Source organism: Camelina sativa, chromosome 17 (genome assembly GCF_030686135.1).
Source record: "Camelina sativa cultivar CO46 ecotype springtype chromosome 17, ASM3068613v1".
In the NCBI taxonomy this organism is placed as follows: domain Eukaryota; kingdom Viridiplantae; phylum Streptophyta; class Magnoliopsida; order Brassicales; family Brassicaceae; genus Camelina; species Camelina sativa.
Window position 1 is genome coordinate 28,499,965 of NC_141896.1, and position 56,908 is coordinate 28,556,872.

Below are 56,908 nucleotides of genomic sequence, written 5' to 3' on the forward strand. Positions count from 1 at the left end.
AATATTCATTGTCATTAAATTGTACCTTTCACCCAAGAAATGAACACGCGCCCACATTCGGACACCAACTCTTTGGAGGTATCCATGTAGTTCGGGATGACATGCTTCAATCTCATTGAAAGCCTCATTAAAATCAGACAGCCTAAAACACCTTGTCGCTTTTTTCACCAGAGGGAACAAATGTTTTCCTTTGAACTTTACCAAGATGTTCTTATACAAATGGTAAGTGCAAATTCCACGCGAAGCCAACAGATACACTTGACCAATCACTTTACCTATTGACTTATGTCTGTCGGAGATTATTGCAAGATCCTTTTCGTCAGGAATGACAACTTTGAGTTGTGTAAAAAACCAACGCCAAGACTCATCATTTTCAGTGTCAACAACAGCGAAAGCTATTGGGGAAATTTGAAAGTTACCATCCGGAGCTATGGCTGTTAGAAGCGTCCCTTTGTAACTACCATGGAGAAACGTTCCGTCGACAACAACAACTTTGCGCATGAAAGCAAACCCAGCAATACTCGCACCAAAAGCAATAAAAACATATTTGAATCTTTCTTCATCATCTATTTGAAGACGCGTGACTGTACCCGAATTTTCCCTTCTTAACTTGTATATGTAAGAAGGCAACTCGCTAAAACTATCCTTAGGAGTTCCCTGATCGATCTGCCTTGCATTCAGCAGCGTTCGATATGCCTTCCAATAACCCATCTGTTGACACCAACACATTAATAAATCAGCCATAATATATAGATAATTAACTCAGCCAATACATTCAAATAAGTAAACCATAAATAATCAATAAATCAGCCGTAATATGTAAATAACTCAGCCAAGACATTCATATAAGTCAGCCAGTTTGTATTAATAATCCAGCCATAACGTAATGATATGTCAGCCATTATTATCAGTAAGTCAGTCGAAACATAGTAATCACGTTTATACTAAATTGCTTATTGAAAATGATTCCAACACTTTTAGGTTTAACTTCCGGACCAAGATCACCAAGATAGTCCCTGTAAAGACCTGCCAATACATCAGTTGTTGATTGGCGGGATCTAGTAGAAAGTTCCGTCACATATCATGTGTGTTCTGAATCATATAAACGAACATAAAAATCCGGGTCATCCCCTTGTACAAATGCATGAACTCTCCAAAGACATCCTTCAACCCATCACTTCATAATCGCCATTCTTGGATTTGATACTGATATATTAAAATCAAATTCATCCCTAACCGAAATAAGTTTCACGTGATTCGTGAACTCCTTTTTGCTCCTGTATCGTTATCCTACAGCAATTTTTAGCATTGACACCTGCAACCTAATAGCCTCCGGATTCATCTTCGATCCGGCAAAGTTATCATCTTTATGATCTTTCTTCTTAGGAGGCAGAGTCGGTGAGTCTTCCTCTTTACTCTAAGGCTCGCCCAATACATAAAGTTCTTGTCATCAGATGACTCACCATCGGAGTCGTCAAAAACATCAAATCGGCTTGAAAATTCATCTTCTTCTTCTTTGTCAGATGCTTCTTCGACAGCTTCTTCTTCTTCTTCTTTGTTTTCTTTGTCAACGATCTTACCATAATCAAAACAAGTGCCTTCAAATCCCCCACCGTCCACTTCGTATGTAGATTCTATTTTTGAGTCACTGTTTGGCTGTTTCATACTTCCTCTAGCTCCACTGGTTTCTGTAGACTCTTTCGCCGAAAACTCTACACAGAGACGTAGCTGATCTGTTTTCCATAGCCCCAAAAAACATTGCAACTGTCAATCAATGGAGACAAAAACTGGTGGAGTATCATGTGCCATATGTTTCAGTGCCTTGTTCGAGAACATGTAGCTCAGCTTTAGCTCATGGCTAAACGCGTCCAATCCATAGTCTTCAAGAGCAAGCTCCACAAGCTTGTCGTGTGTTAAATACATATCTTCCAACTACCGAAAACAACTAGTACCGGAACTAGATTCATGAAAGAAAATGAAGAACAAGGTGAAGAAGAAGTAGAAGAACAAGGTGAAGAAGAAAATGAAGAAGAAGTAGAATAAGAAGGTATAAACCATGCAAATAGTTCATTTATTAACCAGTTGAAGAACAAGAGTCGAAGGAACGACGTTTCATATTTCCGGAGAAGAAAGATGATGATATGGAATGCTGACATGAATAATGCGTCCGACGTGGCAAGTCAGCCATCAAACAAATAATAACTCAGCCTAAATAAAAGTCAGCCATCAAAGAAATTATAACTCAGTCACAACATGAATAACATTACAGTAATTAAAAAGCAAAAAAATGGCAGTCAAATTCAGCCGCTTCATCAACTGAAAATATGTAATTCAGCCATATCGTTTAATAAGACAGCCGTAGCTGAATAACATTCTAGTAATTAATTTTTTGCTACTAAGTCAGCCGTGAAATGGCCGAGTTGTATGATAAGTCAGCTTATCACGGCTGAGTTATAGTTTTTAACCATAACTCAGCCGTAACAATATCTCATAAGTCATCCGTTTTTTATAACTCAGCCAGCCGGAAAAAGATAATTCAGTAGTGTCGTAGTGATAACTCAGCCAAAATTTTGACAACTCAACCATCAGGTGAAAACTCAGCCGTAAGGACAGCCGAGTTAGAGCATAAATCAGCCAGAATTTAATAAGTCAGACGTAACGCTTAGCTGAGTTATGCTTTAAGTCAGCCGTACGCTCTTACTCAAATATTTTTTTCCATAAATCAGCCGCAACATACCTATAACTCAGCCGTCATTACCTCTGTAACGCGTTACAGCTGAGTTATTTAATACACGTCAGCGATTTCTGATGTGGCGTCTGACGTGGTAATGATATTTTTGTAATTATGTTTTTCCAGTGACATAAAACAAACGCACGCTGGATATTTTGAAAATATCCCAAATATTATAGTAATAAAATCTTTTTTTTTGTTGATTCTGTTAATATTACCTAAAATGTATAACATCTGAGTAAATATCTCAAATATATACGTATGTACCAAAACTTTAGTGAATAAAAGTTCACTACTTAACATTGAATAATTAAGGGGAGTGGTTTAAAATATTAATTATACATGAGTGACGATTATCTATTACATTGAAATAATGTCACTCGTTATAAGTTATCAGAGATCAAAATTATCAGAACTAAATCCAGTAATGAATGATATTATTCTGCATAATAAGTGTATAATAGATACTAGCAATTGATCCGCGCTACGCGCGAGAGGTAGATGAGAGTGTTTTTTTTGGTTGTTTTGCTAATTTGTTTTTTTTGGTTTTGTATTTTCCTCTTTTTGTTAGGTTATGTTGTTAGTATGTTTTCTTTTGCTCTTTTGTTAATTTGTTTTGCTCTTTTGTTGGTTTATTTTTCTCTATATGTTTTTTCAGCTAATTTAGTCTATATTTTTCTCTCGTAGTTAGATTATGGTTTGTTTTGTTTCTTTTCTGTAAACAATATTTTAGTATTTTAAATTTTCATCTGTATCTGGTACTCACTTTCTTTTCTTTGTTTATGTTGTTTTTTATATTGTGGTTTTGTTTTTTATTTGGTGTTTTTTTTGCATTAAGTAGATTATAGTAAGAAGTTTTATAAATTTGTTAGTAATTAGTTGTGTTTATTTTGAAATTTGGTTTTGTATTTGGGGGATTTTCAAAAATACCCATTTTTCTATGTCATTTTTTAAAAATACCCTTTGGTGGTGTTTATTTTCAAAAATACCCCTTTTTAATATATAAAATGAGAAAATTAGAAACCCTAAACCCCAAATACAAAACTCTATCCTTTAAAAACTATACCCTAATTGTAGATTGAGAACCCAAACCTAAAAAAACAAATTCTAAAAATTAATTTAACATAGGGTAATTGTGTAAAAGAGGGCAAAAATGAAAATGTTAAAAAGGGGCTTTTTTGAAAAGAGTTATGCCAAAGAGGGCATTTCTAACAAATTCACTTTGTATTTCATGTTTTTAATTTCCTAAGTATAGGTTTTATTGTATATGTTGATTTGTGGTTGTAATTGTTTTATTGGTTTTTTTTTTCCTTTTTTGTGTTTGATTAGATTGATTGTTTATTGTATTTAACTCAGGAGGGTGTATTCAACTTGACATTTTAGGTGATTTGTATAAAAGTTACAAATCCTAAATCCTATGTTATTCAATCATGGATTTTGAAAAGTCTCCTGAAATCCACTGTTATTGAATTGATGATTTAAAAATCTACTTTAAAATCCATTTTTATTCAAAACAGTTTGTGGATTTGGATTTTAATAAGTTTTAGGGATTCTAGAGGATTTGAGAGAATTTGTTTAGTTAAAAATACAGAAATCCAAATCTCATGGTTTTAGGTGGGATTTGAAAGAATTTTACAATAAATCATATCAACTTCCAAAATCTATCAAAATTCCAAATTTAGTACATCCTATAGAATCCTCCAAAATCATTGTTTCAATACACCCCCCTCAATATGTGAGGATTGTTTGGCAATGCTTTCCTCATTGGCTTACATTGGGAGTGTGAGTTTGTTTAATTTTTTAATAATGTTTTCAAATCTATATATACATTTTTGAAGTACATTTTGGGTTCTATCCTTTTAATTTTACTTATTTATAACTTTAGTGACTACAAAATTGCACTAAAAGCAATAAGTAAAATATGGTAAACTGACAAAATGGATTTTTATAGAAACTAATTAATTCTACCTAAATTCCTTATTAATAGCAAATTTGTTTTCTATATATGTGTCCCAAAATAAAAAAGAAATGAAAAATCAATCATTAAACTGTATACACTGAAAAATAAACAATCAGTTAAATTAAATAATTCTATATTAAACAAAACAATAATAGTATTATTTTAAATAAATATAAAATATTATTATGATTAATTATACATTATACAAACAGTTATATTTCATAATTTTAGTGTTTTCTGATAAAATTATCATACTTTAAAAATAATTGTATCACTACTGAAATATAAAAAATACTAAAAATTAAAAATATATAACTTTACTACTAAATTAAATACCGTTAAAATCAAATATCATTATATAAAAAAAAATTGTCCCGTGGTGTACCACGGGTTAGATTCTAGTTGCTTACATTTGGCTTTTTGGTGGGTTTTTTTTATCTTGTTACACTGATTGGGCCCAAATATCAATTCTGGCCTTAAAATCTAGTGGTCTATTGGGTCAACAATGGATTTTATTTATTTGAGGAGTTTATATTATCTCTAGTTGAACGGGAAGGAGTTAATTATCTCTTCAGACCTAATAATATTATCTCTATTTGAACGGGAAAGAGTTAATTCATTTTCCGATCTAGAGGACAGTAGAAGGATTGGAGCTCAAATTTTTAACCATCCATTCCATTGTATCGATGCTGAACAGTATTATTTTCTCGCTTGTTTGGTTGATTTCGCCTTGGCTTCCCATCGCTTATGGGTAATTGGTTCTTCCCTGGTTTCTTCATTGAACGGAACTGTTAATTCGAGTTGTGTTTTATTAATCGGATAAATTGTACGGACCGTAACAGACTTTGCATAAAATGTAGGTTAATTGTCTTTTTTAGTTTACGTTTTTTAAAATAGCCACGTCTTCATCATTGCAAAACTGCGTCATATAAGTCTTCTACGTCTACGCGAGAAGATGGTTTACAGAATGGAATGGTTAAAATTTTCGCTTAAACAACAATGATCTCGAAGAAAATTATTTCAAAAATATAAACTTTGTGAAGAGGAGATATATACATCACGACGACGTCGCCTTTTTCTCTACGATTCTTTGAACTAACAACTAACAACTTTGAGTGTCAAATGAACTAAGAGCAGTCTATTATTTTTTAGTAGTAAATAGTAAGGTAGATGTGTCTACATAATAGCAAGTCTTACATTTGCATTCATCCATGTTGGTTACAATAATGTCCCCATTTATTTAATTATTTGAAGTAACAGCTAACTACTTTGAGTAGCATTTTTTTTATTTCTCACTGTTTTTGATAATCAAAACTAACATTTTTCTTATAGTCAATATATATAACAGGGCTTAAACTGAGGCGTTACTTATTATGATGGAGTAGGCTACAATCAATCCTTCGCTACCGATAGAAGTTGAAATACTTATTTGAATTATTCAAATTTAAAATTAAAACATGAGCTATCCACAAAATGACTTGAGCAAATCAAAAATTTCTAGCAATAGCATCAAAATTATATATGCGAGGTAGAAAATAGAACAAAATCATTCTTCTTTCTAATAATATTCAAATCATAAAATAGTCAATGGGAAGAGAGAGCATATGATGAAGATAGTTCACAGACGAAATGCCAGAAATAAAAATGCAGAGTTTCAGTTTTACTTTAATTTTATCCCAAGCATTTGGAAGAAAGTCATAAAGATTCACTCACAATAAACATATTTAACAGTAGATCTTAGTGAACTTCACCAACTCAACAGTGAGATGCCCCATAGATGTTCCGAGTACATCATAATATCCTTCTTCCTAATCGTCATCCACCCCGCGGCGCCTATGGATCTGTAAACACATATGAGATAAACTTAAACTCAATGATATTGATGGTTAAGGCAAGACATGTTTTAATAACTTGTTTTTTCAGAGGATTGTGTAAACTGTACCGTGACTTTCGTTTGTTTGGCAGTTTGGCTGTTTATTTGTTCCAACAGTGTAATAAGCCGCTCCTCAGAAACCTGTAAAGCAAACAGAGTATTTCAATAACTATTAGATGGATAATATGATACGTAAGAATTACGAAATGGAAAAGCGTCTGGATCTTTACCTTTTCAACTATCTGTCCCATTTGAGCAGCCCTCAAAATAACATCCTCTACACCTCTAGCTTTCTCAGGTTTTACCAGGACAATTCGAGCAACTATAGAGCACAAAGAAGAAGATAGAGAAGCATCAAAGATATATAAACACAATATTGTGTCTCCCTCGAGCTTTGGAAGATCGTCATATTGGCGACTTAATGAAGGAAGAAGGGAGAGTAACTAATTGAACTCCCAAGACATATTAGATGGGACTTACTTCTCTCTCTGGCTTGGGAAGACAATATTTGACTAAGCATCATTTCTCTACGTTCATCAGCTTCCCTACACGAAAATGTTCCAATCAGACAATACATTACTTCAAAAACAGAATTCCAAACCGAACAAAAATCATATATGAATGCCAACTAAAACACAAGGATACACACCTTCTAGCATCATCCTGTTGTTTCTCTTGCTCTGGATTTTGCTGATTACCACCCTGCTTACCCTGCAAAATTATGCAGTTTAGTGAAGATCTCACAAGGGAAACAAGTTATCTGAGAAGAAATCAGATATCAGTAAAGGTATATTAAGAAATTTTACCATGCCTTGTCGAGCCATAATCTCTTGCATTCTCCTCTGTCTAATAGTATCGAAAATTAACTTATAAGAACAAATAAATCGCTTAGAGGAGTAGAACAGAGCGAACCTTGTGTTATGTGGCCGACCAAGAGACGAAAACCCACGTCGCTGTCAAATATTAAGATTGCTGCCTCCTGTAATCAACTGAAAACAAATGGTTACTTAATCCCAGAGATGTAGCAGCTTGATATGAAATCTGCTACGCCTGAATTGCACTCAAAAAAATGAAGAAAACACAGCGAAGATATATAGGAGGCAAGGAAATTGTTTTATATAAGAGAAGGACTTGCGACAATTTAAGGAAGAAGAAGTGGACTGTGACTTACGAAAATTTAAGGAAGAAGTAGTGGACTGTCCATTAAATCAGAGAAGATCGAAGAACATAATTAGCAGTTACGAACGAAACCGTTGCAGTTGTGATGGAAGACATGGAAGAATAAGCGAAAGTGTAGAGGACTGGAAGACTTGAAGAGAGGAAAAGGTAACTTTATATATATAGATTCACCCGCGGTACACCACGGGCTATTTTTTATTAAAAAAATGTAATTTGTTTTATAGATTAACTATTTATATAACTAATGTTTAATTTATATATTTTTAAAAATATACAACCTTACAAATATAGATATATTTGTTAGTATAGAAATTAGAAAGTAATTTGTTAGTAGTATAGAATTCTTACATGTACTAAAAGTAGGAATGTTATATCGACCACTGATACTTAACTATGTATGTTTTGTTCATATATTTATAGAAAAGTAAATGTTATATTCATAAAATGTAAACAAACCAATAAACTAATTGACTTGTGGTTCAACCGGTCCGACTACTTGACCCAGTAATCCGAAAGACTTCCGGTTCACCTTCCGGTCCGGTTTTAAAAACATTGTCGTTTATTGATTAGGCCGATTGTTTAGGAAATGTCTGTACGGAGAAAATATTGTTTTGTAAAATTGGAAACTTATTATTAATTAATTTAATTATAAACTTAATACTTAATATTAAAAAGGAGTGGTTCCGATTGTTTTGGAAATTTTACTAGGATAGGAAATCTTGTTTCCAAAAATCAAAACTTAATATTAATTAATTAAATAATTTTTTTTAATAATTAATGCTAATGGCATGCTTGTAAATAGGTTGCAACTCCAGGATTTATTTGCTAAATGTCTCCATATATATATATATATGTTGACATTTAAGATAATATTTTCTCTGATTCAATTTAGTTGTCGTTTTAAATTGTTCCACACAAATTAAAAAAAAAAGATTGTACCCTTGTTGGACTATTAGAATTCAAAAATGTGTAATATACTAATATTTTAATTGTTCAATAAGAGATACATAAAATAATTTTCTACTAAAAATGATATTAAAAAATGAGAACGAGAACTAAAATGAAACAAAAAAGTAATTATAAAATGTCAACTATTTTGAAACGGAGAAAGCATGTAATAGTTGTTATTCTTCGTATCATTTAATGGCTAGTCAAACAATCAAAAATAGTATATTTTCTAGTCAATGTTCAACGGTACTATACGCCTTTTATCGAAACAAATTTATTGAGTATCAATAACATAACAATTACAAAATCTTATATAAACATTTTAAAATGTTTTGTCAAATTCACATTATAGTAAAGAGAAAATATATTTTTTAGATATGTTACTACTACTTTACATTTTAGATTTAACTCCATACTCTATAAATTATGTGATTTATGTTGTAAGAAACTAGTCATCATAAGAATATCGAAGGATCCACATTTCAAGTCCATATGACGCATTCCCATGAATCTTTGTCTATAAATGAGTTACAGGTAATTCATCTACATTATTCTATTATTAGTTATAGGTTTTGATTGTTTTGATGCTTTTGCAGTTGCATTTGTGTTTATATTCTTGTATTTTTATGCTATTCTAGTTAACGATATATATATATATATATATATAATTTTTTCAATCACAATTTTTATTCAATTGTGTTTTTCCTTTTCCAATTATAATATATTAAATATTTTTTTCAAATATAATAACAATATATATATATATATATATATATATATGAATGTATAACATATATAAAATATTTTAAAACACACAATAATATTTATGAGAATATCTATACTATGATTTGTCATTTGAAAGATGACTTGAGATCCAGCACAATGTCAATGTAGTGCATCATAAACTAGTTTTTTCTGATTCTTTGTGGATTTGAATACTCACTCTAGCATGTATAGCTTTGAAATACATTTTTTTTTCTTACTTTTGCTTTCAAGTTTATAAGTCTTTCAAATTTGTGAATTTACAGTTTGATACTTAGCCTACATAGCTTGTACTATATCTAGCAAATATTATTTAGGATTTAAAAGTGAGGGAGTATTTTACAAATATCACATTTATTCTCTAATTTTCATGATTTTTATTTATTTCTCTACAGTTATATTTATTATTATCTATAATAGTGTATATGTTGTATTTCATATCGGCCTATAGAAAACAAGATGGATCATATATATATTAGATATATATATATATATATATATTGCATATATAAACAATGATACTTTTCTACGGTTGAGTATTTATTATTATCTATAATAGTGCATATATAAAAGCTATATATAAATTAGCTTTTGTTGATGTATTTATCTAGGATTATGGAATCAAAATACATCAAAACTGTTACATTCTTGTAGATTTAAACAAAATTCAGACTTAAGTTAAATTATTTAAGTCAAAATTGTATTTTTAGCTCCTAGATGAGCTGGAGAAAAACAAACATGAAAATTAATTAAGTAGATTAATACAAAGACAAAATGTTGATATGATATATACACTAATCTTAGCAAGCTCTCCCATTTCAACATTTCAATTATGGTATATAAATAAAATATTTATTCTTTTGTACAAAATAAAAATATAATATAGTGTAAGTGACCTTAGTGCAGTGGCATGAGGTAAGTCCAATTGTAGAAGGCACCATCATACCAGGGATCGAGTCCCGCTTCCTACGAATGTAGGAATTTGGCTAATGGGCCAGTCAGCTATGGCCCAATGGTTGACAAAAAGAAAATATATATAATATAATTGTAGAATAGTATTTCTACTGATAATATATTTTTAAAAACTAATAATTTCAAATATTGATAATTATGATAGAACTTTGAGTAATAGAGTTTATTCCAAAAATAGGACAATAAGTAGTCAAGAAAATAGTGGATTACATATTTGACTAAGTTCTTGTAATTAAATATTTTTCAATTATGACATAAACTCTTAGTCAAATATGACATAAACTCTAAATTTGTTTACAATAATGGTCGAATTTCCAAATATTAATTTGATAAAGTTTTGACCAATTTTTTTGCATTTAATATTAACTATCATCTTTTATTTATATAATGTCAGTCTTCTACTTAGAAAAAAAAAGATATTCCTTAGCTAGCAAAAAAAGGGGATTTTCAAAAATAACCTTTTTTCTATGTCACTTTTTAAAAATACTCTGTCATGGTGTCTATTTTCAAAAATACCCCTTTTTAATATATAAAATGACAAAATTATAAACCCTAAACCCCAAATACTAAACCCTATCCCTTAAAAACTATACCCTAAATGTAAATTGGGAACCCAAACCTAAAAAAAAATTATAAAAATTAGTTTAACATAGTGTAATTGTGTAAAAGAGGGCAAAAATGAAAATATTCAAAAAGAGCATTTTTGAAAAAGGGTATGCTAAAAAGGGCATTTCTAACAAATTCTCAAAAAAAAAATTAAGTTTACAGTTCATCCTATTTTAGTGATTAAACCCTTTGTTTTTATTTTTGTCTCCAACATGAGTTCGAAAAAAACCAAAAGAAACCAAAAAATTAACATGAAAAGGATAGAAAATTATGCAGACCGCATGGTTACATTCTACAAACGCAAACAAAAAATCTACACTAAGCTGAGTGAGCTGTCCCTTATCTGTGGTGCTGATGTTGGATTTCTTGTGTACTCCAACAGTGGAATCCCATACACATTCGGCAGCCCATCCTTCGAAGTCGTTGCAAAGCGGTTTCTCAACAGTGAGGGCTCTTCGTCAACCTCACTGCTGCAACAATCGAACATCAATGTTCAGCATAAAGAGAAGATGGAAAAACTCTTCAAAGTCTACAACAGTCTGTTAGAGAAGGCTGATGCGGAGAAACAGAAAGGGATAGCCATGGCGAAGGCTGAGGCGGAGGCACTGCCAGTGGAGAAGGACGCATGGTGGAGAGTTGATCCAACGACGGTTAAGAATAAGGAAGTCCTAAAGCAGTTGCTGGAGAAGTATGAAGATCTCTATGAGAAACTATGTGACGAGGTTGTTAAAAGGAACCAAACAGAAAATGCACCTTATATTTTATTTAGTGGATCATCTGTTTCTTCAAGATCCCAACCCTAAATGTTACTCTTTCCATTTCAAAATTTTCGTCATTCTACACTTAGTTTTTTGTTTCAACTTAGTTGTCGTTTTCATTTTCAATGTTTTCAAAGTATTCTGCAAAATCCGGTTATCATTCTGCCATGATGGAGAAGAATGATAACCGTATTTTGCAAAGTATTCCTCTGTCTTTGTTGGTTGGTCTTGGGCTCCAAATTTGCTTGGTCTTAGAGTCAAAATGTCATGTTCATACTCCGGTTCTGGTAGAATGTTTTTGATCAATTCTTTGCATTCTTGGCATTGATTTATGTGGTTTCGTTTGGTTTTATGATATAATACTTAACGAAACACATTAACAAATCTGAAAGACACTATCACTCAATGAAATCTTCCACATAATTACTTTTTGTAGGAACAAGAGGTTTTATAAAGCATTAAGGTATCTTCAAATTAGTTATCATTTTAGATTATTTCTCACAAGTTAAAAATGGATAAATGTTATATTTTGCCTTATTTGACTATTAGAATTTTAAACAATGTAATATTTTATTCATTTAATAAGAGGCAAATGAAAATAATTTTTGATTAAAAATAACAATGTAAAATTGAAAACAAAAACGAAAACTAAGTTGAAACAAAAAACTAAGTGTAGAATGACAACAATTTCGAAATGGAAAGAGTAACATTTAGGGCCAGGATCTTAAATGAAACAGATGAACCACTTAATAAAATCTACAGTGCATTTTCTATTTGGTTCCTTGCAACAACCTCGTCACATAGTTTCTCATAGAGATCTTCATACTGCTCCAACAACTGCTTTAGGACTTCCTTATCCTTAACCGTCGTTGGATCAACTCTCCACCACACGTCCTTCTCCACTGGCAGTGCCTCTGCCTCAGCCTTTGCCATGGCCATCCCTTTTTGTTTCTCTGCATCAGCCTTCTCTAAAAGACGGTTGTAGACTTTGCAGAGTTCTTCCATCTTCTCTTTATGCTGAATATCTATGTTCGATTGTTGCGGCAGTGAGGTTGACGAAGAGCCCTCACTGTTAAGAAATCGCTTTGCAACAACTTCAAAGGATGGGCTGCCGAGTGTGTATGGGATTCCACTGTTGGAGTACACAAGAAACCCAACATCAGCACCACAGAGAATGGACAACTCACTGAGCTTAGTGTAGATATTTTGTTTACGTCTATAGAATGTAACCATGCCATCTGCATAATTTTCTATTTTTTTCATGTTAATTTTTTGGTTTCTTATGGTTTTTTTTGAACTCATGTTGGACATAAAAATAAAAACAAAGGGTTTTAATCACTAAAAAGGACAAACTGTAAACTTTATTTTCTTTCTCTTTTTTTTTTGTTAGCCAAGGAATATGTCGTTTTTATGAGTGGAAGACACATTATATAAATAAAAAATGGCAGTAAATATTAAATGCATAAAAATTGGTCAAAAGTTTATCAAATTAATATTTGAAATTTCGACCATTATTGTTAACTGACTTAGATTTTATGTCATATTTGACTGAGAGTTTATGTCATAATTGAAATATATTTAATTACAAGAAGTTAGCCAAATATATAATCCACTATTTTCTTTAGTACTTATTGTCCTGTTTTTGGAATAAACTCTATTAGTCAAAGTTCTATCATAATTATCAATATTTGAAATTATTAGTTTTTAAAAATATTATATCAGTAGAAATACTATTCTACATTTATATTATATATTTATTTTTGTACAAAAGAATAAATATTTATATATATGTAAAAATGATTTATCGATTTGTTTATGATAAACTCTTGACTCATATAGTTTATTTCCAAGATACAAGTTAGTCAAAAAGTTTGTAGTTAATTATGTTAATTACATAGTTGAATAATTTATTGTAATGAAATATTTGTCAGTTATGACATAAAAAACCTCAGTCACATGTGACATAAACTCTAACCCACTAAGAGATGGCGGTCGGGGCCTCCTTGTTGCGCACCAAGACCGTCACCCCCAATGGTATGAGCCTACTCGATTATACACGCATCCCGGTTCGGTTCTGATACCACTTATAACGCTCCGACCGTCACTTTTTGTCCACTCCTAGTCCATGGGCCCACCTTTCTAATGGGTCTCACGTCTCCACACTAGGCCTGTGAGCCCGTTCATATCCGACATTCGGTTTGATATGTCTTGGAGACTTTAAAGACTTGTTTACCGTCTCTACAAATCACTACCTGATCTTTCCTGTGTTTTGTCCTCATTCACACTGTTCTGACAGTAACTTCTAGGAAGGTCACCCATCTTGAAACTACTCCAGCTCTAGTACGCTTAACTCTGGAGTTTTCTCAAGAGGCTTAACCGAAAAGATAATTACACTTTAGTGATATAGGTGGCCGCTTCTTCGCAAAACGAAGTGTCACATCTCGCATAATGATATATCGTTTCTTCAACGATTTATTTTTCTTTGTAAATTATCTCATTATGTCTTATACGTTTTCTACGGAGAATTGTCTACTCGCAACAAAAACAATGAGTCTACGACCAAATATCTAGACAAGGTTTTTTTCTCTTTGGCTAAAGAAGATCGTGAATCATCTAAACATAACCAACATGATCTCACTCACTTATTGGCAACGCTAAAATGATATTATTACCCTCAACAAAAAAATGGAGTCTACAATAGACGTTCTTTTTACTATTCTTTGAATATCTGAGAAATAAATGTCTTCCCCTACGCAAATCCCGGCTAACATTTGAGACACATTATGAGAGATAAGAAAAGTCAAACAATAGAAAGGCTTTTAAAAGAAATGAATTGAGAAAGGTTTCTGATTGTACCTTTCATGTAGTGAAATTGTACGTTTAATGTAGTGAAAAGCTTTCTTGCAATGGATACATACAACTATTAGTCCTGGGAATAATATCCGGGATCCGCAGATATCCGATATCAGATCTGGTATCCAACCCGAAAATTGGATATCCAGGTGAAACAGAGCGGATTTGGATAGTGATTTCTCTGATCCGTCGGATCCGGATACGGATAGTGAACAATTTTCCAAACGGATATCAGGTATCCGTTATATTACTGGGCCTAACTTAATTTATGTATAAATTCATTTTTAATTTTAATTCTATTAATGGGCCTACAAATTAAAAGCTTTATTTGATTAGGTAGGTGAAGAAAATAGGGTTTTGGTCTTTTGGGAGATGAATTCACTCTCATATCGCCATTTCTTTTTTTCTTTCTTCTTCTAGTTTTTTTCGAAACCATTCTTTCTTCATTCTTGTTAACAAATCTGACGAATCTAACCAGACAAACTCGCTCACTATGTCAATATCACTATGTAAACCATTTTGTTGATATTGCTTCCGACGATGATTTCTAGATGAGAGTGATGGTTCTGGCGGTTCTCTTCCTCTTGTTTCGTCGCCATAATGATCCGGAGTTTCAAGAGAGGAGAAACAAGATCTAGAACTAGGTTTTTTATTTGAGAGAACAAATAAAAACCGGATCCGGATATCCGCGAATATCTGGCTTTTCTGACGGATATTTGGAATCCGGATATCCGTGTGGACGGATACGGATTCGGATATCAAAACTGTGTATCCGGCGGATCTGAATCCGGATGCGTATACCATCAAAAGCCCTGGATATCCGCTCCGTCACAGGGCTAACAACTACTACCACCAGTGGAGTTTTCATGTTGTTTTGGCAGCCTCAACAGCTCTTTGCTTGGCATCTTCTTCCCCACATGCATAATCTTAAGCTATTCATGTATATTGTATACTAAACAAAACAACGAATTTGAAAGCAAACCATAGTGTAAGACCTGTCGTGTTTCTCTCACCTTAGGTTGATCAAAATTTCCATTAAACAATTTGAAGGACCAAAATGTTATGAACCAATTTATTGCTTGAGAAATAAGAATGATTTTAAAAGCTTTAGCTCCCTCTTTACAATAATTCTCTCCTAGAGATTAAAGTTAATTTTTGGAGCTTCTCTTTCTCATTAATCATAATAGACCCGTATATTATAACTTAGAGGGGGTTATTGGTTCTATGATTTTAATGGATTTGGAAATCCAAACAAAAATCATGTGTTATTCAATCATTGATTTTAAAATACTCATCAAAATTTTGTGTTATTGGTTATATGATTTACAAATACTTGTTAAAATCCCATGTTATTCATTTAATGATTTGTTTTTGGATTTCAAAATTCACATTATGTTTTAAATGGATTTGTATGGATTTGAAAGTGTAAAATAGAAGGATTCAAATCCAAGGGGGTGTTATTGGATGGGTAATTTCTAAATCCATATGGAATTGTAAATTCTAGAAATCAAAATACATGGATTTTGAAATAACATGTTTTATCCTTGGATTTGAATCCTTCTATTTTACACTTTCAAATCCATACAAATCCATTTAAAACATAATGTGGATTTTGAAATCCAAAAACAAATCATTAAATGAATAACATGGGATTTTAACAAGTATTTGTAAATCATAGAACCAATAACACATCATTTTGATAAGTATTTTAAAATCAATGATTGAATAACACATGATTTTTGTCTGGATTTCCAAATCCATTAGAATCATAGAACCAATAACTCCCTCCAAGGATAAAACATGTTATTTCAAAATTCATCTGTTATGATTTTTAGAATTTACAATTCTATATGTATTTAGAAATCATCTCTCCAATAACAGCCCCTTAATCATAAACTTTATGCATAAAAGAAATTATTGGGAGATGGTGAACCGGAGATCGACGGTTGAGATGATAAACCCAGAAATGGAAGTCATGAAGATATTATTCTAGAATATATTAGATAAATGTTAATATTGGTTTAGGAAGTTTAGTATATTCACAAATGTATAAATATATATAGTTTACATTTATCCTTATCTTAGTTTAGGAAACTCATCTCTATATAAGAGAATGTATCTTGTGCAATTATAATCATGAGAGTCTAATATAATTCTTCCTAAAATAAATAGGAAAATATGAAAACCAATTTCATAAACTAAACCACCAAAACTAGTTAATTAAAACGTTCCAACCATACCCTAATCTCCCCAACCATAATCGCTTATCAGAAGGCAAGTAAGAAAAAGATTCTATCTTTTTTTTTCCATCAAACATGTATTATTGTGGCGCGGTCTGACTTTTCTTCATCACTTTACAAATGACAGTTTTCACTCAACGATGTCTTTTCCCTTCAAATAGTTAAGAAACAACCTCGTTGACTTCAACACTATCACCAAAATTGTACTTAAATGGGGTATTCTACACTAATGTGTCATTGACTAACCTGATATATATATATATATATATATATATATATATATATATATATATATATATAATAGAACATTGTCAGTTAAAGAAGTTTAAAAAAAAAATTAGAAAAATGTTTGGAATATATTTACTGAGGCGATTATATATTCTAAAGGTTCCAAAAAAGAAAAGAAAAAACAAAGACTATATGAACACACAAAATTGACAGAATGCAAAGGAACATATGAAATTGAAAGATTGGAAATTTGAAAGGATTAAAAGATAGAGAGGCTTGAATTTGACCATGAAACTAAGGCTTTCCAATTTTTATTTATAGAGATAGAGAGAGTAAAATCAGATTCTCTAACCATAAATTTGAGATTTCTAGCGTTTGAATGCATCCTTTATATATGCATCACTTCTTTTGCGACGGTAAATATATCCATCAAACTACCGTCGTTCTCGTGACAAACTTTCATTCCACTATACATGTTCATAACAAATCTTAGAATTCTATTAAAAAAACCTACTCAACGTATCGTTGTACGAATCTAAAATCAAGGGAAAGTACAAACATGAGAGTTCTCTCTTCTGATCAGGGCATTGGGATGGTGGCGACATTGGTGATAAATGAGTTTGGTAGGGTTGATTGATATTTGTGGATTTAGAATACGAAGAGATATTAGGTACAAACGTTGTTATTGGTTGTGTAACATCCGTGAACCGGATTTTTGGTTTATGCATCAATCGACGCCAGGGGAGTGCATCGATCGATGCATATGTATGGTTTGTGCTCGGGTTAGTTCTATTTCTCTCCTATTTGTCGCGGTTTGGTTGATGGAAACCCTAGACTCGTGTATAAAAGGAAAACTCGATGCCTAGGGTGAAATTTTTAGTGTTTATCGTTTATGGAAGTTGAGAGAAAGAGAAATCTTTGTAAAATCTTTTTGTGAGTCTTTTGTGCCTGTTTCTGGAGGGATTTGTCTATGGGAGTAGAGATCTGAGGCAAGAGACGAGAGAGAAGCAGTTGGTGGTGTGATTTTCGTCGTGGTTATGTTAGAATCTTATGTTTAAGAGGTGAGTGCGTGGCAATGGCTTATCTAAGCTATTAGACATGTGTTTTGTGTGATTTTGGGTGATTGATTGCTTGTGTGCTTGTTTGTGCTTGTTTGTGCTTGGTTGTCGTGGTGGTTGTGGCCTGTTGAGGTCGGATTTGGCGTCACAGACAACACAACTAGGAATTTAGAGGTTGCATCGATCGACGCAAGGAGTGCGTCGGTGGATACAAGGTCCCAGAGTTACGCATGTGTTCAGAATTTTCTGGTTTTTTTTTGTTTCATGCATTGTTTGTGTTTTTTTTTATCTTGTGTGTATAGCCTAGTAGATGGGAGAATTGTCTCACTGAGTATTTGTGATAATACTAACGCATCTCAATTGTCATTTGTGGTGTGCATGTATGTGACGTGGAATCATGGCGATGAGGAGGAGGATGATCTAGGGTCTCGATTGTGTGTTGATGGTTTTTTTATTAATGATTGGAACCTTGTATAGAAGCATGCTATTTTGTTATAGAATGGTTAGGAATGATATTGTATTGATGATATATAGTGGAGATGTTTATTGTTATATGTATTCTCTTGTGCATGTTATTGGTATTATGGTTGGTTAGTGATGTTTATGTTGTTGGTTTAATTAAGTAGTATGAGATGTTTAATTATATAGTATTAAGAAAACGGGTCAGGTCGTTTCAGATTGTCACTAATTTGGAAGAGGAAACAATATATTGTACTGTAACCTTTTTATTTTGGGCAAAGATATTGTACTAATCAAGAGAAAGAAGAAGGAACATAAAGCGAAGCCAGCTATTTAACATTGTTGACGTGACAGTTCGAATAGAATTGTCAAATAAGCTGAGATGGACAATCTTAGATGGCTCAAATTGTCCCTTTTATCACTAGTAATGCCTTATTTATTCCAATATGTCGCTTTCCAAGTCTCTTTTAGACCAGACCATACCATCAACCTTTCGTTTGTATCAACTAATGAGATAAAACATACAAAATTTGAATGTTCACCTACTTCTCTGATCTAGCTGATGGTAGTAACTGTTGTCCTGACTATGGAGGTCATGGAGAGTTGATTTTAGGCGAATTCCCATCCTTATGGTAGTGGTGAAGATGTAGTCTTGAAGTTTACCATGCTACGGTTGTTTGTTCAAAATCATGTGTTTATTCCATTCCCAACTTATAATAGGCATAGTTATGTTGTATATCATTATATTTCAAAAAAAAAAAATGAAATCTAACAATTGTGACATGCACAGTAACAATTGTTAAGAGTACTACCACTTTCGGGAATTCATTTTCATGCCTGTCATCGATGTGAAAGAGAAAGACATTTTTACCATCGCTTGTTTTGCAGAGAGAAAAGAGGCAAGACTTAGACGCAGACATACATATATTAGGAGGGGTTTTTTTTTTAAACAATTAAAAAAAACTCTTCATATTGACGTCGGCGATAATGGATCGACAATCTACTCTCAAAACCTTCCTCCAAAAGATTCTCCAACCACGTGCACCGTCTGTTCTGCCTGACGAACAGCGTAAGGTCCTTATTTCTGGAGTTCTCTACACCAAATCTAGGTATGGAAGTCGTGTATCTCTATTTGTCGGTGCTATATTATCTTTGTTGTCTTTTGCTTTCTGAAGGTAATTTTTTTCGACGTTCACAGTAGCGACATACCGCCAAGTAAACCTTCCCGGTGGACCCATCATGTAAAGTTTACGCAATTGTCCCTCTATGGATTTTGTCTATCGATAGCAAAAAATAATGGTCCGTCGTGAATCGACTTTCAGTGGACCAGATCCGGTAGGGTTTGAACAAATATGTCTATTATTAACGAACCATTTGTTCGTCGAGTATATCTCTTGTAAGCCCGATGGACCATATCCAAAGTCCACCCAAGTATGCCTATCTCGATTCTTAAATTGTTAATCGTTTGATTGAACCGGTTTGGATCTAATAATCGTTTCGCTCATGTAGATCTCTTGTCAATCAGATGGACCAAATCCACATCCAACCAAGGTAATGTCCCTGGGATTATGCCCTTCTAAAATTTTTCATTGCGTAGATTTGATTTGTAATTATCCAAGCTCTCTACTACTAATAATCGTTTTCGATCGTTCAGCTATCTTTTGGAGCAGACAGACAATATCAACCCAGGTAATGTCCACAGAGATGATTTTGTCTGTCCAAAATCTTTTACTGCTCAGAAATTGTTTGTTATTTTGTAAAGGCTTTTGTAGTTCCTTTTGTGCAATCTACTTCTTTTTTTATTATCACTCTTCTTGTACTTTTGTTAATATTTGTCTATCCATCATGTTATGAACATATTGTCTACCCTAGTTGTTTCTTCACTTGGTTGTCTAATGGACAGTTTTATATATAGGATTCATGTCCGTGCACTTGTAGCTTATATATGTTGTCTATTGAATCTGCAGTTTCTTAGACCTTGTCGTTTTTGTCAACCGGTCCGCTAGTTATTGTCTATCAACCTGCAACTTGATTGTAGAACTTGGTCTATTCCCTTTTGTCCTATAAATTAGACTGAATAACTTTACTTTGATTATTCGCCGACTACAAAATCGCCCAAATTCTCAGCAAAAATAAATGCAAATATTGCACATATTATCTATCATAACTTTGGTCCCAGACGAGCGGACCAAACAAATTGTCCAAAATCCACCAATAAATGGTCTACCATATATTCACAAACGAGTGGACCAAATAAATAGTCCACATATTCTGTAATAACTTCTCTATCGTTTTGTTATGCCACTTTATACATTTAATGTCCACATGAGACTACTTAAACAAATGCTTCTTTTTAATTTTATTATTAGAGGCCACCAAAATCTTACTCCCCTCGTTAATGCTCTCCTTTCACAGCCACAAAACAATTTTATCTATCATCAATGCCAACTTCGTTATGCCACAATTATTCAAAGTGGCATTGCTCAAATGAAAAAGAGAAAAATTGTAATTCCCGTAATTTTAGTTTCAAAATGACACTTTTCACTAAAATCCCAAAAAAAAGTAATACTGTATTCCCTCTGTTCCAATATATAAGCTTTTTTAGGTTTTTCTATTTATTCCATTTAATAAGATTTTCTCAAATTTTATACACTTTTAATATTAATTTAATAGTTTTTGACTATTTAAATTCTATATTATTATTTTTTATTGTTTGAATTTTGTTCAAAGATAAAATATTTATTGTTTCTTAATATGTGCGTAGCCGAAAACTCATATTTTGGAATAGAGGGAGTATATCATATGCATAATAGTATTTGTAATGTTAAATTGTTTTTATTAGATCCCAAGAATATAGGTTGGAGAAATGAGGAAAGCAAAAGAGACGAAGAAAATATGAAATTCAACTTCAAACGAACTTAAAAGAAGACGTAAGTCTAACAGTTCGAAGAAGGAGGTTAATTACAAATTCAAGTATGTGGCGTTTTCAAGTGAGATTGATGATTTTGTTGTGCATTGCTTAATGCATATGGGTATTGGCTACTAGCCTACTAGTAGCTAGTGTGACAATATTGAGAATGGTCACAACTCACAACTCACAAGTTCAGCTCTTTCTGAATATTCTTTTTTATTCTTTCAAAGATTTGTTTTGAGTGGACTCTATTTTTTTTTCTCACTTCTGACATGAAACCAAATCAGCTAAATGAAGGCAAATGACGTGGACTTTGGGTTGGTAGTTTGAAGAGAGCTTGAGAAGCCTCTGATGCAATAGGAAGGTCTGCAGTTGCAGTCTGAGAGTATAAATAAGAGAGATGAGTATCAAGAGAGTTTATGTTGAATCTGTTTATAAATCCTTTGAGTGATGTGCTTGAGGTCCCTTGTGATGTACTTGGGAGACGATCAATGTTGATCGTCGCTTACAGATTTGAGCATTGATTTGTTATCGTTTCCACTCTGTTCTATTCTGTTACTTCCATTGAATTCTAATTGAATATAGTCTTGCTTCGTGAGATCGAGTGTACAACAATCTATCAATGGTGCGGTGAAACTGTGATCGGAGCTTCAACGCGATGAAGACGGTGGAATCTGTGATCTATGATGATGTCTGTTGGGGGTGGATCCACACCCCAAACAACAGGCCTGGCCCAGAAAAAGCCCATGATAAATCTCCAAAGGAAGGGAGGGTATTATGTTCTTTCCGTATAGACGAACCGACACGATTCCCTATAAAGGGAGACGTACGGTCCGCAGAAAAAGGGGATCGAGAAAAAGGAAAAGAATCGAGATAGCAAGTACGAAAGCCTCAGCTCGTCCAAGTGGAAATCTACAGTTTAGACTCAATAGCTCGGAGGATCGACGAGATAGCAACTCGTCGATTATTCTCGTTTATACTTGTAACTCGTTTAAGTCGAGTTGTAATCCGTCCTTTTGTGCCTCGGCATCAATATAATAAAAGAGAACTTCGACCCTCCTTTGACCGAACTAAACATACTAATTGTGACCGATCTGGACATCAACAATTTGGCGCGCCAGGTAGGGGGAACCAAGTCAAAGTTTTCTAAAAAAATTGAAGAACGGACCTACACCGATTAGACGAGATGACAATAATTGACAAGGAAAAGAGCAAGGAAGGAAGCTCGTCGGGGGGGACGACTACCCCGGCAATGGAACAAACGGACCAGGCAGTCCTCCCCACGCCAGACGCTCCAAGAAAGGTCGTGACGGTCGACAGCCCGGAAACTTTTGTCATAGCTACAAACCTCACGACCCCGGTGACCGTAGAACCAACACAGGTCCCAACGCAGCTTACTTTGCTCAGCAATCAGCCCGTCTCAAGTATTGACGAACTGTTCCGCGGAATCTTAACACGCCTTGACCAGCAAGAAGAGCGAACCAACAGCCGATTGGATGCACTCACCGCGGCACAGTTTAACTCACAAGATGAAATCAACCATCTCAACAACGCTCGGCTCAACCCAGTGAACTTCACCGCGGTAAGAACAACGCCAGGGTCGTATGTGCAAACCAGCGGATTAGGATGTAATCCTGCCCAGCACCCTATCGAGCGAAATAACGACGTAACCGATCTAACGAAGGACGCCGAGCTAAAAGAAATCAAAGAGCAAATGAAAGAAATGGCCGCAATGATTCAAAAAGCAACGGATAAGGCACCCCAAGTCGGACTTATGCTCGAAGCAACACAGCGAACTCCGTTCTCTCGAAGACTCGCTACAACGACGGTCAGACGGGCAGTCAAGCCACGGTTGGGTCACTATGACGGAACGGTCGACCCGCGAGATTTCTTACTCACCTTTGGCGTAGCCCTTGGCCCTTTACAGTTCAGCCCGGCGGAATTCGACGCTGGAGCTTGTCAAGTTTTCGCTGAGCATCTAACAGGAACCGCATTGAGCTGGTTCTCGAGACTCCCATCCGGATCAATCGATAGTAACAGGGAGCTGATAACCGAATTTTTGAAGCAGTTTTCTGTTTTGTTCGAGGATAAGAATTCCCATGCCAACTTATACGCCTTAACTCAGCACAAGGGAGAATCGCTTCGGTCCTTTATAGGGCGATTCAAGGAAGTCTACGTCAACATTTCAATTCCGGACGCTGCCGCAATTGTCGCACTTCGAAATGCGCTCTGGTATGAATCTCAGTTCAAGGAAGAGCTGTCTTTAACGCATGTCGAGACCGTAGCCGAGGCATTACTCTGAGCTGCAAAACACATTGGGCTCGAGGAAGAGAAAGCTATCAATGCTAAGAAGCATTCTTCAGAGGCAAGTGCGATACCCAAACAGCCAGTAGCCGCAGCTCCAAAAGTTGACTACGTCGAGCCTCGACAACATTTCGTCAAAAACCAAGATCGAACTCGCCGAACCTTTGCGATCGGCGAAAACAAGTATATACGGAAAGAGGGAGGTGAAAATAGTGCAACCCCGTACTGCGACTACCATCAGAGTACCACCCACGCAACTGACGAGTGTCATTACCTCCAGAAGGTCTTGATGGAGCGATACAAGAAAGGGGCAATAGTCGTCGAGCCCGACAGAAGCAAGACAACCCGACCTGGACAAAGCGACGCCAAGCGCGCCGAATATATCGCTCGAAAATTCGTCAAAGATTCAAAGGTACTAGCCGACCAAAGCGAAGATGAGATGGAAATTCAGAACCTACTCACCGAACGGCGCGAAGACAGCGGTAACGAAAAACGACCGCATACAGACCGCAAGCCCGACCAACGTCCTCCGACGATACGACGAATCAACATGATAATGGGCGGGCTAGCCGGATGCAACGATTCGGTCAGAGCGATCAGAGATTATACTAAGAAGGCTGAAATGACGAAATCTTGGCCGTCAAGGTTCGAGGCTGAAGGCATGCCAATCACTTTCGACGGAAAAGATCTAGAAGGTTTGGATTTACCGCATAACGATCCATTGGTCGTCGAACTCTTGATCGGCGAAAGTGAGGTGACGAGAATATTGATCGACATTGGAAGCTCAGTCAACGTCATCTTCAGGGACGTGTTGGCCAAAATGGAAGTCGGCGAACAGGACATTATGCCAGAATGTCACTCTTTAACGGGCTTCGACGGGGATCATCTTATGTCCGTCGGCACCATCACCTTACCAATCTTCGTTGGGGGGATAGCCAGATACTTCCGGTTCGCGGTTATCGACAAGCCAACGATCTACAACGTCATCCTTGGAACCCCATGGCTCCACAAGATGAAAGTCGTCCCGTCAACATATCATCAGTGCGTTAAGTTCAAAACTTCGAAAGGAATATACACACTGCGTGCCAATCAGCAAACCGCACGGGCCTGTTTTCTGATCGAGCATAAGCTTCGCACCAGAAAGAAATTATAGCAATCAAAGCAGCGGGTCGGCGACAGTAGCACGTCACCGACAGACGGAAAGCCGACTGCCGTCCAACAGGGCGTTGCCGCGGTCGAGGAGGTGAGCCTAGACGAGAACGACAAGAAACGATGCGTAAATATCGGCACAGAGATAACATCCGCCATGAGGAACGAGTTGATACTCTTCCTCAAAACCAACATCTCAACGTTCGCATGGAGCGTGGCTGACATGAAAGGAATCGACCCAAGTGTCACGACCCATGAGCTCAATGCCGACCCAACGCATAAGCCGGTCAAACAGAAACGGCGCAAGTTAGGCTTTGAACGATCGCAAGCAGTGAACGACGAAGTTGACAAACTCCTCGGCGCCGGGTCAATCATGGAAGTAAAATATCCAGAGTGGCTAGCTAATCCGGTGGTCGTTAAAAAGAAGAATGGAAAGTGGCGAATTTGCGTCGATTTTACCGACCTTAATAAGGCTTGCCCAAAGGATAGTTTCCCATTGCCAAGAATCGATCAGCTCGTCGAAGCGACTGCAGGCAACGAGCTGTTAACCTCTATGGACGCCTTCTCCAGTTACAACCAGATTCTAATGCACAAGGACGACCAGGAAAAAACATCATTTATCACAGATAGAGGGACGTACTGCTACAAGGTCATGCCTTTCGGCCTGAAAAATGCGGGAGCGACGTATCAACGGTTAGTCAATAAGATGTTTGCCGAGCAACTCGGCCGGACTATGGAGGTCTACATCGACGATATGCTCGTCAAGTCACAGCACGCAAAGGATCATATCACTCATCTGCAACAATGCTTCGATACCCTTAATAAGTGTGGGATGAAGCTTAACCCGGCCAAATGCACATTTGCAGTCAAATCCGGCGAATTCCTTGGGTACCTGGTAACCAGACGAGGCATCGAGGCGAACCCGAAGCAAATTAAGGCGATCATTGATCTACCACAACCAAAGAACGCCAGAGAAGTACAACGATTAACTGGACGGATCGCTGCTCTAAACCGTTTTATATCCAGATCAACCGACAAATGTCTACCATTTTACCAGCTTCTCAAAACAAAGGGCAAGTTCGAGTGGACCGAGGCCTGTCACAGCGCGTTCAACGAGCTAAAGAACTATTTATCGACCCCACCGATCTTAGCAAAACCGGAGCTCGGCGAAATCTTATTTCTTTATATCGCAGTCTCAGAGTCGGCCGTCAGCGGTGTACTTGTTAAAGACGATCGAGGAGAGCAACGACCCATCTTTTATATAAGCAAATCACTCGACGACGCGGAAACTCGTTACCCGACAGTCGAGAAGGTTGCCCTGGCAGTCGTCACGTCCGCAAGAAAGCTCTGACCGTATTTCCAGTCGCACACTGTCGCTGTCCTGTCCAACCAACCTTTACGATCCATACTGCACAGCCCGAATCAATCGGGCCGACTAACAAAATGGGCAATCGAACTTAGCGAGTACGACATTGGGTATCGAACTCGTCCAGCTGCAAAGTCCCAAGTACTCGCTGACTTTCTGATTGAACTACCGTTTGGGGAAGCCGAACCAACACCCACTGACCCATCAGATGACCGGTGGACCCTACATGTGGACGGGGCATCCTCTCATCTTGGGTCAGGGATAGGGATTCGACTAACTTTGCCGACCGGAGAAATTTTGGAGCAATCCTTCCGTCTCCGATTCCAAGCAACCAACAACGTTGCCGAGTATGAAGCACTCATCGCCGGGCTTAAGCTCGCTAACGGAATGCAGATCAAACGGATACGAGCTTTTTGCGACTCTCAGCTTGTCACCAACCAGTTCAGCGGCGAGTACGACACTAAAAGTGAGCCCATGGCAGCCTACCTCGATGTCGTCAAGATTCTGTCAAAACGTTTTGACGAATTCGAGCTCATCAAAGTCCCCAGAGGGGACAACGCTCCGGCCGATGCTTTGGCAGCACTCGCTTCGACATCGGATCCCGATCTGTGACGAATCATCCCGGTAGAAAGCATTGATACGCCGAGCATAAGTGAAACGCATGCCGAGACTTGTCTCGCACTCCACCAGCCCAATGAAATCAGAACCACCTATCGAACGATGAGGTCGCACCGAGGGTGCGAACCTGCGTCTAGCAGCGACGCGACAGATTGGCGAGTTGAAATCCGAGCATACCTAGCTGACGGCGACGTGCCGACAGACAAATGGGCTAAGCGGAGATTAAAGGCTAAAGCCGCCCACTACACCTTGATGAAAGATCATTTGCTTCGATGGACGGCGTCAGGAGCCCTTTTGCTTTGCATACACGGCGACGACACTGAACGCGTGATGATGGAGACACATGAAGGAGCTGGGGGAAATCACTCAGGCGGCCGAGCCTTAGCACTACGAATCAAGAAGCACGGCCATTATTGGCCAACTATGATATCTGATTGTGAAAAGTTCGTCGCCAAGTGCGAAAAATGCCAGCGACATGCCCCCATTATTCATCAGCCGACTGAACTCCTACGAGCCGGAATAGCTCCTTACCCTTTCATGCGTTGGGCGATGGACATCATTGGCCCACTACCAACTTCCAGACAAAAGCGATATATACTCGTCCTAACCGATTATTTCACCAAATGGGTCGAAGCCGAGTCTGACGCAAATATCAAAGCTCGGGACGTCCAACTCTTCGTCTGGAAATACGTAATCTGTCGCCACGGTCTCCCATATGAAGTAGTCACTGACAACGGATCGCAGTTCATCTCCCTGCAATTCGAAAATTTCTGTGCAAGATGGCGGATCAAACTAAGCAAATCGACGCCGCGGTATCCACAAGGCAAAGGCCAGGCCGAAGCTACCAACAAAACCATACTCGATGGTCTTAAGAAAAGGCTAGACGCCAAGAAGGGTGCCTGGGCCGACGAGCTTGACGGAGTACTTTGGTCCTACCGAACAACACCAAGGACGTCCACTAACCAAACCCCATTCTCCCTAGCCTATGGGATGGAAGCAATGGCACCCGCCGAAGTCGGCAGTTCCAGCCTCCGACGAACAATGCTCGTCCACAACACCGCACTCAACAGTCAGATGCAAATGGATAGGCTCGACGAGTTGGAAGAAGAACGGGACAAAGCACTCCTACGAATCCAGAACTATCAGCTTGCCGCAGCCAAATACTACAACAAGAAAGTCCACAATCGGTATTTCGACGAAGGCGATCTCGTCCTCCGTAAGGTCTTTGAAAATACTGCCGAGCCGGACGCCGGAAAAATGGGTGCAAATTGGGAAGGTCCGTATATAGTGTCGAGGGTCGTCCATCCCGGCGTGTACGAACTACTAACAATGGGCGGAAAACCAGTGCCGAGATCTTGGAATTCGATGCATCTCAAGCGTTACTACTACTAAAAGTCATCAAGCGAGCTCGGCTATATCCAGCTCGTCCTTTCTATAGTTTAAATAAGCATGTAAGTGTGAACTACGATCGGCTTGATCCCTTCTGATCGGGGGGTACGTAGGCAGTCCCGTTTTATGAGACGCAGCCGCCAAAAATATAAAATTTCTTTTTCAAGAATGAATTGTCGTTTATAAGTTATTTCAGTCGTTATCCTGGCCTGGTAACGACCCGACGTTCCGACGTATTTTTTTAAGCCGAGTCGCACTCGCACACAGGGTAAGCCGACTATTAGCGGTCGCCCCTGATTATTTTAAGCCGACTCGTCACTCGCACTAAAGGGTAAGCCGACTATTAACGGTCGCCCCCGGTTATATTAAGCCGAGTCTAACTCGCATAACAAAGATAAGCCGACCGTCATGAGTCGCACTTTTTTCAAAAAAAAGAAGAGAGTGTAAAAGTAGAACTCTCAAAAGTAACATGAAATTTGACTTATTTAAAAGGGGGGATGCAACAGCCTGATGTGGGTGCCGACCCCATTACGGCACAAACTAAAAAAAAAAAAGAGAGCTACACCAAAGGAAAGACAAGTCATTCAATTCCTAGATCGGCGTTGGAAGGCTCATTAAATTCCAACCCGCCGATTGTCGTCTGCCAATAGCGACATAATTCTTTCACATCCTTCAGCAGATCCATCGGAACAGCCATGCCTCATCCAACCATGTCTTCGAGGTACGCGCAGATCCCTTCAGCACGACTACTTTCGCTAAAGTAGTGGTTTGTGCTCTCCAACTGCCTCACGTAACGACGAAGCACGTCGATACGATCACGACAAGCTTTGATCTCCTCCCGCTCCTCAAACGGCCTCCGACCAAGGGTATCAAGGTCGCCCTGCTCAAGCGTGGGAACTACCACTTCCGCACAAAAATCTTCGCGCCCGGTACGCTCTTCCACCAAACGATCCCATCGCCACTTCGGGAAGAAAAGCCCTTCGTCGATCAGCGGTTCAAGACATTCCACAACCCCGTCAACACGACAGAAATCGTAGTAACGTTCGAACGAACGACGGGTGGCAATGATGTAAGCTCTTAGCCGTTGGATGCGAGCATTGTAATAGTCGAGTTCCGACTGAATCACCTCGTCAGACCTAACGCCGAGCTGTGCCCGCGCCCTACGCAACCATGCTGATCCAACAAAAAAAATAACTTCTTCCTTCCTGCCAACAAAAAAAAAGCAAACAACAAACTCAACAAAGACAGGACTGAGGAAAGGGAAACACAGAGCCTATTTATAGAACGAAAGGCACAAGTCCCAACAGGCGCAAGTTTCAAAACAGAAAACGCATTTAATGAGACCAAAAAGCAACGTTTTGAAAAATAAGGCATTAAATAGAGTAGGAACAAATGCCCCAAGGGCAAGAATAAAGTTTCGGAAGGGAGCCGACCCCTAAACACGGCGCATAAATGTACGTGGGAGCCGACCCCAAAATACGGCAAACAGAAGATAGTATGAGGGAGCCGACCCCTCGACACGGCGACAACGGAAGAGTCACGAAACTAAGCCAACAACCGGCGACTTATGCCCGGGAGTTGACGGACGAGGAAGTCCTTCGGCAGCTTGCTCCTCAGCTCCATCAGAAGGGTGGTCTTCAGCTTGCACCTCAGCTCCATCAGAAGGACGATCGTCGACCTTCTCCTGCTCGTCCAGATCTTCACCCCCAATCTCCCCACTCTCCGATCCGTCACTCCCACCCTCGTCGTTACAGACCTCGGTATTCCCGCTGATTGGGGAAGCGATCCAAGTTGGAATTGGGGGAAGAGGCCCGGCAAAGATCTAAGACATGTCGAAATCAGCTTCGGTAATATCCGGCAGATCGACCTCTTCAACCTCGCTCTTCAGTTGGCCCATCATGGCCGTAACTCGGACCTTAATCCCCTCATCGAGCAAAGAAATCCGACCCTCGGCAACGAGCGTTTCGAGCATCTGGACGTTCCCAACAGCTTGGTTGTACTCAAGAAACTTCTCCCGCGACGCTTCAACCGCTTCGGCATAGCTTTTGTGCTTCAATAAGAGTCTCTGCACGCGACCAGCCACCTCGTGGAAAGCGTTGATTCGCTCGTGGTGCCCATACTCATCACGTCGATCTCTAAGCCTCCTCGTCTCCGAGTTAAGGGTGAGCTTCAGACCGTTACAGGCAACTTCAGCCTCCTCAAGCTTCGTCGTAAGGGAGTCTCGTTCTGTGATCAACCCGCTCCGGTGATGTTCGAGTTTGGCCATAAGGTCGCTAAATCTCTAGTTGGACCGCACCGCCTCCCCCAATTGTGCCTCGAGGCGCTCGATCCTCTCACTCGACGCCCCAGAACGCTCCCCTTCCAAGTTCCGAACACGGCGCTCGTAGCGAGAAACCAGACGATTGATACGCGCAATAAACTATCAAAGTGAAAGAAAATGACAACCATAAGAAAAAACGAGTAAAGGAAGATTAAAGGCAAGTTGGTTTAATCGACAAACCTCAAAAGACGCTTGAGCAACGTCGGTAACCGCGTCGGCCTCTTTCATCTTCTCAACTGCAGGAAGACGACCTTCACCAAAGTGGATCTTCCGAAATAACTCGGCGCAGGACCGCGAGTCATCCGGAAAAGGACGAGCCCCGGAGGAATGCGTAAAGTTCCAGCTGAAGTCGACCGACTTAGACTTCTTTGATGGGGGAGACTGCTCTTGTTCGGGACCATCCTTCCTTTTCTGCGAATCTTTCGCCACCTCGGCGACGCGACCAGGAGTCCCGACCACCTTCTTCCTTGGAAGTGTCTCCTCTGGACCAATATGACGATTCGGAGGAAGGGATCTTGGACGCATCCTTGAAGGGTCGTCCACAACCCGACGAGAGGAAGGAGAAACCCTTTTTGACGAGCCAGAGCTTGGAGGATTGGCACCCGGACGAGCATCTTGACGGGGAGCGGAACGAGGCAGCGGCTCCGGAGCTCGGCGATAACGAGCAGACGCGTTGGGAACACTCAAGTTCATCTTACCCATCGTCCCGGCTACAACACAAAGCAACAAAATTAATTGGAGAACTCAAGGAGCAGCAAAAAAAAAGGGGTTCAACTACACTAGGATGTACCTGTCTTTCTTCGAGGATCGGAGGTCTTCCTCGAATGCCCCTTTTTCGACTCGGTACCTGGCCAAACGTAAGGGCAGAAAGCTTTGATCGCGTCTATCTCGGCTTGGAACGAAGGAGGGTATGGGAGCAAACACCTTGGAACAACAACTAAAAAAAAAAAAAGAAGAGGGGGGGGAAGGGTTAAGCACAACCAGAGAATAGTGCAAATAAAATATACTAGGCAAGAAGGGTCGGCTACCGGGTGAAGGGTTCCACCCAGAAAACCAAGGAATCGACGGATCCTCCAAAACCCCCTCACCGACTTCAAGAAAGAAGTATGAGCCCTTCCAATTATATGTTTTGCCCTTAGCACCCTCGACGAGCGTCGTCTTCCTTCCCGACGCTACATAGTAAATTCCAGGAGTTTTGTCTCGGCTCGACGGGTTCAGACACGTCAACTCTTCCAAATGATCACAAGTAAGCTTAACCCCCGCAGCTTCGGCCATAATCGAAAGGCCAACAGCATTTCGAAAGGTCGCCGGGGCAAATTGAGAAATGGCCGCCTCACGACGAGCAATATATGTCATCAGGAAAGACGGCAAAGGGAAGGTAAGCCCGCACTCGGTGAAGTACTTCTACGAAAGGCAAATAAAGCCGGAAGGAGCATCCCAGGGACGCTGAAATGGTTCTGGAATCAGAATTCTCGGTTCGGTGTTTAATTTCCCAATGCGAACTGCATCAGACGCCGCTCCCGGTTTCAACGTCGACGGAGGGAAATGAGAGAAAAGGTTCTCGGTTGGCAAAGGAACGTTGTCCAACTCGGGAAAGGATGGGTCATTGATCAATGGCTCGTCTATCAGGGAAAGAATCCTGCAAGGCAGACCCGACGAGCTTGGAACCGCCGACCTTGGAATGAGACGACGTCTCAATTCTTCAAATCGAGCCATGTCTGAACCCGCCGAAGACGAATCAGAAGGACTCCGAGAACGGCCCTCCCGGCGAACAGACCTATTAGAGCCATCAGATTCGGAAGTCGTCGCTCGTCGAAGGTGGCTCTCGACGGATGGATCGGACGATTGAGAACGAGGGGAGTTCATAGTTAAAGTACGACGCACTAAAAGCAAAATAACGACGAGATAAGGAGGGAGAATACCTGAACGATGAGCACCAAAAAACGCGAGAAGAAGATAATGAGAGAAATGGAGAAGTGATATTTATAGGAGAAGGACGAAGGATCTGGAAGCGTCATCATTACGACACGCGCCCCATAACGGTACGATTTCCGGATCTCACGCGCGTCGATCACCGCACACAACGATTCGACCCCAAAAGTTGGGAACCGTTCCTTCACGCGTGACCCTTCGCTCCTTCACGGCTGTTCTTCGCCTAAAGACTACGAACTAAAGGCCGCGGGGGGGGGGGGGGGGACTACTGTTGGGGGTGGATCCACACCCCAAACAACAGGCCTGGCCCAGAAAAAGCCCATGATAAATCTCCAAAGGAAGGGAGGGTATTATGGTCTTTTCGTATAGACGAACCGACACGATTCCCTATAAAGGGAGACGTACGGTCCGCAGAAAAAGGGGATCGAGAAAAAGGAAAAGAATCGAGATAGCAAGTACGAAAGCCTCAGCTCGTCCAAGTGGAAATCTACAGTTTAGACTCAATAGCTCGGAGGATCGACGAGATAGCAACTCGTCGATTATTCTCGTTTATACTTGTAACTCGTTTAAGTCGAGTTGTAATCCGTCCTTTTGTGCCTCGGCATCAATATAATAAAAGAGAACTTCGACCCTCCTTTGACCGAACTAAACATACTAATTGTGACCGATCTGGACATCAACAATGTCGATGATGGTTGTATGGATACGCCTATCTTCACGGGAACAGATCCGTCACTGTGGATCCCAAAAGTGGAGAAGCTTTTCAATCATGGCCGTTTCTCAGATGATGCGAAGCTTGATCTAATCTTCTTGTATTTAGACGGAGTTGCATTGTCATGGTTTATGCGAGAGATGAATAAAGAGAAAATTATAGATTGGAGTGTCTTTAAGCAAAGAGTGTTGGCTCAATTTGCTCCGGTGAAGAATTATTCTTCATCCGAGGTCGAATCGTTTTGTGTTCATGAACCGGTTCCAACAGAATCATCCGTTCAAGAAGTAGAATCGATTTCAGAGCTTGAAGTGGAGACAAATGAATCACACATGGAGAATGATGGTGTTGCACAACCTCAGGTATCGAATTCAGAACTGGAACCTAGCCTTACGTTTAGCAATGAGTCATTGGATGTCATAAATGATTTGTTCTTGGAGCAATCATATGTTGTCGATGCTTCAGAAGGGGTTGATATTTCTGAGTTGTCAACAATTGTCAAGAACACACAATGTGTATTCCAAGTGTTCGATAAAATGTTGGTGAGAGACAGAAGAAGGAAGCAAAAACTTAAACAGAGAAAACATCTCAAAGCTTGGAAGTTTAAGTTCAAATTGATGTCAGGAATTCGACAGCTCAAGGATTCTTTTCTTTTTGCTTATATTGGATCAAATTGGGAAAGGCACAAACTTAAGTCTCATAAGAGGAGGATGCATACACATATGAATCGGTTGATGTGTAGATTGAGGTTGAGACAGGATTCAAGCAGCATAAAACAGTCTAATACTTCTGATATGCAGCCTAAGTTCTGGAGTAAAGTGGAATCAGGGGAAGAGACTGCTCTTACACTTGAGGAAGCAAAAACGGGTATATGTTTCTTAACTTCTTCTGATGCACAGTACAGGCTACAAGAGAATGTGTTTGTGGTGTCGGTTCTCCACGGATATACTGTCTTGAAAGCTTCTCCAATGGTGTATGGGAAGCTACAGCTACAAACTATGCTAGCAATGGATATTCTAGAGCATGAAGTTAGCTTACTAAGGGTTCTTGCGTTCAACACACCTTTGCAAGACCGTGATACAACACTACTGACACAGTTTATCCATGGTGATGAGAAGTTTCAAGTGTTTCACAAGTGGAGAAGTAAAGACCTTCGATTCTGGAGGATGAATACGATCAAGAATAAGTATCATGTGCTGTTTACTTCTCTTCCGAAAATGAATGTTTCATGTATTCTTGTTGTTTCCGCAGTAGTTCGGCATAGAAGGACACATATAGGGACTGCACGACTCCAAGTTTGGCACTGTTGGGATCACAAGGGTGGGAAGTTGCAGCCATTTTCAGAACTTTTGCAGTGGGGACGGGTGTATCCTCAGTCCAGCGAAGGGATCAGCTGCTTAGACTTCGACCTTGGACCTTTCTTTGCAACTCATGGTGCCACTAGTAGTGATGAAATTATTGATGCAATAGCAACATCAATATCTGCAAAGTATATTGGATTCAAACAATCTATCACAGCTCCTCTGTTTCTTAATTTTCCCTCTACAGTTTCAAGATACGACCAAAAAAACAGATAACAGTATAAAGACTGTTAGAATATATTCACCTCACTTGTATAAAGAACATACTTCTATTTATTAGCTCTTTAAAACTTCTCCTTATTGTACAAAAATTTTACAGCTAAAAATCAAACCACCTATTTTTTTTTTTTTAGTTCAATATAGGATCATGTTTCGAATTTTCGAACAGATCATCACCATTTTTTAGATTTTTAAAAATACAAATTATATCAATCCTAAAGGAAACATTATTGTTCTTCTTTAGGTTTGCATATGCACCTCTTCTGCTGCTCTGTCAACTCCTGCATTAAATTTCAAAACCAAATAAAATGATCAAATAAATGCAAAGCCTGGAATTTTTCTTCTATAAATTTGTGTTACTAATCAACTAGTATATATGTAGATAAACCTGGATCTGGCTTTGAAGAGTCTTCACATACTCCACAGCTTCTTCCAACATGTCTGCAGTGTTGGTTTGCTGCAACAAATAAAACAAACGAACCCGAATCATCATCGCTATACAAATCTCCCAGAGTTTCAGAAACGTCAAAAAGTTTGATTCCAATATAAAAAGGCAAACTACTCAGATATACTACACGGAATCTTGATTGAAAGACCGCACAATCATGGTTTATGGACTATGGAGTAGTTTTGAAGTTCCATTAGTGCCTTCACAATCATCAACAGTTAACATCCAAACTCCTTTACTGCTAAGCTAACTAAGAGGACTAACTCTTACCCTAAGCTTTAAGCATATATCATCTTGGACCCATTTCGTAACTTTTTTATAAAAAAAAACAAAATTCCAAGAAATCTGAAAATCAGTCTGCCCTGTAAAAAGAAATTTACCTTATCCATGTTTGGAACAAGTTCTTGCAGCCGCCTGATCCGATCACTTATTCGCGTTCTCCTCACCTAAAACAATGAATGGAAGAAAGCTTAATAACAAAACAAGAATGAGAAAGAAACAAAATCAGTACTGGAAAGCATCATCTAGCACAAAGATTTAAAGTAAATTACCCGCTCGGCAATGCTACGAGGATGAGTTGCACAACCTCGTTTAGCACGAACCCTACAAGGAACTGAATCTTCGAGAAGCTTGTCCATGTTCATATCCATCATTCCTGAGATCCCACCACTCATTTGCTCTTCTTTCTACTCAACAGAACAAAAGGGCAGATTTTAGTATCCGTATGCACACAAAGACTTAACGGTCTCCATAAAAATATGTCTAATATAACTAAGAGCCACCATTCCGAAACTACTCAAGTTACACGATCTTCCGATATGGAAACCTTAAATGTAAGGATCAATACATCAAAAATGGACTTTGAGCAGTGACTAATGGAAGGCACTTTATGTGCTGCCATCTACTAATACAAGCTTTACGCAACGCAACCACAGGATAACAAAGAAAAGATAAAACTGCAACTTGCTGCGATTTTGTTTCAAACAAATGCAAGTTGACAAACTAGACAAGACTAGTCTTTTACATCTTTATTGTCTCCACAATCGAAGAATTCAAACGCCCAATTAAACTATAACCGTTTCAATCCCTATAACAGAACTCAAGTCAGAACCTGAACTCAGCATTTTGACCATAAAAATTCGGACAAGTTGACAATAAAGTAAACAAAAGATCATTCAATAAAGTTCACATCTTTTTTTGGCAGGTTGAATCTGAATTAATACTAAATACTTGGGAGAATCTTACCATCTGAGAAGAGAAGTGTGCTTCTTCCATATCCCTAGACCGTTTGGTCGGAGAAATGTCAACGTTCGGCGACAAGTAATCATAACTCGCCGGAATCCCAAAATTAGAGAAAAACCCATCAGTCCCAGCACAAGACCCACTAAGAAAATCCGCCGGAGAACTATTCTGACGGTGAAAGCCACCACCTTGGTGGGTAGTACTATACAAACCCTGCTCAACAGAACTCGGGAACTCGAACGAGTCACGACTCGTTATCACACCAGAGTTGTTGTTGTTACCAGTAAGAAGTTCTGTTAAACAAAGATTAGGTTTCAAACCATCTCCCTCGTCTTCTTCTTCTTCTTCAAGTAGGGTTTCAATCCAAGTAGCTGGAGCTGAACGGATCCGAGATAACCCACTTCGACTCATCTCTCCTCCTCCTCCACCGTCCTCACCACTTCCGTCGCCGACATTAGTTGATTGCATCGGTGGTTTCTTCTCTTCTCCACCGGCGAAATGGCTCAGTCGGTGAATTGAATTGAATTTTTTCAGTGGAGACAATTAGACAAAAGAGACACAGCAGAGCCAGACCTGATTGTTCTCTTCTCCGATTGTTTTGTCTTTTAGTTGAATTTTTTGTTTTTCTACCGTGTGCTTATTTTTTAACACGGATACGTAAACCTGATCGTTGGATTTAGATACTTTGTTGAGTTTGACTTAGATCTAACGGTATAGAAGATAGAGTCTAGGTGCGGCGCGTAACTTTGGAATAAGTCTAGCTTTTGCGTCACTGTTGCTCCTTTTCTTTCTTTCGTTTCAGTGGATATGGTTTCATTATTCGTCTACGCGCAATTGCAACGCGTGAGTTTCAACTTCCGAGTCTTGACGGCGAGGTTAGGGAAGGGGAAAGAGAGAGATCTCTAAAAATGGAAACAAATTTGAAGCTGTTTTTTTTTTTTCGGTTATTTTCATGTTGGAAGATTCATCAAAGAAAAATTTATGATTTATGCCATGTACAGTGCAGTTCATTGTGACCAATGCCACTTTCAACCAAGCATTTTCTAATATGCCATAGGACCCACTTTTGGCTAATCTAAAATGACAAAATTGTCCTTAATTAAAGCTTTCATTTGTTTTTCTCTTCTTCTCTTATTTCTTTCGATCTCTCTCCAATTCACCATTTTTGTTTTTCTCAAAACCTCCAAAACTTTATTCTCTTTCTCCAAAACCCCATCTCTCCACATATCCAACTCTCTCTCTCTCTCTCTCCAAATTTCCATCTCTTTCATTTCAAACCTCTATATGATTTGCCTGTCCAAAATTTGCGATTCAAAAAACACATTGATGCATCTCCGGTGGACCAGATCCACAGTCCAATGGACAAGATGTCAAGATGTCTTTTGTTTTTCGATAGACCAGATCCGGTGGACTAGAAAACTGGTAAACCAAACTTTTCCATTTTACTAACAAATCTTGATCTTATGAAGCTGATATGGTCCGCTAGAGAAAATAAAGTTTTAGGGACTATAAATACCTTGGTTGTCGGATCTGGTCCACCAGAGTCAAAAAGCATCGACGGACAAAAAGCGCCGATGGACAAAATTGGGGTGCGCAACGAATTTTGATGTTGTATTTGATCTATTGTATCTGCAGACCTGTTATGTGGACAGAATTGTGAGTGGACATAAAAAACCTATCTAGAGGTTGAATCTGGTCCACCCAAAGTACAAAAAGTTTAGTACATGTCTTAGCAGACTTGTAGGGTAGACAAGTTATTTTGATAAATTTTGGACAATAATAGACATGTAAAGTCCAACCAAGCAGATCAGATCAATTTGAGAGGTTAATGGACAAATTAGGGATGGACTAAACCTGATTATATGGATTTGGTCCACTGAAATGTTATTTACTAAAAGGTTATTTCTGTCTTTTTGCTATGTGGCATGATAATGGAAAGTGGCAGAATTGATAAGAAAAGAAAAAAATGGCATTTTCTATAAGTTTTGTTTCAAAAATGGCATTCTTGACTAAAATCCCTTCATCAAACTTAATATTATTATTTTTCCCACAGCAAAAATAAGAATGATCTGGAAGTCTTTCAATGGCTACAAGTCGGCTATGATACCATACTGTTAACGAATACAAATATTAGTTGGATTAATTGATTAAAACATGCTAATATTGTAACATAGAAACTCAACACATTAACATGTTAATATTATAAATTTCATATAAAGTATCACTATCAAGTTAAACAACCATTTCCTTGTGTTGTACAACACAAATATATATATATATATATATATATATATATATATATATATATATATCACTAGTAAAAAAAACATGTATAGCCACCAATATATTCGTGGCTGAGCCTAAATATTCGTGGCTATAAGACTAAAAAGTCACGAATTGTCACAAGAAAAAATCGTTGCTATAGCTTCGTAACTAAATTGTTGGTCTTGCTTTTTCGTGGCTCTAAAGTCACGAATTTGTCACTCATCATTCGTGGCTAAATTTAGCTACGTAAAAATCACAATTGCTTCGTTGCTAAATTAGCTACGTATTGATCACTTTTAGTTCGTGGCTAATCTAGTTACGTAACACTCACTTGTTATTCGTGGCAATATGAAGCTACGAAATTGTCACAGAGCTTAGTGACTATAATAGCCACGATTTGATCATCACATGCCAGTAGCTTAGCTATTAAGCCATGATTTTATGTTGGTGGCATTATTGTAACAAAGCTACAAATATTTTATTTTTTTTAAAAAGCTACAAATATAATTTGTTTAATGGCTGATTATTTGCCAAAACTATACAATAATGTTAATTACTAAAACCAAAAGCCAAAATCACAAAACATGAAATCCAAATAACCATATTTTACATTATCATAATTAGTTTGATGTTTACATATTACCAAAAAGAATTGCTAACTATCACATTAAGTAGTCTTATCTTACATTTTACCAAAAGACTTTCTAAACAAAAGTCTATCTGTTAGAAAGTTCAACAAAAAAACTTAACCATCATTGACCGAAACTTAACTACCAAATGATGCACACCAAGCATCTAAGTTGCCTTGGTGTGAAGATGGAGCTGAAGCAGGAGTTGTAGAAGCTGGAGCAGGAGAAGCTGGAGCAGGAGCAGATGTTGTAGAAGCTGGAACAGGAGCAGCTGTTGTAGAAGCTGGAGCATGAGCAGCAGCAGAAGTTGTAGCAGGAGCAGCAGCAGCAGACGGTTGTCTAATTCCAAGAGACTGCATGATCAGATTAAGTGCTTGTCGTGATGCAGCCAGCTCTCCCATAACCGTTCCCATGTTAGTATTCAAATCTGCAACATTGGTGTTGAGCGTCTTGAAGTTTGTCTCCAAACTAGAGATACGCATTTCCATGTCGAGGTTGCGGGAAATAGAAGCAGCTACTTTCTCAGATGGATTGATTTCCCGGTATTGAACACTGCCGATTCCATAGACATACCCAGTTTTAGACTGTCCACGCTGTGAGAGAAACAAAACAAATATCAAACATATATTCAAAAGCAAACATATACATATATAATGCAAACAAACAAACTTAACCAAACAAACAAAACAAAAAGAGAGCAAGATATTTCACCAATATATACATACCATAGAGCATGAGGCATTAAGAAAGTTAAAAGATTTTTTAAGAGAGTACCTTCAGATATTCTTTGTTCAACAGAACACGAGAAAGAATAGCAGATGTGGCAGTTTGGCTGTGCGGAGAACCATCTTCACTTGTAAACTGTGAAACAACTTCCTCTACTTCGTTGACAAGACACTCAGCACGATGGTCGATGAAAGTTCCATCTTTGCGTGTGTGTGTCTTCCGCACAAGATCAGTGTAGGCTGGTGGTTCATCCGATGCAGACTCAATCATCTACAAAAAGAAAGATGAAACATTAGTATAGATATGAAAGTAAATAATAACATAGGAGAAGTATAACACTTACCATCTCATGCTCAATCTGCAAAAAACACTTAGGACCTGCACAAGCTTGTGAATCCCTTTACCATCAGGATTAGATAAGCGGCTTGCAGCAGCACTCTTGCTCTTCTTCTTTGTTGGTTCTGTTCCCCAATACTCCATTAGAGTGTCCCAATCAGATCCACATCAAAAACATCTACATCTACAAATCCTAACCATCAAAAACATGTTCTTAATACTAACAAATAGCAACACATAACAAGCAAATGACAACACTCAAAGCAAATCATAAGTGTCGGAAGAGATAAACTAGCAGAAGAACAATATCTAAACACCGTAAATAGAGCAGCAAACAAGAATAAAAAACCAAAAAAGTCGAACACTTCAACCAGAACAATATAAACAAAGCTAAGTGTCGGAAGATATATGAACCATCATTAGAGCAGCAAACAAGAATTCAAAAATCAATCATAAACGAGCACTTACTCAACAAATAAGAACAATATGAACAAAGCTATTTGTCGAAAGAGATATAGCAGCCAACAAAAAAAAAAAAATTACCACTTACTCATGTTTAAAATTCAAAATCAAAGAGAGACAGAACTAGTAATTAGGGAACCCAAGAAGAAGGGAGAAAGAGACAGAACAGAACTAGTAATTAGGGAACCCAATAAGAAGAAGAAGCAAAAGAAGAAGAATCGATTACCAAGAAGAAGAAGAACAGAACTAGTAATTAGACATCGTTAGTTACCTGCAGGACCTGAGTCGGAGGATCGTGGTAGACGGTGGCCAGAGAGATTCATTGCAGTTTGTCTGAAGAAATTGATCGGAGATATCGGAGAGATCTGGGACAGCAGCTTCGACGGAGGCAAGAAGAGAGTTTAGGTTTTTTCTTATTTTCTCTAAGTGTCGATATAAACTAAGAGGAGGACATTGAGAATCTCCCCAAAAAATATCTGAAAAATATCTAAACGCTCTCTTCTCTCTCTTACCTGCTCTTTCGACCGTTGTCTCTCTTTGCCGTCTCATTTCGCCGTTTCAAAGCTGCAGTCCCAATTCCTTGTGGGATTAAGAACTTCTCTCTCGGATTGTATATCTGAGCAGAGCAATCACCGGAGATTTCAACGTTTTCAGTCCGGTTTTCGACAATTTTCTTTGAGTTACAATTCGTGTGATTTTCTCTGAATCTATGGGTCTGGATAAGGAATCTCAGCTCGATAGATGTCTGAAGGCGATGTCAATCGAAGATAAAGAAGACCTGCCTGTGATCATCTCTGATCAACCTAAATTCAGCTCTTCAGCCAGAAATCATCGAAGTCTTCTAGGTAGGTTTTTAAATCCAGATTATCAAAAGATGTCCAAGTGGATTGTAGAGATGCCCAGGATCTGGCGTTTATATGATAGGGTTAAAGGGGTAGCTTTATCAAGGGATAAGTTTCAATTCATTTTCAAGTACGAAGAGGATATGGATGAGGTTCTCAAAACAGGGGTATGGACGCAAGATGATTGGGGTGTGGTGATGGAAAAATGGGTTGAAAATCTTCCTCCGGATTACTTGATGTTTCTTCCGGTTTGGATTAGGATTCGTAACATCCCGGTGAACCACTATACAAAAGATACGATCTCGACGATTCCTGAATCTATAGGTCGTATCCTTGATTTCCCTTTTGATGAGGAGGAAGCACAAAACAATGATTATATTAGAGTCCGGGTTCTCCTAGATATTTCCAAGAGGCTCAGAAATTCAAAGGAGCTCCAGCTACCAAATGGAACGTTTGTTGCAATAGGAATAGATTATGAAAGAATCAGAAAACGTTGTTTTAACTGCCAAAGAATGACGCATGAGAAATCACACTGCCCGTTCCTTATTCAACATCCTAGCGATCTGGTGATCGAAAATCCTGCTAACAATAATCTTGCTAACAATAATCTTGCTACTGAGAATAGAAATATTTTGGAACCGTTGGAGACACATGGTAATTCCTGTCAGGTTAAGGCAACAAAAGCTCCACTGAGTAACGTTTGTTCTCAAGTCTCGTTGAAAAACAACTCTGCAAAACTTCATATGGATGCGGTTTCAGGTACTTCCCTTTTTGGTTCTTTATCTACCTTTCACTCTGGTAGTTTAGAGGCTAGCTCCTCAAAGACTTCTCCTATAGCAATAGCTGCTTGTAAACGACCGAGATCTTGTTTAAAGAATTCTAAGGACCGCAAAGGAAAAAATAAGAAAGTTATCCCAGGCTCTTTAGTGATTGTTTCAGAAGCTGTTTCAATGATATCAGATCAACTACAAGGACAGGGAGAGGTTAATTATTCTCAGCTTCACCTAGATACGGTAGTTCATAGTGAACTGCCGTTGAATCAGTAAGACGTCTTAACTTGGAATTGCCAAGGACTGAGGAACCCTTGGACAATTACTAACCTCAGGGAAATGAGAAAAGAACATTCCCCTGACATACTTATCCTCATGGAGACGAAGAACATGGAAGTTTTTGTTAAAAAAGTTCAAGGATGGTTAGGATATCATCATCTCAGAACTGTAGAGCCCTTAGGTCTCAGTGGTGGTCTAGCAATCTTTTGGAATGAGACCCTAGATATTGATTTTTTGGTTGTGGATAAGAATCTTATAGATATGAAAGTTTCCTCTGGTTTGAAGTCTTGGTTTCTCTCTTGTGTTTATGGAAACCCAGATACTAATCTACGCTCTTTTGTATGGGATAAAATTACTAGTATTGGTATGTTAAGAACAGAGGCTTGGTGCATGGCTGGAGATTTCAATGCAATTTTGTCTAATGATGAAAAGAAAGGAGGTCCACTGCGAGAACTAAATTCTTTCCATCCCTTTAGAACTATGTTGAAAAATTGCGACATGACAGAAATTGGCAGTTCAGGAAATGGTTTTACTTGGGGGGGGGGTGTTAGAAACAAACAGTGGATTCAGTGCAAGCTAGATAGAGGTTTTGGTAATCCTGCTTGGTTTTCTAGCTTCCCGAATGTGCATCAATGGTTCCTTGAAAAGCTTGGGTCTGATCATAAGCCTGTTTTGATCAAGTTTAGCAGTGAGAAGCAGTTATCTCTTAGACAGTTTCGGTTTGATAAGCGTTGGGCTGAAGATCCATCTTTTTTGGCAGTTATCCAAAAAGCATGGAATAAAGGTAACAATGAAAGTAAAACTTCTTTAATAGCAAGGGTAAAAAACTGCAGAAAGGACATTAGTGTTTGGAAGAAGAAGTTCTGGTCTAGTTCGATAAGTAGAATTAAAAGATTAAGACAAGAGTTGTCTGCTCAGCTTGATTCTCGCAATCCCTGCTTTCAAAGGATTAATGCTATTAAGAGAGAATTAGCTATTGCTTTTAGGGAAGAAGAAGTATACTGGAGACAGAAAAGCCATGAAAAATGGCTCCTTGATGGAGATAGAAATACAAAGTTTTTTCAAGCTTCTGTTAATTCTGCTAGAGTAAAAAACGCTCTACCATTCCTCGTGGATGAAACAGGGGGTGATCACTGCTCAGACAGCAAAAAGGGTGAGATTGCAGTTAAGTATTTCATGGATCTTTTCAAGTCCTCTCAACCGCAGCAACTTCAGACTTACTTAAGAAACTTCCAGCCTCGAGTCACAGCTAACATGAATCAAGAACTTTCTAAGCAATTGACAATTGACGAGATTAGGTTTGCTGCTTTCTCCATTAAAAGTGAAAGTGCTCCAGGTCCTGATGGCCTAACTGGGTTTTTCTACAAAAAATACTGGTCAGTAATCGAAGAGCAAGTGTTTTCTGAGGTTTTCTTGTTTTTGAAACTGGTTGTATGCCTAAGGATTGGAATCATACGCTCCTATGTTTAATCCCGAAAGTAAAAGCTCCAACCAAGATGTCTGACCTTCGGCCGATTAGTCTTTGTGCTGTGATCTACAAGATTGTTTCGAAAATTCTGGTCAACAGATTGAAGAAACACTTACCTGCTCTAATTTCTCCAACACAGGCTGCTTTTGTCTCAGAGAGTTTTATTTCAGATAATGTTCTAATAGCCCATGAAGTTGTTCATAGCTTGCATACCCATCCAGTTTTCTCTCAGTCTGCTATGTTGATTAAAACAGACATGTCTAAAGCGATTGATAGACTTGAATGGAGTTTTTTACATCAAATGCTTCAAGCTCTAGGATTTCAAGACCGCTGGATAAAATGGATAATGGGCTGTGTTACTTCCGTGAGTTACTCTGTGGTAATTAATGGACAGAACTTTGGAGATTTTAAACCACAAACAGGCATTCGTCAAGGAGATCCTCTCTCTCCCTTTCTTATTGTCCTGTGCACGGAAGCTTTAATCCATCTCTTCAAGCAAGCAGAATGCGAAGGTAAAATCTCTGGCATACAATTCCATCCCTCTGGTCCAGCAATAACTCATCTATTATTTGCTGATGACAGCCTTTTCATTTGTAAAATGAATAAAGAGCAATGTGTTGAGGTGATGAATTGTTTAGAGAATTATGAATCTATGTCTGGCCAAGTGATTAACAAACAGAAATCGGCTATCACTTTTGGAACCAAATCCGACAAAAACTTATGGGATTGGATCAAGATGAGAACAAGAATTGAATTGGAAGGAGGTACCAGAAAGTACTTAGGGCTTCCGGAATGTTTAAGTGGTTCGAAGCATCAATTATTAGGGTTCATAAAGGATAGATTACAATCAAGATTAACAGGATGGTATGCAAAAAATCTATCTCAGGGAGGTAAAGAGGTTTTGATAAAATCTGTAGCTTTGGCCTTACCTATTTATGCTATGTCCTGCTTCAAGCTTCCAAAAGGAACCATTACTAAGCTGATTTCAGTAATGATGGATTATTGGTGGAATAACTCTCAATTCCAGAATAAGATACATTGGTTAAGCTATGATAAGTTAACTCTTCCCAAGGCTTTTGGAGGTTTAGGGTTCAAAGATCTAGAAATTTTTAATCAGTCTCTTTTAGCGAAACAAGCTTGGCGCCTTCTTCATGAGTAGGATTGTCTCTTCTCAAGATTCTTTAAAAGCAGATATTATGCTTCCTCCCCTTACCTAACAGCACCAACAGGTAAAAGACCATCTTATGCTTGGAGAAGTCTGCAGTTTGGAAAAGCTCTGCTTAACAAAGGTCTCAAGCGCACCATTGGAAATGGAGATAATACCCTTGTCTGGATAGACAATTGGTTATATGAAAATGGCCCAAGAAGACCTATTGGTATCCATTCTCTCATGAACATAAACCTCAAAGTGGCTGATCTTTTTAACCGTTTTACTGGGGATTGGGATGTCAGTCTTTTAAGATCTCTGTTTCACCATTCTGAGATTAATCTCATTAAAGCTATAAAGCCTAGAATTGGTTTTTCGGATGCTTATTGTTGGGGGGAAACAAACAATGGTATCTACTCTGCAAAATCTGGCTATGAACTGATGTATCAACAGGTTCACAAAATTAGACTATCAGAAGAGGAAGCTTTGCCATCGAGAAATCCCGTTTTTAAAGCTGTTTGGAAGGTTAAAACGGTACCCAAAATAAAAAAAATTTCTCTGGAAAGCTCTTAAAGGTGCTTTGCCTGTTTATGACAGATTACGATCTAGAGGAATCAGAGTTTTTGATGGATGTATGTTTTGTGATGAGGATTGTGAATCAATTAATCACATATTGTTTCTCTGTCCATTTGCAAGACAGGTATGGGCCCTTTCTAATGTGCCTATGCCTTTGATGGGTTTTGGAGATACAATTTTCGAAAATCTGCATTATCTCTTCAGTTTCAAACATTGTGTACCACTCCCTGACAATCTTAATCTGGACTTTCCTTGGATCCTGTGGTACTTGTGGAAAAACAGGAATTCATTTCTCTTTAATGGATATCACCAAAAGTCTAATCTTTTAGCTCAGAAAGCTGGGGAAGCGGCCAATGAGTGGAATGCAGCTCAGTTTTTAAGCCTGAATGAAAACCCGAATTCACCTCCACAGGTATTAACTTGGCAACCTCCCTTCAGAAATGAAGTTAAATGCAATATTGGCTTCTCTTGGTACAAAAAGCTGGCTCTCTCGGGTGCTTCTTGGATTGTAAGAGACTCTTTTGGTAATGTACTCCTTCACAGTCGAAGATCCTTTGCTCAAGTAGGATCTGTTTTTGAAGCTAAGATTAAAAGTTGGGATTGGGCCTTGGAAAGTATGAGTAGTCTGCATTTTGATCATGTTACCTTTGCTGCTACGACTTTGGACATTATTAAGGCAATACACAAACCTATTCAATGGCCAGCGATTGCAAATCATATCTCTCCTTTCCTTACTTTAGCCAGTGATAAACCTAATTGGTTTATTCTCTTTGAACCAAAGAACTGCAACATTGGAGCCTTTATGATTGCAGACAGTGTTACGAGTGACAGGAGGTTAAGTTCTTATGTTGCCAGAGGCTCTCCTGTGTGGCTGAAAGATCTCTTTGAAACGGAAAAGAGTTTCATTGTAGACTCTTTCACTTCTGGGTAGGTTTCTTTTTGCTTCTCACTATTCCAGCATTCTATTTTCTTATTTTAAAGCTGGATAGGTTTTTTTTAATTTTTGTTTCTTTAAGTTTGGAAAAAACAAAAATTCTTGGTTTCTGGGTTTTTTCTGTTGTGATCATGCTCTATGATCATCGTGCTCCTTGGGCCTTGGTAGCTAAGTCTCTTTTTGATTCCTTCATAATATCTTTCCTTATCTTCTACTTAAAATATTTTCCCTTCCTTTCCTTGCTACCAAGGAATTATATTAAATACTTAGATTTTGATATAAGACAAAGTTTGATTGAGCCTTAGGCGGTGATTATTCTGTTTAATCACTATATCTCTGGGTTTGGTCCCCTATGTCGTCACCCTTGACTTTTTGGTTCTAGAGTTATAAACTTTATGTCCTCCTATATATACTAGCCTTGTGCTTTCCTTCTTTTCACCTCTGTTTCTTTCTCTTCCTTAATCACTCGCTTGCTCACATCATGGCTCATGAATTATGGGATGACATCCAATACATGGTTTTGGGTCGGGATGACCCTGAACTCCTCATTCCCCATACTGCTTATGCTAGTGTCTTGGCTAAAAACAGAATAAGTCTGATTGGGAAACCCCTGAACCCGAGAGATCAATCCTTGAAGATGGTGATTCAGGAACTTCCACGTCTATGGGGTTTATCTTCGAGAGTTCATGGACGTATACTGGATGATAGCCATGTCCAGTTTCGATTTCAACTAGAAGAGGATATGGTTTCAGTGCTGAGAAGCCAACCTTGGTTGTATAAAGAGTGGTTTGTGGCGCTACAAAGATGGGAAGACTTCCCAAGAGAGGAATTTCTCACGTATATAGACCTATGGGTTCAGTTACGTGGAATCCCTTTTTCTGAAAGAACGGTCTGTTACATCGCTAACACTATTGGGGATGTTATGGTACTCGATTTCAATGAAGACACTACCCCTCAGATTGCTTTTCTTAGGGTTTAAGTTAGAATTGTCTTCACAGATAGGATCCATTTTTTTAGACGTGTTAGGTTTCAGTCTGGCGAGCGTGCGATGGTCGGCTTTGAATACGAAAAACTTTCAAAAATCTGCAGTAATTGCAGCCGTATAAACCATCAAGCAAGCTACTGTCCCTTTCTAGTTCCTCCAGTTGTTCCTGCAGAGGATGATGATGAACTTGTGGTCCCGGTATGGGATGAAGGCCAAAATTCACATTCTCCTAATCGTGAAACGGACATCCAGAGTTCAGAGAGCTCTGATATCTCATCGTACTCACCTATCTCTCAACCTCCTAGACAACCCTCTCCCTTACACAACAGGGTAGAAGCTGTTGCAGAGCAGCCTATACACAACTTGTCTGCCGCAACGCCTAAGTGTAAACAGGAGTCCACGGGATCCAACTCAGTAAGAGCTGCTCAAGCTAATCACAGGTTTGAAGTGGGGGAGAGCTCTAAGAGAAAGAAAGGTAAACAAATAGTTTCAGAGCAGAAGAGGAATACTCGCCATCGTACGAAGGAGAATGGAGTCAAGTTTTACACGGTATCCCCAGACCCTCCTTGATTCTCTTAACTTGCAGATAACCATCAGAGACAGATGCTTCTGTTCTCTGACAAGGCTTCGTACCTTTTGGTTGTTACAAAGTTAGAGAATAAAAATTACTAGTTGGTTCTAGGGTAGTTTGTAATTATTGGTCGTAGCTTTTTGGAAGATAGAAGATGTGAAAAAAGAAAGCATGCTGATCTTCTTCTGATTACTTTTTGAAGACATTCGGTTACTAATTCTCTGAAAGACGCAGTTATGATGTGTAAGATCCGATCACACCCCAAGCATATGTTTTAAGCTATAAGCTCAACTCCAGTTTCAGATTGGAAGATTGATCTTATTGAGAGAGTGATGATGTTCTTGGCTCTTACCAGCTTGCATCGATTTGCATTGGTAGCTGAATGTGTTGATACTAATGTTGTAACCTCTAGCTTAATGTTTGTTTCTGTCTTAATTCCCAGCAGTCTGTTATGTGGAGCTATCCACTCTTGTACATTGGGTAACTTTGTTTCACCTTGTATCTTTACCATGTGATATATAAAATGAAAGTTTTTGGAAAAAAAAAAAAACTAAGGGTCCGAATGGCGACAGCGGATTTGGTTGTGCGGGACAAATGATTTAATAGTGCGGTACGGTTCAACTGCGGTTTGTGCGGAAGAAATATATTTGCGGGACAAGTGCGGTTAGAAAAATGAAATAGTATATAATAATTTATAATTGGTGAAAGATTTACTTGCGTTACAGAACTAAATTATTGAATGATGAAAAAGATAACAAATAGTGCATTTTACAAATTATAGATGAATATATTAATATTTTATATAGTTGTAAATTATATTTTGTTTTGGGTTTAAGAAAAACATTTTCATGTATTTATGAACTTTAAATATCCAATATATTAAAAGTAAAAATTTAATTATTTGACATATATATTTTAAATCAAGTAAAATAAAAAATTATATGTTTATGTAGAGAAGTATATATTATATATAGGTGTGTGTATATCTATCCATATATTAAAGAATGGTTTTATATATAAAAAAATGAAAATCGCACTTGCACTTCTACCCTCTTCTATTTTGATGTGGGTAGACCGTACCGCTTTCTGAAGAGAAAAACAACCAAAATCTATAAAGTTTCATTATGTATATAATATATATTGTGTTAATGCGTTTTTCTGCACATATGTGATATTTGTGTGATTGGTGTATTTTGTTTGATCCGTCCCGCCACAGTTGAATTCCGTCCCGCTTAACTGCTTCCATTCACTACCTAAGAGGAGGAAAAGAGAGATTGTGTATATAATAAAAATTAAAATAACTATTTAGCAAAAAAATTCATTTAACCGGGAAACTAATGGTGGGAAATTATTTAGTGGGATGGTGTAAAAATTTTTCATTTAACCGCCCAAACCAAAAAAAAAATTGGTGTAAAAAAATTATTTAATTTTGATGAATTGTGATAAAAATTCTATGATTAAGCAACATGAATTGTACTAACAATTCTATGAATTATATTTTATATGTCTTAGTAACATTAATTTCCTGATAAAATAAAATATAATAAACATAATAAATTAATTCTTTATAGAAAATTTATATATAAAAAGAAAAGAACTCATAATTCATTGATAAAATAAAATATAATAAACAGAATAAATTCATTCCTTAAATAAATTTTATATATATAAAGAAAAGAACTCATAATCTATTTCAATATTAGTGCTATTATATGGCTTATCAAAATTATATGATTTAGCTTAAGCATACAATAAACCCCCATTATTACAAGCTAAAATTTAAGATTCGTCACACTTAAATTGTCTCCTTATTAGCTTGATAAGCCATATAATAGCACTAATATTGAAATATAGCTTAAAAGTTAAAGCAAACATAGTTATTGGTTGGCTTGTAATAAGAATTTCCAAAAAGAATAGTATAAATTTGTTTGTGTCTTTTTGAGTTTGTTTGGTCATATGCATATTTTTAACCAAGTTATGATGGGTTAGTGACCTTAAAAATTAGTTTAACTTTCTGCCTAAATTTTTCCATATTTTTGAAATATTTATCTTATTTGGTAGGTATGGTGGGAAATTAGTTTAACTAGTTACGTCCATGAGCTATCCAATTAGTTTGAAATATTGAACTGTGTGGAGGTACTATCATAAAAATTGGAGTTTGTACCAATTAGCAACTACAAACCACACAAATGGATGAGACGAACTTTGTGGAAGATTTCTACAAACTTTGAATCAAGATTTACTTGGCTTGTTTCACCATGAACCTTGTAATTCCATTAAGGTGTAAGGACACTCTCTTCTTCCTCATGCAGTTACAGAAATATTGAGACACATGATTGTTGACAGCCGGCAGTTTCAACATTTGACAGTTCGAAACCATTACTACTAGTCTACCACACAATTTGACGTAGCATTACTACTACATGTATCATGTATGGTTGAGAATTTATAGTATTTATGGTATATGTACGGATACTCATCAGCCAATGGAGACAAATCCTTGTTATTTTTTTTGCTATGGTTGAGAAATCACAACGTTTAAGTCAAGGCAACAAGAACGTTACTCGATATTTATAAAACTTCTTTATATTTAGTTCAATTCTTACCTACTCTATGTACTCAATGTTATCTCTTCTTCAAATATTTAACTTAGGTGATTACTAGTAAAAAATGACATTAAACAAAATCAGCCAAGTCACAACTTAAGTTATTGCGCAAAGTTCAACAGCAACCCACAAAAGATCTGAGAGATGGAGGAAGAACTCAAGAGCTTGATAAAAGTCTTGGTTTTTACAGTCATCTCCATATCTTATTGTTACTATTTGCCACCTATAATCAAATCAGGACTTCCTTGGTTCCTCTCTGTTTTCCCCATCCTTGCTCTGTTTCTTGTTCTTCCTCTGTTTTTCTCCACTGTGCATCTCTCTGTCAGCCTTTTTTCTCACATGGCTCGCAAATTTCAAAACTCATCCTCTTCTCCTTTGATAAAGGTCCACTAGTCCCAGTTCCCGCAAGTCTCTCTCGCTTTCTCTGTTTTACTGTGAAGAACAAGACTATTACTATTACTCCTGCACCGACTTAATCTTTGTCGGGTTAGTTGGATTTGATGACTAATGCCTTATGATATAGCCACGGAAATGTCACGAATTATATTCGTGGCAACGTCTTAGTCACGAGCGAGCCACGATTACAATTTGTGGCACTCAGTTAGTCACGATATAGCTACGGTATATTTCGTGGTATATACTTTTCCCTGTTTTAGTGAGATGGGATGGATATTTCGGTGGAATAGCCATGAAGATTGCCACGAATATTCTTAGTGGTTTCGTGTAGACACGGTTTTGCTACGAAATTTATCATGTCTATTTAGCCACGAATGTTTATGTGGCTATCGGGTGACAACGGTTGTCACGATGTACATTCGTGATTATTTCGTGGCTAAATTTGCTACGAATTTCTTTGATGGCTTTTTTGTGAAAAAAAAGATTTAGTCACGAATGTGTGACAAAAACGTGGTTATATATACTAAGTATATCATATTTAGTTAGAGAAGTATGGGAATATGTAATAATGGAATTATTCAGGTTTAAGAATTATATTTTTAAGTTTTCCACTAAGAAGTTATTCGTGTTTTTTTTTTTTGTCAAAGGATTTTCTTAAGTTATTCGTGTTGATAAAAGCTTTTGCATTTGTCTAATATTGTCGTGCATGCATTTATGAATTCTTTTAAAGTAATTAAACATTTTTTAATACTTTTTTAGTGTAAAAATGGAGTGAGCCGAACTTATAACATCCGATTAATCTTTCAGGATGAGTATAGTCCTCGAGTAGTGGACTGATACTCCTAAAGGATGACATCATGTAATTTGACTGATCAAATAGAGTGATTTAGTAAATTGAGGAGAATTGATCTTCGTCTAATATTTCATAAAATTGATAGATTCATTTTCTCCATTTCGAATAATGACTAATTTTTTTTTACAAAATAAAAAAAGAATTATAAATTCTGTAAGAATTAATACACTTTTTATTCAAACATTTAAAATCATAAGGCCATCTTTATTGGTGCAACTTTGTGTGTGTTCTTAGGCCTTTTTAAATTAGAAAAATTGTAAAAGTGGTCTTAGATCAGTTTGATAGTTCTTATTGTAGAACTGTTGTTGGGCTTGTTTTTGTGTGATGTGGCGTGTTGTGATTGGAAAAAATTAAATATATTAATTAAATATAATGTTTGTGTGTTTTAATTAATTAAGTAATATGTTTGTTTTTTTTTTTAAAAAAAATTTTATTTACAATGTTTTGTTGTTTCATAAAAATTTAGTATTGTATTTTGAATTTTAGTAAAAGGTTTATAAGTTTCAAATTTAAATGTTTTTTATAAGTTTTTAAAATTGTAATATAATTAAGAATATTATATTATTAAATCTTGTGATCTTAAATATGTTTTTTCAATAACTAACTTTTTAACAAAAGATCTTAACTACTGATCTTACATTATTTTCATAATATACTAGGTAAAAGTCCGCGCATATGCGCGGATTGCTGTATTAGTTATGTTAATTAATTTAATAATTATAAAATTTGCCAATATTTTTAGAAATGTTTCTCTCATCTATCTATTTTCAAAAATATCCATTTTTAAATATGCAAAATTATAAAGTTTTATAAGATTTATAAGATATTTCTAGATAGTATGTACTACTTAGAGACTCAATCCAAATATTTATAAGGTTCTTTTTTGTTTTTGTCAAATTGATAAAATTTTGAAAGGTTTTTAAAAGGTATTTATAAAGTATATATAAAATTTTACACACACATATATATATATAGATAGTTTATGTATATTTTTCTAAGATTACACGTACTTCAGCTTTTCGTGGCATTTTTAATAAAGTTTTTAAAATGTGTAGTTTTCAAAAGTGGTATTAGAAAAGAGGTGTGAAAGTCTATATATATATATATATATATATATATATATATATATATAATAAATTTCCTAAATTCAATAATCAACTTTTATTTATTCAAATCATTACAATATCAAATTATATAAAGTATTTCAATATAACTATACATACATATTTATCAAATTTTTTTATTTTTTATTGTTCAGCCTGCATAATTGACCTCTTTATGAGATAATGTAAGAAATACCATTTTGTTGATACCCCTTTTCAAAAATACCAATTTTTTGGTTATTTTCATTTTTGTCCTCTTTCACACAATTATAATGTGTTAAATTAACTTCTAGAATTATTTTTTTTGATTTGGATTCTCTATTTTAGATGTAGGATATAGTTTTGAGGGGGTAGAGTTTAGTATTTGGAGTTTAGGGTTAAAATTTAGTTATGTTGTATATTAAAAAGAGTATTATTGAAAATGAACAACAAAAAATTGTATTTTTGCAAAAAGGTATAGTAAAAAGGGTATTTATGCAAATGCCCCTAGTTTTGTTTGATATTTTTGACTATTCAAGGTAAAAAAAAAACTGTATATTGTACATAATAAAAATGAGTATATACTATGATATTCAAAAATTCAGTTTATGTTCTAATACATAAACTAAAGAGTTGAATAATTAAAATCCAAATCAGTTTAATTTTTATATAAATTAAATACATTCCCTATAAAATCATATGAATTGCTACATAAACTAAAGAGTTAAATAATTAAAATCCAAATCAGTTTAAGTTGTTTATATAGAATAAGTACATTCCCTATATAGATGATTTCTTTAGCTTGATTATCTTACTGTGCAATGATCAAAATTAATATTTTTTTGAATCTACATGATAAGTTTTTTTGTATAGCCATCAAAATTTTATTATACATATGTAATTTAAAATTAAAATAATAAGAAAACAAAGAAGGAAGGAAGCAATACATAAAACAAACAAAAAAAATTGAAAACTCAATATAAGATATATCCAACTAAGTATATAACTAAACACTTACAATGAGTTTTCAACCCATGCAAAAACATAAACCAAAGAAAGAAAATATTTAGAATTTGACATATGGTGGAGGAGGATGTGAGAATCATTATTTATAGGATTTGAAGTGATAGAAGTTATATTTCTAAAATAATTTAATTAGAGGAGTTACAACTATAATTGATAGTGTGTTTAATTGAAAATAAATGTAGGAAAACAATAGTCAATTCACAATTTATGTAATTTCAGTTACAATTTAGTAGTAAATTTAAAGTATGAATTTATGTATATGATTAAATGAGTTGAATTTTAAGTTTAATTAAAAAGATATATTATATTTTAAAACATTAAAGAGCAAATTGACCAATAAAGAGCAAATCGAATAAATTATATATATATATATATATGTGTGTGTAAAAATGAATATTTACTATGATATAAACTAATACATAATCTAATGAGTTAAATGCTGGAAAAAAAACTGAAGAGTAAAATAATTAAAATCCATATTATTTTGTATGTAACAAATTAAATGTATTCCCTATGAAATCATATGAAGTGCAATCAATAGCTTCATATAATTATATGTTGGATCACAAGAACTAAATATAATGATGAGTATACTAAAAATATGTATTACAATTTTTTAGAGCTTAGAGAGAATTAAAGAAAATTAATTTAATTATTGTATTACAATAGTTTATTTTCTTAAAACATTGCATACTTTTACAAATAAAATAAATATGTAAGAAATAATCAAATATCTAGATAAAAGAATAAAGATGATTTCTTTAGTTTGATTATCTTATTGTGCAATGATCAAAATTAATAATTTTTAGAATCTGCATGATAATTTTTTTTTTGTATAGCCATCAAATTTTTATTATACATATGTAATGTAATTTTTTATTATCATATGTAATTTAAAATTAAAAATAATAAGAAAACAAAGAAGAAAGGAAACAATACATAAAACAGAGAAATAAAATTGAAAACACAATAGAAGATATATCCAACAAAATATATAATTAAACACTTACAATGAGTTGTTAAAAAAAACACTTACAATGAGTTTTCAACCCATGCAAAAACATCAAAAAAAAAAAAGCATTTAGAATTTGAGATATGGTGGAGGAGGATGTGAGAATGGTTATTTATAGGATTTGTAATGATAGAAGTTATTTCTAAAATATTTTAATTAGAGGAGTTACAATTTTAATTGATAGTGTGTTTAATTGAAAATGACGGGAGGAAAACAATAGTCAATTCACAATTTATTTAATTTCAGTTACAAATTAGTAGTAATTAGTGAAATTAAAGTATGAATTTTCAGTTATAAATTAGTAGTAATTAGTGAAATTAAAGTATGAAATTATATATATGATTAAATGTGTTGAATTTTAAGTTTAATTAAAAATAAATATTATATTTTAAAACATTAAATATCAAATAGACCAATAAGGAGAGATCAAAACTCTACTTTTATATATCATTTATTTCAACCGACAAGTCAAATTATGTGAAAGTGAGTGTTTTCTATTTACATAGAAATAACATTTTTTAAAAAATAAAATTTTGAGTAAGAGATTTAGGTGATGCAATAAGGAAACCTCAGCTTTAACAATGGATTCATTTGCATGAAACTTTTAATTTTTTTTTTCTAAAAAAGTGTAAGAACTAAAAAGACAAATGAGCCGCATGTGGATGAGAAGTATCCATTGTATTTATATCTAAAAAAATATATATTATTTGGTCAATGAAATTATATATCAAAAATTATGATGACTCATTATTTCGATGAAAGATTCTAAGTAAGAATAAAGAATCCCAAAATTCAAAGTAAAATCAAAAAAGAATATATACATATATATATATATATAATATATTCAGTCTATATGTTTTATTAGGTAGTCAATTTCAAATTTGGCGCGTTATTTATTTCTATTAATGAGTTATTTTGGTAAATGAATTAATTTTGTTAATGAGCACAAGTTATGAATCAGATCATAATGACTAATGTGGAGCGCTACAGGAGACACCTATGCAATTTAGGGATATGCCAAGTATGTAAGAGTGGGGATGAGACTATCATTCATATTCTAAGGGATTGTCCAGTAATGGCTGTTCCAGTTAGGAGGAGGAGAGATTTCTTTTCCATGTCATTACTGGAGTGGTTGTATAGTAATTTGGGGGACAATACTCCAATGGGAGAGAGTACATGGTCTACACTTTTTGCAATGTCTGTTTGGTGGGGTTAGAAGTGGCAGTGTGATAATGTGTTTGGAGTTAATGGCAAATGTCGGGATAAAGTTGAGTTTCTCTGAGACTTGGCTTAAGAGGTTTATGTGGTTAATATGCAGGATGCGGTTCCTCAACAGAATCAAGGTTCG

At 36.7% G+C, this 56,908-nt stretch overlaps 10 protein-coding genes, 1 long non-coding RNA gene and 1 pseudogene across 16 annotated transcripts; 7 read left to right on the forward strand and 5 right to left on the reverse strand.

Annotated features, from left to right (window-relative positions):
- Nucleotides 1-6,229: 6,229 nt before the first annotated feature.
- On the reverse strand, nt 6,230-7,876 carry LOC104757852 (uncharacterized). Of its 5 annotated transcripts, none has more exons than XM_087496865.1 (8): nt 7,736-7,876; nt 7,477-7,553; nt 7,371-7,410; nt 7,214-7,275; nt 7,045-7,109; nt 6,795-6,886; nt 6,634-6,705; nt 6,230-6,532 (listed from the first exon to the last, which is right to left on the reverse strand). In XM_087496865.1, exons 3-8 carry the CDS (start codon nt 7,398-7,400, stop codon nt 6,500-6,502), a joined length of 354 nt encoding a protein of 117 aa, XP_087352991.1. In that variant the 5' UTR covers nt 7,401-7,410; nt 7,477-7,553; nt 7,736-7,876; the 3' UTR covers nt 6,230-6,499. The 5 variants fall into 5 exon arrangements, with proteins under 5 accessions (XP_087352991.1, XP_087352993.1, XP_087352994.1 ...); XM_087496867.1 differs by having other exon boundaries at nt 7,477-7,543; nt 7,736-7,874; XM_087496868.1 differs by lacking the exon at nt 7,371-7,410.
- A 3,367-nt stretch (nt 7,877-11,243) lies between these two features.
- Nucleotides 11,244-11,834, forward strand: LOC104759721 (agamous-like MADS-box protein AGL29). Its single transcript, XM_010482617.2, has one exon. The coding sequence runs from the start codon at nt 11,244-11,246 to the stop codon at nt 11,832-11,834; it is 591 nt and encodes a 196-aa protein (XP_010480919.2).
- A 711-nt stretch (nt 11,835-12,545) lies between these two features.
- Nucleotides 12,546-13,140, reverse strand: LOC104759720 (agamous-like MADS-box protein AGL61). The gene has a single exon (XM_010482616.2). The coding sequence runs from the start codon at nt 13,098-13,100 to the stop codon at nt 12,546-12,548; it is 555 nt and encodes a 184-aa protein (XP_010480918.2). The 5' UTR covers nt 13,101-13,140.
- A 5,988-nt stretch (nt 13,141-19,128) lies between these two features.
- On the forward strand, nt 19,129-20,539 carry LOC104757851 (uncharacterized). The gene is made up of 4 exons (XR_762540.3): nt 19,129-19,736; nt 19,826-20,058; nt 20,137-20,178; nt 20,282-20,539. It is a non-coding gene; the product is annotated as an uncharacterized LOC104757851 (long non-coding RNA).
- A 10,106-nt stretch (nt 20,540-30,645) lies between these two features.
- On the reverse strand, nt 30,646-32,550 carry LOC147924427 (uncharacterized). The gene is made up of 5 exons (XM_087496770.1): nt 32,188-32,550; nt 31,713-32,088; nt 31,475-31,621; nt 30,865-31,394; nt 30,646-30,783 (listed from the first exon to the last, which is right to left on the reverse strand). Exons 1-5 carry the CDS (start codon nt 32,548-32,550, stop codon nt 30,646-30,648), a joined length of 1,554 nt encoding a protein of 517 aa, XP_087352896.1.
- Nucleotides 32,551-33,315: 765 nt separating this feature from the next.
- Nucleotides 33,316-34,902, forward strand: LOC147924428 (uncharacterized). Its single transcript, XM_087496771.1, has one exon. It carries the CDS (start codon nt 33,316-33,318, stop codon nt 34,900-34,902), a length of 1,587 nt encoding a protein of 528 aa, XP_087352897.1.
- A 34-nt stretch (nt 34,903-34,936) lies between these two features.
- Nucleotides 34,937-37,696, reverse strand: LOC104757849 (transcription factor bHLH80). Its single transcript, XM_010480637.3, has 5 exons — nt 36,599-37,696; nt 35,905-36,039; nt 35,734-35,799; nt 35,294-35,362; nt 34,937-35,186 (listed from the first exon to the last, which is right to left on the reverse strand). Exons 1-5 carry the CDS (start codon nt 37,061-37,063, stop codon nt 35,133-35,135), a joined length of 789 nt encoding a protein of 262 aa, XP_010478939.1. The 5' UTR covers nt 37,064-37,696; the 3' UTR covers nt 34,937-35,132.
- A 1,754-nt stretch (nt 37,697-39,450) lies between these two features.
- LOC104757848 (uncharacterized) lies at nt 39,451-41,425 on the reverse strand. Of its 2 annotated transcripts, none has more exons than XM_010480634.3 (4): nt 41,285-41,425; nt 40,559-40,735; nt 40,264-40,485; nt 39,451-40,082 (listed from the first exon to the last, which is right to left on the reverse strand). In XM_010480634.3, the coding sequence occupies exons 2-4, from the start codon at nt 40,559-40,561 to the stop codon at nt 39,627-39,629; spliced, it is 681 nt and encodes a 226-aa protein (XP_010478936.2). In that variant the 5' UTR covers nt 40,562-40,735; nt 41,285-41,425; the 3' UTR covers nt 39,451-39,626. The 2 variants fall into 2 exon arrangements, with proteins under 2 accessions (XP_010478936.2, XP_010478935.2); XM_010480633.3 differs by having other exon boundaries at nt 40,559-40,744; nt 41,285-41,421.
- Nucleotides 41,426-41,722: 297 nt separating this feature from the next.
- LOC147924429 (uncharacterized) lies at nt 41,723-46,207 on the forward strand. The gene has a single exon (XM_087495541.1). The coding sequence runs from the start codon at nt 41,723-41,725 to the stop codon at nt 42,899-42,901; it is 1,179 nt and encodes a 392-aa protein (XP_087351667.1). The 3' UTR covers nt 42,902-46,207.
- LOC147924430 (uncharacterized) lies at nt 42,965-44,374 on the forward strand. Its single transcript, XM_087496772.1, has one exon. It carries the CDS (start codon nt 42,965-42,967, stop codon nt 44,372-44,374), a length of 1,410 nt encoding a protein of 469 aa, XP_087352898.1.
- Nucleotides 44,401-47,026, forward strand: LOC147924431 (uncharacterized). The gene is made up of 3 exons (XM_087496773.1): nt 44,401-45,461; nt 45,564-46,044; nt 46,220-47,026. The coding sequence occupies exons 1-3, from the start codon at nt 44,401-44,403 to the stop codon at nt 47,024-47,026; spliced, it is 2,349 nt and encodes a 782-aa protein (XP_087352899.1).
- Nucleotides 47,027-47,363: 337 nt separating this feature from the next.
- LOC104757847 (uncharacterized protein At4g02000-like) lies at nt 47,364-48,722 on the forward strand (annotated as a pseudogene).
- Nucleotides 48,723-56,908: the final 8,186 nt, after the last annotated feature.

Bases quoted from the DNA above. Each gene is read 5' to 3' on its own strand.
- LOC104757852 (XM_087496865.1), bottom strand. From the start codon at position 7,400: ATGCAAGAGATTATGGCTCGACAAGGCATG. The intron at 7,110-7,213 runs GTGTGTATCCTT...ATTTTCGTGTAG, and splicing joins CAACAGGATGATGCTAGAAG to GGAAGCTGATGAACGTAGAG. The intron at 6,533-6,633 runs GTACAGTTTACA...ATGTGTTTACAG, and splicing joins CCAAACAAACGAAAGTCACG to ATCCATAGGCGCCGCGGGGT.
- LOC104759721 (XM_010482617.2), top strand. From the start codon at position 11,244: ATGAGTTCGAAAAAAACCAAAAGAAACCAAAAAATTAACATGAAAAGG.
- LOC104759720 (XM_010482616.2), bottom strand. From the start codon at position 13,100: ATGTCCAACATGAGTTCAAAAAAAACCATAAGAAACCAAAAAATTAAC.
- LOC147924427 (XM_087496770.1), bottom strand. From the start codon at position 32,550: ATGAACTCCCCTCGTTCTCAATCGTCCGATCCATCCGTCGAGAGCCAC. The intron at 31,622-31,712 runs GTAGCCGACCCT...TTTTTTTTTTAG, and splicing joins TGGGTGGAACCCTTCACCCG to TTGTTGTTCCAAGGTGTTTG. The intron at 31,395-31,474 runs GTACATCCTAGT...TTTGTGTTGTAG, and splicing joins CGATCCTCGAAGAAAGACAG to CCGGGACGATGGGTAAGATG.
- LOC147924428 (XM_087496771.1), top strand. From the start codon at position 33,316: ATGGATACGCCTATCTTCACGGGAACAGATCCGTCACTGTGGATCCCA.
- LOC104757849 (XM_010480637.3), bottom strand. From the start codon at position 37,063: ATGCAATCAACTAATGTCGGCGACGGAAGTGGTGAGGACGGTGGAGGA. The intron at 36,040-36,598 runs GTAAGATTCTCC...TCTGTTGAGTAG, and splicing joins CACACTTCTCTTCTCAGATG to AAAGAAGAGCAAATGAGTGG. The intron at 35,187-35,293 runs GTTTATCTACAT...AATTTAATGCAG, and splicing joins CTCTTCAAAGCCAGATCCAG to GAGTTGACAGAGCAGCAGAA.
- LOC104757848 (XM_010480634.3), bottom strand. The intron at 40,083-40,263 runs GTACTCTCTTAA...TTTCTCTCACAG, and splicing joins TGAACAAAGAATATCTGAAG to CGTGGACAGTCTAAAACTGG.
- LOC147924429 (XM_087495541.1), top strand. From the start codon at position 41,723: ATGGGTCTGGATAAGGAATCTCAGCTCGATAGATGTCTGAAGGCGATG.
- LOC147924430 (XM_087496772.1), top strand. From the start codon at position 42,965: ATGAGAAAAGAACATTCCCCTGACATACTTATCCTCATGGAGACGAAG.
- LOC147924431 (XM_087496773.1), top strand. From the start codon at position 44,401: ATGTCTGACCTTCGGCCGATTAGTCTTTGTGCTGTGATCTACAAGATT. The intron at 45,462-45,563 runs GTTCAAAGATCT...CTTTAAAAGCAG, and splicing joins AAGGCTTTTGGAGGTTTAGG to ATATTATGCTTCCTCCCCTT. The intron at 46,045-46,219 runs GTTAAAACGGTA...TTTGCAAGACAG, and splicing joins TTTTTAAAGCTGTTTGGAAG to GTATGGGCCCTTTCTAATGT.